This window comes from Vigna umbellata, chromosome 2 (genome assembly GCF_029865625.1).
Source record: "Vigna umbellata cultivar VRB3 chromosome 2, Vumbellata_1.0, whole genome shotgun sequence".
In the NCBI taxonomy this organism is placed as follows: Eukaryota; Viridiplantae; Streptophyta; class Magnoliopsida; order Fabales; family Fabaceae; genus Vigna; species Vigna umbellata.
In genome coordinates this window covers 41,463,609-41,535,021 of record NC_142166.1, presented here as the reverse complement: position 1 = coordinate 41,535,021, position 71,413 = coordinate 41,463,609, and the positions used below count along the sequence as shown (strand labels likewise).

At 34.5% G+C, this 71,413-nt stretch overlaps 6 protein-coding genes and 2 pseudogenes across 12 annotated transcripts; 3 read left to right on the top strand and 5 right to left on the bottom strand.

Annotated features, from left to right (window-relative positions):
* The first annotated feature begins 2,030 nt into the window (after positions 1-2,030).
* LOC124845441 (uncharacterized) lies at positions 2,031-2,870 on the top strand. Its single transcript, XM_047322539.1, has 2 exons — positions 2,031-2,259; positions 2,488-2,870. Exons 1-2 carry the CDS (start codon positions 2,031-2,033, stop codon positions 2,868-2,870), a joined length of 612 nt encoding a protein of 203 aa, XP_047178495.1.
* Positions 2,871-19,173: 16,303 nt separating this feature from the next.
* On the bottom strand, positions 19,174-24,636 carry LOC124845440 (biotin--protein ligase 1, chloroplastic-like). 4 transcript variants are annotated; one of them, XM_088106884.1, is made up of 10 exons: positions 24,442-24,629; positions 24,067-24,325; positions 23,827-23,888; positions 23,573-23,721; positions 23,098-23,218; positions 22,749-22,904; positions 21,656-21,701; positions 20,194-20,260; positions 19,861-19,937; positions 19,174-19,612 (listed from the first exon to the last, which is right to left on the bottom strand). In XM_088106884.1, the coding sequence occupies exons 1-10, from the start codon at positions 24,563-24,565 to the stop codon at positions 19,570-19,572; spliced, it is 1,104 nt and encodes a 367-aa protein (XP_087963010.1). In that variant the 5' UTR covers positions 24,566-24,629; the 3' UTR covers positions 19,174-19,569. The 4 variants fall into 4 exon arrangements, 3 of the variants coding, with proteins under 3 accessions (XP_087963010.1, XP_047178494.1, XP_087963011.1); XM_047322538.2 differs by having other exon boundaries at positions 24,463-24,626; XM_088106885.1 differs by having other exon boundaries at positions 24,426-24,559.
* Positions 24,637-32,369: 7,733 nt separating this feature from the next.
* Positions 32,370-39,979, top strand: SDG37 (SET domain group 37). Its single transcript, XM_047311669.2, has 14 exons — positions 32,370-32,559; positions 32,660-32,814; positions 32,957-33,091; positions 33,899-33,953; positions 34,066-34,184; positions 34,387-34,475; positions 34,573-34,654; positions 35,921-36,025; positions 36,136-36,226; positions 36,434-36,556; positions 36,735-36,841; positions 37,381-37,450; positions 37,837-37,900; positions 39,506-39,979. The coding sequence occupies exons 1-14, from the start codon at positions 32,385-32,387 to the stop codon at positions 39,666-39,668; spliced, it is 1,533 nt and encodes a 510-aa protein (XP_047167625.1). The 5' UTR covers positions 32,370-32,384; the 3' UTR covers positions 39,669-39,979.
* A 772-nt stretch (positions 39,980-40,751) lies between these two features.
* On the bottom strand, positions 40,752-41,944 carry LOC148204039 (uncharacterized; annotated as a pseudogene).
* A 1,611-nt stretch (positions 41,945-43,555) lies between these two features.
* Positions 43,556-47,543, bottom strand: PPK1 (putative protein kinase 1). Of its 2 annotated transcripts, none has more exons than XM_047311667.2 (6): positions 46,964-47,543; positions 46,689-46,886; positions 45,571-46,610; positions 45,147-45,347; positions 44,780-44,941; positions 43,556-44,536 (listed from the first exon to the last, which is right to left on the bottom strand). In XM_047311667.2, exons 1-6 carry the CDS (start codon positions 47,046-47,048, stop codon positions 43,961-43,963), a joined length of 2,262 nt encoding a protein of 753 aa, XP_047167623.1. In that variant the 5' UTR covers positions 47,049-47,543; the 3' UTR covers positions 43,556-43,960. The 2 variants fall into 2 exon arrangements, with proteins under 2 accessions (XP_047167623.1, XP_047167624.1); XM_047311668.2 differs by having other exon boundaries at positions 45,571-46,547.
* A 5,344-nt stretch (positions 47,544-52,887) lies between these two features.
* Positions 52,888-55,050, top strand: LOC124836505 (uncharacterized). The gene is made up of 2 exons (XM_047311673.2): positions 52,888-53,802; positions 54,175-55,050. Exons 1-2 carry the CDS (start codon positions 53,130-53,132, stop codon positions 54,777-54,779), a joined length of 1,278 nt encoding a protein of 425 aa, XP_047167629.1. The 5' UTR covers positions 52,888-53,129; the 3' UTR covers positions 54,780-55,050.
* A 1,153-nt stretch (positions 55,051-56,203) lies between these two features.
* On the bottom strand, positions 56,204-61,219 carry LOC124836498 (Pentatricopeptide repeat (PPR-like) superfamily protein). 3 transcript variants are annotated; one of them, XM_088106881.1, is made up of 5 exons: positions 58,525-61,219; positions 58,357-58,411; positions 58,140-58,208; positions 56,870-57,628; positions 56,204-56,653 (listed from the first exon to the last, which is right to left on the bottom strand). In XM_088106881.1, exon 1 carries the CDS (start codon positions 60,939-60,941, stop codon positions 58,863-58,865), a length of 2,079 nt encoding a protein of 692 aa, XP_087963007.1. In that variant the 5' UTR covers positions 60,942-61,219; the 3' UTR covers positions 56,204-56,653; positions 56,870-57,628; positions 58,140-58,208; positions 58,357-58,411; positions 58,525-58,862. The 3 variants fall into 3 exon arrangements, with proteins under 3 accessions (XP_087963007.1, XP_087963008.1, XP_047167620.1); XM_088106882.1 differs by lacking the exon at positions 56,204-56,653 and having other exon boundaries at positions 56,692-57,237; positions 57,328-57,628; XM_047311664.2 differs by lacking the exon at positions 56,204-56,653 and having other exon boundaries at positions 56,692-57,628.
* An 858-nt stretch (positions 61,220-62,077) lies between these two features.
* On the bottom strand, positions 62,078-62,737 carry LOC124836499 (secreted RxLR effector protein 161 pseudogene; annotated as a pseudogene).
* Positions 62,738-71,413: the final 8,676 nt, after the last annotated feature.

Here is a 71,413-nt window from a genome sequence, read left to right as displayed (position 1 = left end):
AGTAGCACAAGTTAGTTACAACAAATGATTGTCGTTGCAAAAACGTCATTAATTAAAGTTATAATTGTTGTTTGAAACCTCAATTATTACAACAACAATGCAAAAATGTCAAAAGATAGCAAACTGTACATTCACAGTATCACAACTTTCTTTGTTACAATGTTGTTATCATAGCATAAACCATCTTTTTCATTCAAATAACTGACTTCTCTAATACATTTTCCTTTTTTTTCATATAAATAGCATTATTATTGTAACTTAATTCAATTCATTGTTTATCCACTATCTCAATTAATTATTAAACTTTCCTTTCTTTATTTATTTAATATATTTTTTCCTATTATTCATCTATCTATCTAGACTAACATGGTCCATTCATTATAAGTCAGTTTAAAACTATGCTTTAAGTTCTTTTAATAAAAATTATTTTTATAGATTATGAATAGTATTTCAATTATCATTAAATACAACATTTTATTATCACATTCCAAAGTATTTAATATTTCAAAAATATTAACTGGTTATATTTTTCTGTCAATATTAATTAATATTATTTCCGGATCAAAGAAAGTTAAATTAGTTTTTAGTTGAAGTTAATGCGACTTTTTTATTTTATTTATATCTATCGAGATTAGTTTTTTAATTTAGATTTGAATTATTTTTTGACATTGTCAAGAAAATTATTTTTTATTTACTTTTTGTCGATAAAAAATTCATTTAGCTAAGATTGACAAAAATATCCTATTGAATAATGCGTATAAGAAAAATATATGCAAAAAATACACTAAAAAATCTCAATAACCTTCAAGTGAAAAAAAGAGTATGATATCCGTTATGAAAATAGGTATACAATGATTTTTTTAATATTGACTAATAAATCATGACTAATATTAATTCGGAAATAATATAATCTTAATTAATAAATAAAAAAAAAGTAACAATATTGGCAAAAATAATCATAATTGACTTCACTTTTAAGGATTCTTTTATAAAAAAAATCTATATTGTTTTAATTTGGACCGAGTCAATGATATTTCAAACGAGGTTAAGCAATAATAAACTAGTTATAGTTAAACAAAAACATCTTAAATTAAGATAAGTGAACAATATTCTAATCTTAACTAATCAATAACACGGTATTTGATGTTAAGTTAATAAAATAATATAAAAATATAAATAAGAGAAAATATATCACGAAATCTTCTTATAATTTAAAATATTCAAATCATTCTCATGAATTTATTGAATTTCATATTCTTAAAAAAATCAGTCTAACTCGCAAGTATTGAAGTTTGTTGTAATTCAAACTTATTGTTTTGTTCGTTTCCTGTTATATTGTTACTGTTTTATCAGTCACAGTATCTCATGTATATAAACACTGTTTTCTTCTATTATAAAATAATACAATCACTTCATTCATTCTGTTTAGTGCATACCTTCCTCTCTACCTTCTATTCTCTGTTCTATTAGTGGTATCCAGAGCCAGGTTGTAAAAACCTGGGGGATGTGCATTTTCAATCTTTCTTCACAGTGTCACTAAGGTGGCTGAAGGGTGTGCTTAAGACGGTTGAAGGTGGTCAAGAAGACAGTTCTTGGACAAGAAAAGAGAAGGCGTCATGGCTGATATTCCTGCCGCACGCTTTCCTATTCTCACAGATAAAAATTGGAATAGGTGGAGTGCACAGATGAAGGTATTGTTTCACTATCAAGGTGTCAGTGCGATTGTGGAAGAGAGGGGATGTGAACCTGATCTTGGTGGCACAGAGGAACAGAAGGAGGAGCTTAGGAGGAAAGATGATAAAGCTCTGTTTTTCATCCATCAATGCGTGGACGACGTGCATTTTGAAAAGATTTAGAATGTAGCCACAACAAGAGAGGCTTGGGGTATACTGGTGAGATGCTATACCGGAGGAGAAAAGGTTAAAAAAGTGAAGCTTCAATCGTTAAGAAGGCAGTACGAGCACTTGTTGATGGATGATGGAGATAAAGTGAATGAGTTTTTCAACATAATATTGTCAATCGTTAATCAAATGAAAGCTTGTGGAGAAACGATTACAGACCTTATGTTGATTGAGAAAATCATGAGATCACTACCACAGAAGTTTGATCACATTGTGGTAGCAATCGAAGAGTCAAGAGACCTGGAAAAACTCAAGGTAGAAGAACTCCAAAGCTCATTAGAGGCGCATAAGATGAGAATGAGTGAAAGAAATCCTATTAAACTCAACGAGCAGGCGTTGAAAGTTCAACATTCTAAGAGTAATGAGAAAAATAATTTCAAGAAATGGAAAGGGAAATCAGGAAAAGGAAAATGAAAGAAAGAAAGTAGCAGTGCAGAAGAAAGTAGCAATGTAGAAGAAATAGATGAAAGATCTGATTCTGCAGAAAAGAAGAATCCTGAGAAGAGCTCGAAGAAGAAAGATAGAAGAAACATTGAGTGTTTTAACTGCCATAAATTCAGGCACTTTGCATATGAATGCTTCTCAGGCAAAGGGAAGAAAAAGAATAAGTTTCAAAGCAAAGAGACTCATCTTGCACAGGAAGAATCAGATTCAAAACCACTAATCCTGATGGTAATGACAACTACTGAAGGTATGAAGTCATTGGATAAAGGTTGGTATCTTGACTCAGGTTGCTCGAATCACATGACATGCAATAGAGAGTGGCTGGTTAATTTTGATAATACAAAGAAGAGCAAAGCCAGATTTGCAGACGACAACACACTAATGGTTGAAGGAATGGGTGATGTGATAATCAACAGGAAGAATGGTTCGCAAGCTTTAATCTCCAACGTGTTGTTCGTGCCTGGTATGAAATGCAATCTTCTCAGCATTGGACAACTGGTTGAAAAGGGATACACGGTGTGTTAGAATCGCTGCAGCGGAATTGTTAGCGTGGAATAACAAACCAAGAGGGTTTTTAATACGAACGTGTGCCTTTTAATTTCTACTCAATTAAACTTACCAAGCAAATAATAAAGACAAATAAAGAGAGTAAGGTTGAGAGAAATTTGCACAGATGATTTTATCCTGGTTCAGATCACTAGGATCCTACGTCCAGTCGCTTATCTCAAACAAGATAAACCTTTTTCACTATCACAAAACAGTTACAAATATTAGTCACACAGAAAAACAATTTGTAACAGTTTAGAAATTACCACCTCTCTTGAAACCACAAGAGACGAACTTACACCTCCTTTGAATCTTCACAAAGGATGAACACCTCCTCCGAATACTTCACGAAGGATGAACACCTCCTCCGAATACTTCACGAAGGATGATTCTCTTCCGAACACCTCCTTAGACACACCAAGGATGAACCAGCTATTCCTCTATCACCGTAGCAGTATTTCACCAACTCTACAGACAGAGTTTCCTTAGCTGAGCAAGAGCACACAAGTCTCAATGATTTCTGAGTACTAGAGCACAAGGGAAGAGTTATTTTTGAGATAAAGAGTGAGCCATTTTATAGACTCAGCCTAATACCCTTCCATTCTTCGAAAACGGGCCATTAACGCATTTAATCGATTAACATAAATATTAATCGATTAATAATGAGTACAACGGCTAGTTTTTCAAATCTGAAACCCCCAACGGCTAGTTTTTCAAATCTGAAACCCCCAACGGCTAGTGTTAATTGATTATTCTCAGGAATAATCGATTAACTAAATAAATCAAATATAAATTACAAGAATCAACCCTAATACATATTTGAGCACTATTACATCAACTTTGATTATTATAAAAGCTTTATAAAATACAGAGATCTTCAATTTGTCTTTATGGATCTTGACTTGTGCAAATCTGTTCATCATCAAAACTTCATCTTTGATTTTTGCTAACACGGTGATCATGGGAAATCATGATCAAGTTGAGTTGTTTGACAGTAACAGAAGGCTGATCTTGACCAGTAAAATTTCGAAGAATAGGACGTTTCAAGTAAGGTTAGATGCAGTAGAAAACTTGCAATGTTTGTCTACTGTAAAGATTGAAGAGAGTTGGTTGTGGCATCAGCGTCTCAGTCATTTAAATTTTAGAGACACGCAGAAACTTGAAGAAAAGGATATGGTTTCAGGTATACCCCGCATTTCTTTACCAGTTGATGCATGCAAGTCTTGTTTGGTAGGCAAGCAATCTAGGAAATCTTTCAAGTCAAAGATAAAGATGCATTCAAGAGAGTGTCTAGAAGTAGTACACTCAGATATTTGTGGCCCGCTTGAAGTTTCATCATTGGCAGGAAGCAAATATTTCATTGTTTTCGTGGATGAGTTTAGCAGAATGAGTTGGGTGTATACTATCAAGACAAAAGGTGAAGCGCTGGAGGTTTTCAAGAGATATGTGACTTGTGTAGAAAGAGAGAGTGGCAAGACTCTGAAGGTCTTAAGAACTGATGGTGGAGGGGAGTTTACCTCACATGCGTTTGAAGAGATCTGTAAGAGCAAAGGCGTAACACATGAGGTTACTGCACCGTATACGCCCTAGCATAATGCTTTGGTTGAAAGGAGAAACCGGACCATTATGAACATGGCCAGATGTCTCCTCAAAGAGAAGAACTTGCCACGGAACCTGTGGGCTGAGGCTGTGTCGACAACTGTTTATCTACTTAACAGGTGTCCCACTAAGCGCGTTGAAGGAAGAGTGCCACTTGAAGTTTGGATAGGAACAAAGCCATCCGTGAAGCATTTGAAAGTTTTTGGTTCAATGGTGTTTGTTCATATCCCAGATCAAAAGCGGACCAAGTTGGAAGACAAGGGCGAGCCCATGGTGTTTGTAGGGTATCATGCTACTGGGGCATACAAGTTATATGATCCGATGAAACAGAAGATGATCATCAGCAGAGATGCGATTGTTTTGGAGAAGGAATTCTGGGATTGGAATCATATGCATGCAAGCCCAGAGAAGACGCTGATGCATGAAGTTACTGATGATCAGAAGCAAGAAAGGGCTGAGGTTGTTTCTGACAATAATATTGATTTGAGGGATGCATCTCAAAGACCAAGAAGACAAATAATAAAGCCATCCAGATTCTCTGGTTTTGAAACTTATTCTGATGCATCGATTGATGAAGAAGGGAGTTTGATTCACATAGCGCTCATGGTTGGAGCAGAAGCAGTAGACGTGGATGATGCATTGAAACAATCGGTGTGGAGAAATGTCATGATAGAGGAACTCCACTCAATTGAGGAAAAACAACACGTGGAGGTTGGTAGATCTTCCACTTGGGAAACGAAGCATTAGTGTTAAGTGGGTGTTTAAGAAGAAGTTAAACCCAGATGACACCGTTTCCAAATACAAAGCGTGATTTGTGGCCAGGGGATTCCTGCAGAGGAAAGGAGTCGATTTTGATGAGGTGTTTGCACCTGTAGCGAGACTAGAAACCATACTCCTGGTTGTGGCGATTGCATGTGCAAACAGATGGCTGATTTTCCATTTGGATGTTAAATTCGCGTTTCTGCACGGGATGTTAGAAGAAGAGGTTTATGGTTAGCAACCTCCTGGGTTCAGAGAGAAGGATAAGGAGGAGAAGGTATACAAATTACAAAAGGCATTGTATGGTCTACGACAGGCACCCAGAGCCTGGAATAAGAAGATTGATTCATCTTTGACTGTTCACGGGTTTGAGAAATGCATAGTGGAACATGGAGTCTACGTGAAAAGGAATTCAGAAGGTAACTTGTTGATTGTTTGTTTGTATGTCGACGATCTTTTGGTGATAGGATCGAAGATTGAGGATATAGACAAATTCAAGGAGATAATGAAGAACGACTTTGAGATGACGAACTTAGGAGAACTTAACTATTTCGTGGGAATGGAGTTTACTCGTTCAGCAAGAGGGCTTGTTATGCATCAATATAAATATGTAAAGGAGCTGCTGGAAAGGTTTAAGATGCATCAATGCAACGTTGCCCGAAGCCCTTTAGAAGTGAATGAACAGTTGAGAAAGGATGAAGCTGAAGAGGAGGTAAATGAAACGAGATTCAAGCAGATAGTAGGATCCTTGTGATATTTGTGTAACAACAGATCGGACTTGACATTTTGTGTAGGTCTGATCAATAGATTTATGTGCAAACCCAAGAAGAGTCATATGAACGCTGCTAAACGCATCCTGAGATACATCAAAGGCACGTCAACTGATGGCATATTGTTTCTTTATGGGAGTCAGGAGAATGAGTTAAAACTCACAGGGTTTTGTGATTCAGACTACGGAGGTGATATTGTGGAGAGGAAAAGCACCTCCAGTTTTATCTATTTCATTAATGGACCACCAATCTCGTGGTCATCTAAGAAACAATCAGTTGTTGCATTGTCGAGTTGTGAAGCAGAGTATATCGCTGGGTGTTATGTTGCTTGCCAAGGAGTTTGGCTCAAGGAGTTGCTTGCTGAGGTGAAAATTGAAATGGAGAGTCCAGTAAAGCTGGAAATGGATAATACTTCTGCTATCAATCTAGCTAGAAATCCGGTGAATCATGGGAGGAGTAAACATATAGAAGTGAAATTTCACTTCCTCAGAGACATGGTAAGTAAGGGGAAAATTGAAATTTCACATTGTAGAACTGAAAAACAATGGGCTGATCTGTTAACCAAAGCATTGGCTGGTGACAGGTTCGATTTTCTGAAAAGAGGAGTTGATGTGGTTTCTCTTAAGTTAGTTTGAATTAAGGAAGAATATTGAAGTTTGTTGTAATTCAAACTTATTGTTTTGTTCGGTTTCCTGTTATATTGTTACTGTTGTATCAGTCACAGTATCTCATGTATATAAACACTGTTTTCTTCTGTTATAAAATAATACAGTCACTTCATTTATTCTGTTTAGTGCATACCTTCCTCTCTACCTTCTATTCTCTTTTCTATTAGCATGATCCTTTCAATATTTCTTTGGAAAATGAATTCTAAAACCTTTCGCAATTTACTTATATGTTTATCAATGTCATTCTTTAATTCCGTAGATTACGCCTTACAGCAAACATTAACACTAATGGTATTTTCATAAAACAAATAATCGCAACTTTTTGAAAAAACAATAGGTTATCATATGAAACTATAAATTATTTTAAAAATTTTGGAAACATTATTTCTTGCTTTTAACAAAATAATATAATTGCAAAATTGTAATAAATAATGATTTAATTATGTATTAAGTCTTCCATTAACGTGAGAACTTTTAGTTGAATTCTTAATAAATTTTGGCTATCAAAATACTCAATAAATTTATACTTTTTCAATTGAGTCCTGCTGTTAAAAATTTTTAGGTTTAATGTCTCTGTAGGTCCTTATTTTGGTCCAGAATCTCAATTAAGTCCCTTTTCTTTTTGCCTTCTCAATTGGATCCTCATTTTTGTAAAATTGAAGCAATTAAAGGTCTGCCGTCAAATTGGACAAACTGCCGTTTAATTGTGCGTTACGTGGCATGGACAGTGTTTTCACTAATCCACGTGGAACTAAAAAAGAGTTTTGTATTAAAAATTTGGATTGAATCAGATTTAGGGAAGGGCAAAGTGAAGAAAATGTAAAAATTTAAGTGCAGCCCAGGGTCGCGTAAGGGAAAACTCTTTCCCATCTCTTCTATGTTCCAGTTAAAAGCAAAACTCCAGAAGCTTGAAGCTTCTTCCCTTTCTCCTTTGACGCAAACAGACTCAACGTTGGGAGAGAGAATATTCTACATTTTCGAGCATAGGCAGAGACCTTGTGGAGGGGCAGCGGAGGCGCGACGATAACAAATCGATAGAGCAGCAAGGTCGCGGCGACTGCACGAGGACGTTGGTCAATCCGCTTCGTGGTGCAAGGAGGGAGGGTTCGTTTCGGCATCTCAATGGTCATTCTCGTGGGTGGTGGGGATCACGTTCTTGGTTGAGTTTCAGATTAGGGTTTTTTTAAAAAATTGAAATTAGGGATTTGATTCATCTAGGAAAGGTCAGGACTTGGGATTGAACCAAGTGGCTTATGATGAATCAACCATGCCATCGTCTGTATGTTCTTGTACCGGTGTCCTGAAGCAGTGTTACGAGAATTCCATTCATCTGTAATTAGTGGATTATTTGATGATCTTCCACATCATTGCAGCATATGTGGCTTTAGACTTAGATGGGAACTAGAGATATGAGTACTGGAAGGGGTCCCATCATTTATGCAAATTGCTTATCATCATTCATGCAAATTTCTTATCAGATAACTTGATTTCAAGTGTCCATGAGATGGTAAGACTTATTACTTGATATTCGTGGACAGAAACAGGGTTTTGTTTAAGTTCAATGTAACACACCTTTCACTCATAGCATGATGATGATAATCAGAAAAGCTTGGATGAGGGAGATAAATGCTCTAGAGATTAATTAACAATATAAAAACCAGAACTTTAACGAATGAAACACGGAACTGCATCTCCTTCGCCTTCCTTGAACTGCATCTCCTTCGCCGTCGCCCCGAACCACACCGTCCACGACGCCTTCCACGGCCAACGCGTCACATGGACGCACCACGTTAAGACCGCGCAGGACTCACGTGAGGAGAAGCGCAGCTTCACACTCCGCCTCCCAAAGCGCCACCGCCACTCTGGTTGTGTGTGAGAAGGAGAGGGGAAGACCAATTACTGAAGTGGGAATCGTAATGAGTTTTCCCACTGTGCTCTTTTCCTAAAGCTGATTTAACCTCATTTTTTTAAAACAAAACTCGTTTTTAATGCCACGTGAGATTAGTGAAAACACTGTCCATGCCACGTAACGCACAATTAAACGGCCGTTTGTCCAATTTGACGGCAGGCTTTTAATTGCTCCAATTTTACAAAAATGAAGACCTAATTGAGACGATAAAAAGAAAGGGAACTTAATTAAAATTCTGGACCAAAATAAAGACCCACAGAGACATTAAATCAAATTTTTAAGAGCATGGTTGACGTAATTCTTATTTTGTCATGTCACATTTCTTAATTGTTGTCACATGTCATAATATGACAATATAATAATTCCATTAGCTACTTAATTTAATAGGAATATTTAACATTAAAAACTCAATTGAAAAATATAAATTTATTGAGTAATTAATGAACTATAAAATTTTTTTAAATAAATTTATTAAGTATTTAATGAACTATAAAAATTTATTAAAGACTCAATTAAAAGTTTTTAAATTTATAAGGATTTAAAATATAATTAAATTTAAATGATAATATTTTTATATTTAACATAATTTTATGTTCATGATTTGAATTTGACATATGAGGGTATTTGATAAAAAAGTTATTAACACTAAACCAAAAATATTATCGGATTTTTCTTAAAATAAAAATATCTTACGAAGGAACAAGCATTTATTTTTTATTTTGGCATTGCTACCTTTGGTTGAAGCAGTCACGCCTACCTGTTCCTCTTTCTATCTTCCTCGTTTGTGAAACGTTCACTACAAGACCAAACACCTAACGACCTAGTTTTATAAAACTAAATAAATAAATAAATACTTCTTTCAGCCGAATGTGTCAACCTTCCATCTCTAAACAATCTCCAATTTGGATAATTTGAATACTATATATATATATATATATATATATATATATATATATATAATATCACTTAAAATAAATGAGTTTTTATAAAATTAAATAAAAAAGTAGACGAAAAAAAAGGTGTTTTTTTAAAGAAATTGTTTCTATCAACCGCTTTATACTAACTTCTAAGTCACATGAGGGTGGTGGAATCTTATATATGTGTTAAACTTTTTAATTTTGATGGTATTAACTATCTTTTTTAACATCTTAAATATGTTTCTTACGACAAAAAGAATAAATAAAGGTAATCCATGTCGATAAAGGAGTAACAATCTACAAATACAAAACTCTTAATTAAATCTTTAGCAGCAGTTTGTATTAATATATAAAGAAAGATAAAGAATAAAATGATTCTCTATAAATATATTTTATGAACATAATGATTATAAAAGTTAGAAAACATACGTGCTCAAATAGAAAGTGATGAATTATAAAAATTATTAACGACAAACAAACCTTCTCACAAGTAAAATAGACCAAATTATTTATATATTAAACTCTTTTCTAAGTTAGATGAACTCATTTATCTATAAGCTAAATATAACTATAGCTATTTATGTGAAAAATATAAAAAAAGACTAACTAAATAATAATGCAATAACTTAATAGCAATCACAAATATTAGGTAATACTTCACATGATAACCATCGTTTATCAAATCTCTGCTTATAATAAACAAACATTGCTATTAAATAATTCACAATATATAGAAGATAAGGTAAACCTTTATCATCTTTAATATAAAACTATTTATTATTTTCATTCTTTTAGGAATTTAATTGGAAAAAAATCAATAAAAAAATACGAATAAGGTATTTTTGTGTCAAAAGTATGTTAATGTTTAATTTTTTTAATAATAATATTTTTCTATTATAAATTATGGTTAAGAAAAAAAATGTTTCCATTTTTTTTATTACTAATATATCTTTATTAAATTAATTAGAAAATTATAATTATGAAAAAAGGACTTTTTTTTAATACTATGTCTCCATTAAATTAATTATAACTTTATGGGTTGATAATAAAATTTAATTAAGTTATTAGTGTTTATTAATTTTTATTTCTATTAATAATTATATTTAATGAGTTAAAACTTTTTTCAATAAATTATAATTTTGTTTAGGAAAAAGAGAATGATTAATTATTTTATTCTCTTAGAATAAATTTTGATTTATATTTTCTTTTTTTATCTTTATGTTACTTTTGTTTTACTGATTCTACACCTCCCAATTCACGATTTTTTCTCTTCATTTAATAAAATAATATTTTTATAACTCTTCCACCCCTTTCTCTTCTCATCTCCTCTTTGCCGCATTTCATCTCTGAAAGTCTACACTCCCTTTCTTTCTCTCTCTAATGGTGCTTCTCCCTTCCTCCCTCATTTTTTACCATTTCTTTTTAAGGTTATCAAGTCAGGCATATGGAAAACTACTACTCCGCCGTTGCAGTGTTTTTTCTTTGAGGCATTTTGAAGGCAATTAGAATGTTTTGTTAAAGGTGAGATTTTTTTGAAACAAGTTATGAGGGTCGGGTGCCAGAGAGAGGCGATGGGGTTAACGCCGTTTGCTACATCAAACAAAAGTTAACGTCCTTCAATTTTAAGGACTAACAGTAATAATTTCAAAACCATGAGAACTAAAAACAATTAAAGTTTCGAGTAGGGACTAAACCTAAAATTGTGTGATACTTAAGGGACGAAAAACATATTTAACCCTAATTCTACCACTGCGTCACTTATTATGGCAAGTGAAATATAAATGGTTTAAAATGTTATTATAAAAAGTTGTTTTTCTACTAGTGTCGTTTTTTGTTAGTATGTTTTTCTTTCTATTTATATTTTTTTGTTTTTATTTTATTTGTTGAATTTGTATTAGGATTAGAAATACATTTTTTGTGTGGTTTTGTTTTTGGGTATTTTTCCGTTCATGAGTTTAAAAAGTTTTTTATATATTTTAACGAGGAAGTAGAGTTTTTACTTGGGTTGAATTACATAATTATTTACTAAGTTAGAATTTAATCTTTTGTAGATATTGAAGATGAAATCTTTAATAAATAAATAATGAATATAAGTTGGAATTGAAAAAACAAATTAGCTTTATGTGAAAAAAAAATAATTACGACGATTGTATATATAATTTTACATTAAAAAAATTCAAAAAATAAATTTTAAATAAAATGTCTCGTTTTTAAGTTTGTGTTAGACTTTCCACACCCTTAAGCTTTCTTCTATTACACCATCACAATTTGATAGATATACTATTATAGAGATAATTTGATAATTTATTATTAATATGATAAATTTTAATTTATATATTATTCAACATTAACTCTATACTTTATTCAGTCTCTTTAACTCATTTTGATACTTACGAAAAGAATCCGCACTCTTTTTTGTGTGTGAAGGGATCATATATGTTCTTTTTAAAGCATATAAATATCAGAACTTCACTTGTTTTTATTTAGGTTGTGTGTCGAAAGGAACAATCATAACTATATCGATCGTTTATAATTATTGTTATTAAGGTAAGCATAAAATATCATGATATGAAAATAAATCACTGTTACTGTCATTTGAACATATATATCACAAAATTGGAACTAAAGGTAAAAGTTTAGGATATCTGAATAAACTATTAGCTGTATAAGATGCAAGTTTTCAGCACATTTAACTCAATATTCAAATCAATCCAAGGTCTCATCATACCATTCCAACCTGCAAGCAACAACCCACAATTAACCAAAAGTTATGATAGAAGTTTTGTAAAGGTGAACTAAAAACAAAATATTGTCCCAACATTAATACTAAAAAAATGGACTCGTCATACAAAAAAAAATATCCAAAAAAATTCTTATAAGTTGGTTCAACGTCTCATGTTATATTGAATGTGAAACCTTATTTGTCATTTTCACACGCATGTGATTCAATAAATCGCATTTAATTCAAATATATGCATAACTAACATCAAAATTTATTTAATGTGGTGTACATAATTTCAATTCAATTTATATAGACAAATGAAAACAAATTTAAAATAGAATCATAAGTTATCTGTAAATATTTCAATTACACAATTTTAATTCTATTAAAACTCCCATCTAAAAAGACCTGAATTATCTACAAACTTCTTTTCTCTATAGAATCATTTGTTCTATAAAATTAAAAGGTAAACTAATTATTCAATTAATCATATAAACCATAATCAACATATGATTAAACATACATTATGTCTATTAAAAGCCACGCATATCATTCATACCAAAATATACATTGTGACTACTTTTGAAAGACTAATATTAAATTGAAATAAAAAAAAAACTAACATTTATTTTATTTATCAATTTATACGCTTTGATACAAGACCTATATATCAAATTTAGAGTATTATATGTTTCATTAAGTATTGATAACTCTTTCGCCTCAACTTAATATATATGTTTTCATTCGCTCTCATCACAAAATACATATGTCTATACGACTATGTGTAGCATTAGAGTTTAAATATACCATAAAATCATTTACCATACATGTATACATCATTATCATTATAGTAATATCACTTCCGTTATTATTCACAATATCATTCAATAATACTAAATTCACACAAAAAAATAAGAAGATATACTAGAAAGATAATGGCTTAAATGCTTACTCCTCTTGTTAAGATGTGAATTTCTGTTTAGTACCCGATTTTAAAAATGAAGACATTGAGTCCCTATGTTATGAAAAGTGTATGAATAAGTCTTGTCCGTTAAGTTGACAGCAACGGTGTTAAGCCCATGCTGATGTGACCGTACTTTTTCTCTTCTCTCTTCTGTTGTCCAGTTTTTTATCTCTCTTGTTCAGCTTTTTCTTTGATGAGTTGTTGAACTTGTTCTTTCTTTGTGAACCTTATTCATATATTTTTCATAACATAGGGACCCATTGTCTTCATTTTTAAAACTGGGTACTAAACAGAAATTCACCTCTTAACATGGGGACGAATTAAGCATTTAAGCCAAAGATAATCAAAGGGAGAGAAATTTAAAGTGTCTCCAGTTTCACTTAATTTCAGTTTAGACAAAAAAAATTAGTAAAGAAATTTTGTTTAAGAGTTAGATAAATAATAATTTCAAAAAAATGAAGAGAAAAAATAACAAAATGTATAGAAAAATGAAAGAGCATTAAAAATAACTATAAAATAGGGTTATAAATAGCCCTCAAAAACATATTTAAAAGATATTAGGAGGTAAATTTTTATTTAGTGGGTCGACAATATAAGACAAATTTATGTATATTTAATGGACTATATCTTTTATGAAAATCTATTTATTTTAAATTCATTTTTAATAACAAATTTGACCGAGTGTTTAATAAATATTGTATACATACACTTGAGAATTAAATTGTAAAATAATTCTAGAGGTTTGATTGATCTCTCTCATAATCTTCTATTTATAAGAATAAATTGATACAAAAGTAACCTTAGACACAATATAATCATGATAAATAGGATAATCCTACACATAATATAATAATGATAAATAGAATAACCTTAAATACACTTAATCATGATAAATATGATAACTCTTGACATAATATAATGATCATAAAATAGGATAAATATCCTACCACATATATGACTATATTACTCATAGTACCTTATGAATTTGACAAATTTAATTGAATGAGATGTGATAGTTTTTTAAGAATAATTTCATGAGATAATGGTGTTGAACTAACATATAAATGCACTTCTCCTCACAATTATAGTCAAAATACCCTAATTAAATGGATGGAGATCTTATTGGTGGCAAGAGTCTCTTATTTTTTTTTTTAAACAATGCATTATGTATTCGGCCATTTTAAATGTTGGGCAGATGAATTATGCATAAAACTTTTTGATGGTATTAAACCGGTATCTTTAACCTTTTAATTATAATATATTATTAATTAATTTATCTTAAATTAAGAGTTCAGAGGAATAACGTTTAAGAAGCCATTAATTTTTGTAATAGCATGAGTGTACGAAGATCTAGAAAGAGAAATGCAAACACAAAAAGATAAAGGTTAGAGAGAAATATGCTTTAAGGTGTACCCTGGCGCAGAGGATCACAGACAAGTCGCTTTCTTTATGGAAGACATTGACCAAAGGCTCAGTCAATGCACTGCATTCATGATATGATGACACGTGGCAGTCTCATGTCATTCTCCAGAGTGTCTGTACTGTATCTGTTTAACAAGTCATTAAAGATTATTCATGCTTTTACTACTTAAAGCTGCTACTCATTTTTGAACTTTCACCATCTAATAATATTATATTGAATTTTAAACCCCACTGATTTCAATTAAACCAGTCACAAAGGACACTGTTATTGTCATTATCACTAATCATTGTAACGAAATTCAAATCTTTAATTATCATGGTTTCACTTCACCGACTTCTACCTAAAGACGTAACAAGAATCGTTCATATATTTTATCGCTCAAAAGAATTTCCGTTTTAATTAGAATCGAAAGTAGATAAAATGATAAAATATTTGTGGGAGAATGATTACATGTGATGTTATAAAGTGAAAGGGTGAAGAAGTTAAAACAGTAAAACGAAAAAGAGGTTAAGGTGCATAGACGTACGTTTGGGTTTGTTCTGTTGTGCGTTATATTTTATGATTCGGGGTTGTGAGAGAGAGTAGGACAAGAACAATGGTGTTTGGTGGGTGGTGCAGGAGAGCTGCGTACGATGTTGTGTTCAGAAGACATAAAGCAAAGGAGAAAAAGGAAGAAGGGCCATATCCATGAAGATTGAAACAGTGTCGTCCTCAGTTTTTGTGTTGTGTTCATTGCAGATTTCATTTTGTACCCCATGCCACCTACTTCACCTACCCTCAACTTACCTTATTTCCCTTCTTTCTTCTTCTCCTGTACCTTTCACACTCATCGTTTCATTCCCAGTCAAACAATAAAAAACCATCATACCATAATTACAAAATAAACTATTTTATTTTTTTATTTATTTAAAGTTCATTTGAACATTATGATGGAAGCGAGCATAACTAAATATCCATGAAATCTTTAAAAGTTTGTGCCTTGTTTAGTCAAGAATGAAAATAAATTGGAGGAAATGAAAACATGTTGTATTATTCATCAAAGTGGGGAAATTTCACACAGAAAAAAGATACAGCCGCAGCCGTAGCAGCAGCCTTTGTCAATTCCAGTGACGGAAATTATGTGGATTTAGAATAATTCTTCACATATTCCTTATCATACTGAGAAAAAAATCAGTCAAGTTTGACTAAGTTATTCGGATACCACGCTATCCAATAGTTTTGAAATAAACAATGTATAGTTTATATAATCGAGTGTTAAATATCTTTTTAGTTGCGAGAGATTCCTTTTAGTTATTTTTTACTTTAATTTTGTTATTTTGGTTTCTATATTACTTTTTCTTTTCCTTGATTCTTCCGTCTCTACCAAGCAATGTCATGCATGATTAGTACAGAAAACAGAGTTCATATTTTATTTATATTATTTATTTTCTTTTCTTTCCACCACACACCCCAAATCAGGGGCTATACTTAAGACTTTTTTCATAATTAAAAGCCATAAACGTGGGCATAAAGGTAGGAAGGGTGAATATTTGGGTGAGAAGAAAAAATGCATGTGATATTCATCAGCAATTTTACCAATGGTATGAGGAAATAAATAAGTATTGGTGTGAAAAAAGACACGTTATGCAGAGTGGGTTTGTGTGATCTGAGAATGTCCCTCACAAGCATCCAGAAACAATAGTTTCATGTGACGAAATGGTCCAAAATGGTGTAATGTGCAAAAGCCTGTCACACTTCGTCTACCAAATATAACTGCACATTTGAATTCAATTTTGTATCACTCCTTGGACCCACTTTTCATTAGTAATATTCCATCGTCGTTGCTTACTTGGGAGCATGTCTATGCCACATCTCAAGCTTACGATTTTCAATATACTTTGTATCACTTTTCGTCTACTGTTCTTTTAGCCCTCTTTGCCTTATCCCAATTCTATTACTTGTCTTCAATGATTCAGTTAATCATATCTACTTCGATAACGGCAAGATCATATCGTGGGTGATGTAGAATATATGCATTTTTTTTACGTAAGATTAGACATGTGTTGAACCATGCTTAAGATCTTAATAAAGTTAAAGCGTGGCTAAGAATTGGATTATAGTAATATATAATAAGTTGAGTAGTGTCTTATTTGGCGTCATAGTTGGATTGTTAGGATATACTTTTCTCTGTTGAAGTCACAAGTGGTTTGGCCCACCAAGCCTGCTTCCCCATGTGATCATGCAAAGGATCTACGACTAATCTTCTTTTCGTCTCTTTTTCCATTAATCATATGCAATTATGATTCATGAATTTACTTACATGCTGCAGGCCCTGCCTGTGATCTCAACCCATATCCCTTTCCCTCTTCTCATGCTTCTCTCCCCCTTTCACTTTATTCAACTTCCTTTCATCCATTAGTGCCACCAATTCTCCTTCTTCACTGTCAAATTCCTGCTTTCTATTATTCTCTAACCTTCCCAGTCATTTCAAATTTCTCACTTCAGTTTTAAAATAATTTCAGTTCGTAGGTGGTGATGTAAATACATTTAGTCACGGCTTGGTTAGTCAAACTGTACCGACTGACCGGCAAAATTGATTTTCTGATCTTAAATTTGAACTGAATAATGTATAAAAGACTCAAATAAGCCTCATACTTTTTCTGTACAATATTTGTGGTAGATATCGTATAGATAAGATGAGTTTTCTGTATATAAATAGTTAAAAATTTTAATTTATAAATTGATTTTGTGAAATGTAAAATTTATATTTTATTATAATATCAGAGCTATTGACATAAAAGAGATATATTAGAAAAAAACATATTATTCAACTAAAAATAAAATAAATTTTTAATATATAAGTGAGTATAAATTTTATATTATAATTATTTTTTCATTCAAGGTATTATTTTTCGACAGTAATCTTGTTCGAAATAATGTCTGGTATTAAACGCTTTACATATTTAGAACATTGGTTTACGAAGTTACTAGATTCGAGTCTGATAAAATTTAAAAAGACTAGAATTAACGGTTTTTTTTTCTTGGAAATCTAAATTCAAGCTTACCATTGCCATATTTTTTAGAACTAAAAACGCACACACTTCTTTACTTGAAATTTAATTGACAACTACATCTGTCACAGAGAAAGTTGTGAAGAGATATAAAAAGGTTGGATAAATATGGTATGATTATGTCAAGAAGGTAAAAAACCGTATAGGGGGCAATTTTCAATTGTGCGACTTTCACTTTGTGAACTGTTTAACCATTTTCATTCATATAATGATTGCCGAAGACACAATCCACATTCCATAGCATAGGTGTGGATCTAGACTAATTATTCGAAAATCAAACCAACCTGGAAAGCACAATACCATATTCACCTATAGACTTTCTTTTGTCCACGTATGTACACACATATTCTTTTACATGTTCAGAATCTCCATTTTCCACAAGCTCTGGTGAAAAGATTTCAATTCCAAACCTTTGGAATTGCGCCAAAAACCTTATTCCCGGGACAGCTAGTCTAAAATTAGGAGCGTCTGCACTGTTAATACTAATATTTTTATTACAAGTTTGAAGGTTAGTATATTACATATGGATGTGTGATCGTGACATATACCAAATTAGCAACTAATTTTCCTTAACCGGTGCTAAAAGAATTCCATGGGGCTCGAGAAGTGGTGACATGTAATAGATGCTAGCAATGGCATCGTAGAGACCAACACCCCGATTCACCTAAACGTGCTTTTTTGGTCCATGATTCACGTAAATGTTAAATAAGCCACGTTGGAAGAAGGCAGCAGCTTTGGTACTCATTGATATATAGTGGCAGATTGAGTTTTGAAAAGGAGAACAAAGAAAAGGCTGGAAGTTGTCACTAGCCTTTCAGCAATGACCAAGAGACGAAAATTGCGACTGGTAGCTTCTCTCACATGTCCTTTTGCTTCCCTCTGAGAATGACTCAACCTCCAATGATTTCTCACTGTGATTGAGACATTGGGAGTTGCATGGACATGCTTCATGCTTTATGGCCTTAACTCTCATATCGCCAAGGCATTTTGTAGAAAGTAAGGAAGTTTGTCCATGTGTTGCGGATGGTGTGGTGTCTTTCGTTCACTTACAGAAATACAAGCAAATAATGCCACCGATCCCGAAAGAGAAAGACCAAGTACACCTCAACCATTGAACGTGCCACTATAAAGTTCTTTCTTCGAACAAGCCCACCAAACACCCCACCAAAAAAACATGCTGAATATGATGGAAAATGGACCATTATGGATCACCAGCACAACATAAATGCAAATTCTCAACTATGACGACAAGTACTATGTGGTTACATGATACCCGTATGTGAGAAATAAACGCCATCATAAATGGGTAACCATTACTGTATAAAGGCAGTGGGAAAAGTACTGCATGTTTTTATAAGGAAAATAGATTTGGCATTATGGCGAATGAGTCCAATTTCAAAAAGCGACCGATTTTTGAAAGACAGACAGTCAACACATCTGATTAAGCATCTAATTCAAGCACACTTTATTTGGAAGCAAAGGCGATTATTGAGCACAAGTATGAATCATAGAAACGGTTTTTCTTTTTCCTTTTTCAAATCATTTCATAGCTGGCGATGAAGGACCACCATACTCCTTACAAATGATTGACTAAAGCAATCATGAACTAGGCCCTATTAAGAGAAGAAAAAAAAGTTACTATTTTGGTTGCAACTGCATGATATTTTTTTACGTGCCATGATGTATAGAAAGATCTAGTTTGACCGGACAAGGAAAGCGCATCACAAGTTTGACGGAAAATCACAAATACAAATAGGGTACAAAAGTTCTGAAGTTCTGAAGACACCATACATTAAACAAATATGGTTTATTGGAAAATTCTTAGCTCTAAAGACAAATCTTCGTAATAATATATACAAAGTTGTAGCCTCTTGTGAAATGTGTCAAGGAATCTTGTTCAGTCGAGTTTTCTTCTGACTAGTCCTTTGAAAAAGTCAAAGCTGAAACACAGTAGAAAACAATTTTCAATTTCAATTGGTAATGATATCAGGTCATGCAATCACGTAATTTGAAACGTCAATTTCATTAATAAATGTGCCCGGTGAAATTTATCACTGTTTTTGATAACTACATGTGTGCTTCAAATTTCAAAAGCTCAAAGGCCTAAACTGTCGATTTTTTTTTCCAGAAGCGTTTTGGTCACAACTTAATCATGCAGATAGAAGAAAATGGTATTTTGTTCCATTACCTATTACCATCAGGGTGGAGCTCACACATTTGATTGTCATCACCGACAGCTAATAAATATCCAGATGATGTCAAACCCTACGCACACAATAATAGAAAAATTACTTTACAGCAATATGACAACTGAGTTAAGCCATCAAAATTACCATTGGAAATGGTTGACAGATAATTTTCATATATTACAATCTTCCACTTGATCTAACAATTTCGTTTCTGAAAATTACTAACCCTTTCCACTAAATAATTAATCCATAAATTATTCATTCTCAAGGTACAAATTTTAAGTGTTCTCTAAGAACGGTAGTTCAGGAAGAATAGTTTTCATCTGCCAAACCTGAATAGTTACGACGTGCTCGATCACTTTATCCCCATTCTTTTCTTGTACAACAACTCTCTGTCCACTGCACACAACATTTTTGAATATATAAATGACTGCACACCAATAAACCGTCCCACATTAATGCATAAAAAGGTTTTGTTTTTCCAATTAAAAGCTTAAACAAAATGATGAATACTACAATATGTTTAACACTTCATTTCAGCTGCTAACTAAAATGAATAAATGAGTTTAGCTGTTAGTGTTATCTAAAGCACAAACTTTAACACGGACACCAGGCTCAAGATAGATAAAGACATTTCAACACAATTAAAGTTAAAAATTACAAGACACCAAGACATACAGATATATAATCTAAAAATGGTAATCAAGATTTGTGTATTATATTAAACTTCCTACATAATTTCCATCACAAAAACATAGCGAGAGAGATTTTTTTATATATTTTACATTCTATGTCGACTTTTCTGATTTTCTTTTCAAAAAGTATAAATATTTTATTTTCTTACAATACTAATGTTCTCAAAGTTTCCATCCCGAGGTATGTGTTGGCTGATGAGTTCAAGCTGAAAGAAAATAATACAAGTGGACCCTGGGAGTGTCAAACACACGTCATGTAAGTGTTAGGCAAGTGCTGATGCAGTAATGTCTTGCGTCTCAAACAAGAAGAGTGTTTCTGCTTTATGATCAGTATTATGACAATGTTACGGATTCCGATTCACACCTTCGTGATTAAAATTTCCACAAAGTATCAAGAGTAAAAGGAAGTAAAACTTAAGTTTATGATGGTGATTAATTGCTAGTTCTAGTGATTTGAATTTCAAAGCAAAAGGATAAGAACAAAATGATGATAAAGAAGATAAATAGAGACATTTTATTCTTTTTTTCTGGGGGGACAGGTAGCAAATAAGAATTGAAGACCAAAAGTGACGAAATACAGAAAATAGAATGAATGCAGAGGTCCCTCATAATTCTATTGTGTAAAAAATAGTACTCTTGGACAAAGAATCATCAGAACTTCTATTTAAAGCTAAGGTGCAGTGGAGTCAAGGGCACTCTTCTATGTATAAATATTAATGATAATGACTTCAAGCTAATTATGCAGCCACACACAATGGAAACTAATTCACTGAATGCTAGGCTAATCACTAAACTTTCTTCAAAAAAATAGTCTACAGAGTAACGATGATTCTCTGATTTTACCAAAGGCAGAGAAACAGGGAATTCAATCACCTAGTTGTTAGCATATTTCAATTTTGCTACCCTAACTTGTCCTTCAACTTTATCCATGCCAACAAGCATCACATTATTTGTCTTATAACTCAAGGCATTGCCAAAACAAAGATTCAAAGGCAATTACCAGAAAACCAGCCAATTCTCTCCTAAGTCTTGCAATGAATCCTTGCCAATAAAATAAAATAAATCAAAACTACAGGTGAGAATTTTTAAATTAAGTCACCTGTGCAACCATGTCTTAATATAGAGCTCCTCTAGGGTCTGAAATCCTGCATTTAACAAGATTTTTCAATCTCAATATTACCTAACTAATAATCAAAATATTCGGTAATGTAGAATAATGGGTGCTTAAAATACGGTAAGTTGAAGAAAAGTCTAAAGTCAGGAAACAGAGTAATGGCATTATTTTAACTTGAAAAACACTGTTTTGATTGTTTATTTTATTTTATGTTATGTTATTTTGTTTTAATAAATGCCTATTTCCTCTTCCATGGATGTATGTGAGATCACATAGGAAACATTAAAGTGGTCCATCAATTAAAAGCGCCATTAGTTTTAGAATAGATCTTCACTGATAATGTTTTGTGAGTGTCTATCTCCCTTTTCATAGACATTCCCCAGAGACAGTCACATGAAAATCTAAGATGGAGGGATCCATTCTCATTAGTTTTGTTCTTCTAGGAGTCAATTTGATGTCACTTCAATAATGAATTTGTTGGCATAAGTTGCATTGAATTTGATGCATTTGTAAATGAAAAACAAACCTAAGGAAACCTTAGGATCATGTCGGGCCTAACTCTCTATGACATGGGTACAATCCATTAAAAGAAACAGTAAATCTTCAAAAAGGGGAAAAAATACCCAGACAAAAGAAAAATAGAGGCTCATGGAGTTCTGCACTTGCAATGGTAAACCAGTAAATACTTCTCAACTATATGCATCACTGTTGCATCCTATTCCCTATATATTACTCTCTTATCTCTTGTCTGTTTCTCTTCTTTCCCACAATATAAATTTCCACAACTTTCTTCCCTTCATATGACTTGTAGTTTGATTAATTTGGATATAGAAAGGATAGACTTAGAAGTATAATCCATTGTGATCGGTGCACAAGGATGATAAGCATAATTCAAGAAGTTGATTCAGATTGGTTAAATTATTTTATTCATCCATGGGTTTTTCAGAGAAAGAGCATGATAGAGGAATGAAAACAGGCACAAGATATTTACACAATAACCAGAATTGAGGTAAGATTTCAGAATTCAGATATGAAACCAAAAAGCAATATCAAACAAATCACTTAACTAGTACAGTACCTTGATTCACAAATAAACCATAAAACTCCTCAAATTTGTTAAAAAAGGCTGCTAGAATATCTTCTCTTTGAAATTGGTAAGCTCCTGTAGACAACTCTTTTAGAACTGTATTTAAGGACGTTGTTGGCTTCTCATTAATAACATTCAAGCCTATTCCTGTGAACACATGAGATTTGTTATGATCATCTTCATGAGCCTAAACTTTAAAATCATTTTACTCTTATCCAAATGACATTAAGGAAAATCAAATTCTCCACAGAAAACAAGGATTTCAATAGACAAAGTCAACTATTTAAGTACACGAGACAGAAGTTCAATCGGTCAATACTAGTCAAGAATAATTTATTACCTGCAGTAACGTTGAACTTCTTTGATTTATATGTCGAGGTGCAAAGAATGCCTCCAACTTTAGAGCCATTTAAGTAAAGATCATTTGGCCACTTGATTTTAACATCTATGCTGGGTAACCCCTGGAATGGAAAGTGTTGGAATAAAACGTATCTAAGTGCGCACACAATCCCAAACAATTGGATAACTTATTAACATTGTGACAAATCATGCACGTTGATTTGGAATACCGCCAAAAACAAAGTAAACAATATTCTTACTGCTGTTATTGGCAGAATAACATAAAGCACCATCAGACATCAGTCTCCACAAAAGAATTAAAATTTTCAGTTTATTTAGTCAATAACATCTGCACATTTGTTTGTGCAAACATAAAATAAACCTACTTAAATTTTTTAACCTTGCTACAACATTCCCTTATCAAATTCACTACCAAGCCAGGTGTCAAGTCAGTACTTCGAAAGTAAACCACTTACATTTTTGTAACAGATATCCTTCACTGCCTCTGTCATAGCAAGGGAAACCACATACTGAACTAAAGGAACGACTCGTCCATCCTCCATTTGCAAAGTAAAAGAAAACATAAGGCAACCCGATGGAGATTCCCAGACATTCTTAGACCGACCTGAGAATTTAAGCGCTCAGGGCAGCTTTGACTTTAACTAAAATAGAAGTTGAAAATGACAGATAATCACACACAACAACACTAAATGTCGTATAAATATCAAACCTCGTCCCTTGGTCTGAACATCAGCGACACAAACTGAACCAATGGGAAGCTCACAAAAGTTTCTGAACAAAATAAGAGTGCCAGATTTAGGAAAATAAGATCTTATAAATGAATATGGATGATTAGAAAATGCGAAAAAAGAAGATGACAATACATTATTTTAGGCACAAAAAAGTCATTTTTCTGCTGCCAAAGCATTGTCTAAAACACCGAACAAAAGACTAAAACTGCAAAACATACTGTGAAACGATATCTTGTGTTGAAGTTAACTGAGGGGACCAGATGAGAAGCCTGCCAAATTGATTGGTGGAAAGAGAATCCATAAAGGAGTGAATTTTAAAAGACCGTTGCATAACAGCTTTATCTAGCTGCGAATGCAAAACGAGGGAGTATTCTCCATTCTCGGGGAGCTTGAGAGTGTTACTGGTTTTTATAGCTTTGGCAGTTTCATTCTCTGCCAATGATTTCCCACACAAAACCAGCAAACTGCAGTCCAAAGCTGATTAAAAACGGAGACACAACAATTTCACTTTCAATATTCAGGCTTTACACGATGAAATTGTTAAGTGACAAGCGAATTAGTTAACTGATGATTGAACCTTGAACATAAACTACCATAACCCTTGAAGACCGAACCTGAAGACGCCATGAACGAAGATGTCGAAAAGCGGTGGTTGTAGAGCCTTCTTGTGGTGGCTGATAGCAACGACGCTGTCCACGAAGGGTTGCGCAACAGCATCAACGTTTCTTCTGATTTCAAAAAGCGTTACCCCAAGTCGGAAAAAACAAGGTGGTTCCTCTTCTATGACCGGTTGCAACTGCATGTTTCTGTTTTTTGCATTTCAGTCATCAAAACTTATGAAAATTGCAAGAATCCAACGTTCCCTCTATTACTGGATAAAATTAATCAATTGTTCAGAATTTTTTTAAGACTATTTCTTACATATAATATTGAAATATTGTATATATACACATATAGGACCTTTTATAAAATTTCACAAACGAAATATAGTAAATAGTCATTCTAATTTTTAAAAATATTATATTGTTGAGTTGAATTTAGAAAATCTGTAACTAAGAAATATTTAATAAATTATTGTATGTTTGCGCTCTCCTTTTATAAATAGTTATATTCAAAATTTTCAATAACTTTCAACTTACTAAAACACTCAAATTTCATCCCTAAACTTTTTTCTCTTTATATTTTGCACTTTTACAGACAAATAATAAAAATAAAACAATAACATTGTTTATTTTTTTTTAAATTGTTTATCTTACCTGCTAGACTCTCTGGTTTATAAAAGAGAAAGAGAAAGAGCTATTTAAGTTATCAATAAGTAGTTTTAACACTGAGACATTCTAACAGTGGGAGTCGATACCAACTATAATTTAACTATATATATATATATATATATATATATATATATATATTTTTTTTTTTTTTTTTTAATTCTTTAAAACATTTTTTAAAAGATAAAATCATAACAAAATTTTATACTTACGTAAAAACATTATGTTAAATTTAATAATTAATTCTAACTATGATATCACAACAAATTTTAGAAACATTGACACTCAACCATTTTTTTTTTTATGAAAATGAAATATAGAAAAATGATCATAAAAATGAATTGTTGTTCCCTTTAAACCTCAATTTGGGAACTTGTTTTGGTGTATTCAATAATCTCCCTTACTTAGAAATTGAGACCAATGACAATTTAAATATATGTTTCTTCTTCAATTTTTTAAAACAATTTAAGGTAAAACCATAATAAAGCTTTAAGTTTCAAAACGAATAATATTTTGCATGTAATAATGGATCATAATAATGTTATATCAACAAATTTAAGGTGGTCAAAACATTTGTTTCGAGTATGTTGAGTAGTCTCCCACTTAGGATTTGATGTAAGAATAATTTAAATACACAGTTTTTCTTCAATGACAAAATTATGACAAAGTTTTGAGCTTAAAAACAGACAAGATCTCAAATGTGAAAATTAATCATATGGATACTATTTCAATAGAGTTAAGGTTGAAACATTGACATAATTTGTGAGAATGAAAACGAAGTCCTAAACATGAACCCTCGTTTCTTTAGCCTTCAATCAGGGGGAATGGAAAAGTGGTTTCAAAGACAAATACTCGTTCCACTTAGACCTTAAATGATGGATGTTAAACTGATTTTTGTTGCCTAAAATCAGAACAAACTAAGTTTCCCCACTAATGAAGTATAGGGACAACCTAGGTATCAATCCAAAGACTCGGCTAAAATTAAGCCTAAAGTGTAGAATTAAATCTTGTATTTATTTAACACCTAATTAACTACTAATGCAAGTTGGGGAAATGAAATATGAACAGTGAAATTGAAGAGAAAAGAATGAAGGAATTAAATCTGTATAAAAGAAAAAAAATGAAGAAAGAAAATGTAACTTGAAATAAAAGAAAAGCAATGAGAATAGACTCTAAACTACCTAAACAGAAATAGAAATGAAACTACTATGAGAACTTAAATGCAACTAAAATGATCTTAAACTAATGAGCATTATTACTGTCTAATAACAAAATCTAAAGATTATCACTGCAATAGGTAAATGATGCAAGAAAACAAGAAAATAAACCTAACTAACAGTGCAAAGAAACAGAATAGAAACACAAAACCGATTTGAATCATCTCTGACTCGAGAAGACATCTCGAAAATGTATGCTCACTGTGGAGTCATTCAATTCCAAAAGGAACCAAAGAATTTCAGAGTTACAGAATCCAAATCATTTTCTCAACACATAACAAGTACAGAAATCAAAAACAAAGAATAAAATCGAGACATAAACAAGAACAAAACAAAAACACAAAACTCAACTTTATTAACATGAAAAGGAAATTTTACACACTACCGGAATTCACCAAAACTCTCGCGGCCTGTCACCCTCGCGATCGTCTCGGCGAAATTAATATCTCTACTCTAAGAAAAGCGAAAAAACCCTAATCTACAGAGCGTCTAAAAATGTATCTCAAAAGTATATGAAGAAGTGTTCTCTCTATCTCTTATTTACACGGTGAAAAACCCCTTTATATAGGGTTGGAGAACGAAAAGAGAAAAGAAAGGGGGAAAAAAATGGGAGAGGGGAAACCTTGCTTTGACGCTTTGAGCTTCTCTGATCAGACGGCTAGCCTTCATTTCGCTCCACAGCCCTCCGATCACCTTCTTCGGTCAGGTCCGGTCAGAGTTGTAAGCTTCTTCTTCTGTCCTAGCTCGAAGGTTCTACTCTCTTCTAAATGAATGTGCTTGAGAGAATGTAATTTTCTCAAATGAGCTGCTCTGCAACGACTCCCAAAAGCTGCCTCCATTGAAACTCACCGTTTCACTTAAGCCCATACCAGCATTGGCAGCCCAATTATCCAATCAGCAGTAGTCTTCCAATTGCAGCACCATTGTAGCAGGCCAGCGTTGCCTTCAATTTCACCTGCAGCAGCTTGATGTTAAAATAGTGGCCCAAATTCAATCCAGCACCTCATTTCAATTCAACACCTCCCAATCAACTTCTATTATGGCCCAAATGTTGGCCCAATCTGTAAAAAAAATCAAACAGCAATTAAGAAAAAGAAGAGAAATTATGCAATTAAAACAAAACATTTTTATTGAAAGAATTTCAGAAAAATACTAATTTCCTAATTATTAACAAAAGCTAAAAATTACACCTAAAAACCTCTTTTTAACTAGAATTTTATAAAACTAAAGAATTAAGAGAAAAACATAAAACTAGCCTAATTCTAAGAAATTAAAAACTAAAGAAATCTAAGAAATGATTTTTAACAGAGAAAAATATGTAAATCTAGAGTGTTATCAATGGATTTGTTCTAATACCATTAAATACTCTCACATTGTTCAAAAGATTAAGGTCAGTGACAATTTTTAGATATAAATTTCTTATTCAAATCTTTGAATTGTCTTTTTAAGACAAAACCACGATAGAATTATAAATTTCAAAGGAAACAATATCTCAAATAGGATAATTGATACTATAGATGTTAACTCAACATGTTTAAGATAAAAATAATTTGAGTGAATCTTCCTACACCTCCCTCACCTCATCCTGCACCCCCAAATTTACCTATTTACCCTTCATTTAATAAAAAGTCAAAACGATAATTAATAAATTAAATTTTTTTAACCCCCAACCATTTTTCTAACTCCCAACCACAAGCACAAAAATATTCCTTCTTTATAAACCCTGAGGTCCCTTAGGTGCACTGTTCTTGGTTTTTCACTGTAGCAAGTAATTTTTGGTTTACTACATTGTAATTGGATTGAATTGTAAGATTTGGAGATACAGCGTGACGGCAGGAGGAAGAGGAAGAAGACACTGTGCGCCGGGTACGCAACCGCACTTCGAGGTGCGGAAAGACTCAGCCGCACTTCGAAGTGCGTTTTTTATTATGGGGCCGCACTTTGAAGTGCGGTTTGTGATATCTTTTTTTTTTATTTTGCATGCTTTTGTTTAATTTTTTCTTGTTTTGTTTGTTTGATGCAATTTTTTTATTTAATGTTTTTTTAATTATATTAGTACAATGCTGGGGTGGTGGTGATAGTGCTGGGTTTTGGGAGATTTATATGCTGTGAGCGAGAGAGGAAGAAGACAGTGTGAGGTTTGGGTAGAGGAATCTGGTAACCGCACTTGGAGGTGCGGAAAGCAGTGGCCGCACTTCGAAGTGCGTTTTTCATTTTGTAGCCGCACTTTGAAGTGCGGTTAGTGATATGTAATTTTAATTTTTTTTTATGCATGGTTTTTTTTTTGTTTAATTTTTTTTTGTAGTTAAATTCCTGCAATCCTTTTTTTACATGTTTTTTTATGTTTTTTTATTATGTTATTATTTTTAATTTAAATATATAGTTTTATGTTATGATTATTTATTTTAAATTTTTTTTTCATGGATTATGGTTAGTCATTACGGAGTGATTAGGGAGTGTATTTAGGTTATATGAATTTTTAATAATATTTAGGTTATATGAATTTTTTATTAGGGAGTGTTTTTGAATTTTTTATTTGTAATTTAATAAATCTTTAAATTTTAATATTTATTGTAGGTCATATTTAATTATATGAGATGGATAACTATCCATATTTGGATTCTGAAGACTATCAGGTGACCGTGGTATGTTCTGTTGAAAACCAAATTGACGCAACACGCGTTCAGGTAGATGTCGATGAATCATGTCGCCTAATCGGATCCATCCGGAGTACATAATTATGGCAATCAATGGACATGTACGTCTGTGCGAAAGGTATGGATTCCAGATAACTACATCATAAGTGAGGGCATCCAGAAATGTTCGGCCCTCTGTCAAACTCCAACCCACCCTCGGGGGTATGTATCGTGAAGCACGTGGATCAAGTTCTGTGTACCTCTCAGACACTTGCCTCCTTCCCATTGTAGGAAAGTGCTCATATATCCAACTCTACAAAAAAACATTACTTCAATCGTGGGTTTCATTGTCAAACAATATTAAAATAAACTTAGAAGATGGTAATGTACCTGTAGAAGAGTGGAATATCCAGCTATTTGTTTGATCTCATAGAAGCTAGCATCTCCTAGCTGCTCATATGTATGTACAAGTGCTGCTGCTCCCCAAGCATATCTTGAACAAGCATTCAAGTCTCGCAAGAGAAGGAGATACGATACCTTAATTAGAGTCGCACTCTTATTCGTAAAAATTGTGCATCCAAGCAGATGCAACAAGTACGCCCGAGCAGCACACTCCCAACGCTCCTGCTGGATGCACTCCTGGTAAACCTCGCGTAGCCAGCTGAGCCTAACTTTTGGACCACGTGACTGTTTCATCTCAGCTGAAGCTTTATCGTGGTCCACACCAAGCAACTCCATGATATGAGATCGAGCCTCATCATACTCTAACTCCTCAACCTCACAAAATTGTCCCATGATGGGTAGGTGGAGCAAATTCATAACGTCATCTAATGTGACAGTCATCTCACCTATCGGTAGGTGGAAAGTATTAGTCTCTATGTGCCACCTCTCCGAAAGGGCAACGATCAATCCATGATCGGCATACTCGTATGAGAGGTTTACTAAACAACCCAACCCCGACATGGAGATATAAGGCTCAATGGCCTCATGATACATTCCAAAATGCTTCAATTTTTTGCCATGGGTGACAACCTTTATCCCCCTTCGATCCTGAATACAAACATAATTATATAAAAAAAATGTAACATTTATTAAACAATTAAAATTTAGATTGATGACTAACCCGCCCTTGCCATATGGCAAATGCAACATGCTGGGTATAGTGAGTAAGTAAGGAGGTGTCATGTGGACCTCTTGGGAATCCATCATCTTCAGCTTCGTCTTCATCTTCATCTTCACCTTCACCTTCATGTTCTTCTTCATTACAGTCATGCTGCTGAATATCCTCCTCTTCAACGTAATCATCTTGACTATGTCCATGCTGTAATAACTCTTCCTGCTCCTCATTATCATGCTCATGAATAACGTCCACGCGATATTCTTCTACTCGTCTTCTACGAGCAGATGTCGTAGGTCGTCTTCTTTCATCTGATGGCTCACTATGAGAGGATGAAGCCTCACCATGATATCCACCTCTAGTTTTAACCATATCTATTAACCAATTATATTATTAACATATTATATATATAAAAAAATAATTAATAATGTAATAAAAAATATTCAAACAAATAAATAATAATATAAAAATCTAAAAAAATTACATATATAATAATTAAATTATTACAAAAAATTCCAAATTAATAATTATTATTTATTTCAATAAACAATTTAATTATTATTTTAATTTAAAAAAAAATAAAAAATAAAAAAAAATTAAATATACGAAAATAAGAGAGTCACCACATAAATACTTTATATTTCTATATTATTTTGATACCTAGTATAAAAAAAATCTTTTTAAGTAATATAAAAAGCCCATTTTACATTAGTATCTACTGGTTCACATTAGTATCTACTACATATTAGTATCTACTACATTAGTATCTACTGTGTATAGTGTCAATAACCATTTTAAATTAGTATCTACTAGTATAAAAAAATCATTTTACATTAGCATCTAAATAAAAACACTTCAATATGAAAACATTTCAAAAAAAATATAAACAATTCAAAAAAAAATATCATAACCATGGCAACAAGACGAACAGATCAAAAGATTTTTTCAACCACAGATTCAATTCAAATTCAAATGAAGAAACAGTCAAATTCAAATGAAGAAACAGTGTCAAACTGCAGATCACATATATTATCTATATTTAATTAAAAAACTAAGTCTGAAAACGCCATTTTTTAAATCCGCTCTCTGTTTTCTCTTTGCCGCAGATCGAAGTCCGGTTCTGTGCTCCGGTTATACGTTTGCCGCAGATCGAACTGCGGTTTCTGCTTACTGCGTTAATCCTTGCCGCACTTCCAACTGCGGCTCTGATCCTTTCCGCACTTCCAACTGCGGCGTGCACCTCCAGCGAGCTCCGATCCGTTCACGACCCACGAACCCAATCACGATCCACGAACCCAACCAAGCACATAACAGGAAACAAATATATTACATGATGGAAGCTACTAACCTGGACGCCAGCGAGGAACGCGAGCAAAGCAGCGTCGAATGCCAGAGACAGAGGACGGAGAGAAAAAAGAGGGAGGAAGGAGGGAGTGTAGGTCTAGGGTTTTACTGAGATGCGGCAGGGAGTGAGATGCGGCAGGGGAAGAAGAAGATGAGTTAAAGTTTTAGGATTTCAAATTTTATTAACCTTTTTAAACAATTTTTTTCTCTCTCCTCGTTGACTGTGAAAGGGCACACTTGGAATTATAATTTTTTTTGGAGGTGTAGGATGAGGGTGGTGAGGTGCAGGAGAATGACTCAAAGAATTTTATAGACCAATTCAAAGATGACTTTGAACCCAAATTAAATGTGTTCAATCCATCTTTTTTGTCATAAATTGACTTGTATAATATGATTATACGATTAAATGATCATAGTCAACAAATGTAAAAGAAATACTTAAAGAAGATTTAATATTTGGATTTCATAAATTTTGTGAACCTATGAGCATATTGCAGTAGTGGTACAAACCATGAAGATAAGTCCTTGGGCATGTTTTATCTCTAAAATATCATCGGATCTATTGCTGTATAAATATTCGCAAGCTTATATCTTTAAAGTTTGAGATAACTTTATTTATCTTCTTTACAATAAAATTATTTAGGATATTCATAATTTGATGATTTTTTTAACTCAATCTTATCGATCTAAGCTTATATTTGTCAATTTCTTTGGAAAAAAAAATCTAATTCGCTTATATATATATATATATATATATATAATTTATGATAATCCAAATGATTTATGGTCAAGAATTTTTTTATCCGTAATTTATTTAATAAACAAAATTTTATTGTTGTTTTGAACTTGGAGGGACGGGGCACGAAAAAGATTTATGCAAATAGTGTCAGAATAAGGAGTAATTAGCAATTTTGGAAATTTAAGAAAGGTTACCCGCGGAACGAGTTGCAGGTGATGAATAACCCGAACCCTCTAAACCAAAGGGAGGGGGAAAAGAAGAGCGCAGAGGTACCGTCCTTCCACCCATCAATGGAGAATTTGCAAAGTGCTCTTAAAGATTATAGCTTATCAGTTTCCACCGTCCCAGAAAAGGGTCGTTCTCTCTTCGCTTCAAGGGATTTCTATCCAGGTCTCTCACTCTAGTTCCAACACCTTTTCTCGCTTCATTCATTACTTGTTTGTTAGTTGAATGAGTTTAATCAATGTCAAATGCGTCGCTGATGGTGCAGGGGATGTGATTATAGGCCAAGAACCTTACGTTTGTGTTCCAAACAACTCCTCACTTTCCACCCCCAAAAGGTGTGATGGATGTTTCATTACATCTGATGTCCTTAGAAGGTGCTCACGTTGCCATGTTGCATACTATTGCGGAACCGCATGTCAGGTCTTGTTCTTCTTCATCATCTCTTCTCCTTTCACTGATAGGTTCAGTTCCTACAAAGTTTGATTCTAAATAATGCTAATGGGGTTAATAATTTATTTGCTCTATCAGTGTAACTTTCGTTGTGTTTTTTAATGCTGTTCAGAGGTCAGAGTGGAAGCTGCATCGCCTTGAGTGTGAGGTCCTCTCAAGGCTTGACAAGGATAAGAGAAAATCTGTCACGCCATCCATACGGCTGATGGTGAGACTTTACTTACGGAGGAAGTTGCAAGATGATAAGGTATATAAAAAGTTAATATTTGAGTAATGTATTGGTGCACGAAAGTCAGATCTGCTTGTTACATTATGAAATTTAAATCTTACCCCATTTTCGTTGTTGTATGGAATATGTCTGGGAAGTCAATACAAACATTTATTAATGCAATGTTATAAATGTGAAGTCTTTAACTGAGCTAAATGACTTTGTATGGTTCATGGACTCAGCCTCTCCTAATGGTTGTTGTTGTTACCAAAATGCAAATCTTATCGTTTTCAGTCAATTAAATGCTGATATCAGTTTTTCGAAACCTATTTTCTTTTTATATTTCCAAAGACCATTATATTTTGTGTGTATATATATATACCTGTCATTAACTTGTATTCTGGAAATATGCTTGATGCTCTTGTATTCTCCCTGGAAATGGAGGCCTTAGTTATGGGCTATATTATTCATTTAGCAATCACATTAGCTAATGTTACAATCCCAGAAGATTAACGTGTGGAGGAAGTTAGTTCAAATATGACTGGAGCTTGCTTCATTAGATACCAAAGAGAGTAATTATGGACTGTTATGCTTTATAAAGAATATGGTAGAATGTTAATATTCGTTGCTGACTGTTCTGTAGGATACTTAACTTCCTGGTTTCTTTCATAATTTCTATATTCAGTTGTACTAATATGAATTTCAACCTTGCCTTCAATGACTTATCCTTAAAATTATTTTCTGTGGCTATGAAATGTTTCTCCCGTTTACTCAGAAAGAATTTTTCAACCCTATTCAACATTGACCAGCTTTAAGAGAGAAATTTATTATTCGTTCTATTGCTAGGTCACCCCAAGCACTGCTATGGACAACTACAACTTGGTGGAGGCATTAGTGGCTCGTATCCTTTTTATTACTATTTTTACTGAAAGTGTATTGAAATGAATTTAGTTTTTTCTCCATTTTCGTACTTTTCATGATGATCGTTCTTTTTAACATTCACTTTCATGAAGACATGTCTGATATCACAGAGGAGCAGCTGGTGCTTTATGCACAGATGGCTAATCTTGTATATTCCATATTGAAATGGCCGGAAATCAATATAAAAGAGATTGCAGAAAATTTTTCTAAGGTCTTATGATGCTCCTATAGCTAGATCATTTGATATAATTATTATAAACTGTTCTCATTTAAAATCACAAGCAGCACTCTCCATGACAAATAAAAAAGGTTATGTTCATGTGGATTTAGACCTACTTGTTTTAGACATAAGATCCTGTTTGTGTGAATTTGATTCTGATGATGCCATTCTAAGCTCTGATCTAACCCTGCAGTTTGCATGTAATGCTCATACTATTTGTGACAATGAGTTAAGACCTGTGGGAACAGGATTGTATCCCGTAATTTCCATAATCAATCATAGGTAACCACTTATTCTACAGACTCGATATATGTGTCTATTATCCTATATCTATTATCCTATTTGTTTGTCGTGTTCTAATCTTGGTTTTACCATATAGTTGTTTGCCCAATTCTGTGTTGGTTTTTGAGGGAAGGTCAGCATTGGTACGTGCTGTGCAACATATACCCGCAGGTACTGAGGTAAGTGTTTCTTTTCTAAATTATAAGTCAATTATAATTTGCAATATTTAGTTCATTGGTTTGTAGAGCAAGCAATGTCATTTGAGTATTATTTATAAAATCTCAAAACAAGCTTGGGCAGAAAATTGGGATTTTAAGCATTTTGTTTCATGTCTTTTAGCCTCTTATGTATTTCTGTGAACATAAACTTCATTCTTAGCTTTATATATTTTCTGTATGTCTCATATTATTGTTCTCTAAGTTGTGTCCACTTTTAACTGGATTTTTTTTTGGATAACTACATTTTGACTGTAGATGTAAATGGAAGCTAAACTATCATAGACAGAATTGTTATTTCTATTAATCCATTGAAAATTGAAGATTTGTGGCTTTTCTATGTTAATTAGTACTAAAACTCAAAACTCATGCAGCCGTTTTTTGGAGGAAAACTAGGCACCTTTAAGGTAATTTAGTCTTTCAAGATTTCCATGTAGGTGTGGTATCAATAAGATGGTCAGTTCAAGTCAAAGATACAAACAAATGTGTGCATTTAAATAAATGGTTGATTTTATTTTGTTTTTTGATAAATGATAGGTTCAAATGGTTAATGATGATTCTTAGATATCTTAGATTATTAGATATCTTATATTTATCTTTTATCTTCAATTACTTATCTTCTGTTATTTTGTTATTATTTTTTAGTTTGTATTTTAGGCTTAGTGCATATTTCCTTCATTATAAATAAAGTATCCTATATGTATTTTCTACGCAAAGAAAATTAATTTCATACATAGTTTTTCACTATATTCAATAATGATAAATTCAACCTAAATATGGGTAAAGTCAAAATTGTTGTCAAACTTTAAGTACCACTTCTGGCCCCAAATCCCAATTGTTTTGTTGAATCACCTTTAGCTTGCTCGAACATCAGACAACTTTGCCTTGACACTGCTTCCTGTTTTAATTTGTTATTTTTGCCACTATTTTATCTTGTGCATAACTGGCACCTACTTAACTTCACAGTTCTTAATTATTTCCACTGTGAAGCAGCTGTTCAATGTTTGCTACTCTCTAACTCTGCTAAGTTTTCTGGACTAGAACATACATTTCTCTAATGGACTTGATTGACAGTTGCACCTCTTGTTTTTTTCTTAAAAACTTTTTGGATGGGGTAGATGTCATGTCATATCCACTAGATGACGATAGTGTCAATTTAAAATTACTTGAAGATGTTGCATAATATATTCTTTTCCAGATCATGTTCAATACAATTTTCTGTGTTTTAAGGTAGTGATAAGTTATATAGAGACTGCTGGAAGCACAATAACTCGACAGAGGGCTCTCAAAGAGCAGTATCTATTCACTTGTACATGTCCCCGCTGTTCTAAAATGGTACTTGTTAAATTAATCTGGGATATATTTTTTTAGGCTTTCATGGCTTATTTCATTTCCATAAAATTGGCATGCTTTTATTAGCTAATTCAGTCTCGTTAGTTTTGAAGGGCCAGAAAGATGATATACAAGAAAGTGAAATTTTAGAAGGATATAGATGCAAAAATGAAAAATGTGGTGGTTTCTTGCTTCGAACAACCGGTAGGTAACCTGTGGCTGTAATAAGTGTTCAAGTATCAGGAGGGGAACATTATAATGTTCTACTGATTTTGAAATCTGATGGTACATTTGTACATCCTCCTCTTTATGAACAATACTTAGATCAAGGATAGACAACCAACCTTTAAGGTGCTTTTATGTCTTTCTTATCAATGACCTTGGTTTGTTTTTTATCTGCTAAAATTGAAGATGGGAAAGGATTTCAATGCCAAGGTTGCCAACTAGTTATGGGCAAGGAGGAGATAAAGGAAATTATAACTGAAATTGAATTGCTATCTGAAGAAGCAGCTTCTAAGTCTTCTTTCTCTTGCAGTATCCTTTAATGTTTCTATTAAAATATATATAATTGCCGTTGCGATTGCCTAAACTTTTCTCCTTTTGTATTCAAATATTTTTCTTTCTCTATCTCTCCCTTGTGGTGGCCTTGATCCATGTGCAAATAAAAGGGATTCCTAGTTGTTCATGATGTCAAATCCTTGACTGTATATAGGTTATCAAGAAGTTATTTCCATTTATAAAAAGATTGAGAAACTGCAAACAAAGCTCTATCATCCTTTCTCAATTAATTTGATGCAAACTCGAGAGAAGATTTTGAAGGTAAGCTCCTGCTTGTCGTTCTTATCTACTCTACTCTTTTTCCTTTATTAATATATCTTGCTCGATGATATTGATTATCAAACTCAACTTTGAAATACATGCTTTAATTAGTACAATTCTTATGGAGATTTCTTCAGTGAATGCAGATCTTATTTTTGACTTTTTAGTAGAAACAAATTCTCTTGCTCTTTTGTGGTCACTAAATTATATTACACACTAATCAATTAATATGGATTGATATGATTTATATTCTGTTTTGGATGACGCTGCACACAGTATACCACACTTCATGACAAAAGGAGCCTACCTCCTTCGTGTATATCCAAAGTTTGCTTAATTTATTAATAGACTCATTTAATAATTTATTAATTAAAACCTATGCCTGTCTTCTGTTTTTTTTTTTTTTTTATCATTGCATGAGGAGCATGTTTCCACATGAAAAAATGAAGACTGGACTGAAACAATAGTCCATTGAAGCAATACTTTATGTTTGAACTCCAGATAATAGATCTAAAATTTTGACAGTTTTTTGTCTGCAGTCATTAATGGAGCTGGAACACTGGACTGAAGCTTTAGCATATTGCAAATTGACCATTCCATTCTATGAAAGTATGTTATACCGGACTTGGTGGATTCACAGTAAATGACATAATAATGAGATTCTGTAGTTGCTCTTCAATTTTTTGTTTCCATTTTATTTTTCATTTATTCCGGTTGAATGAAAAGAAAAAGAATATTCTTACTTATTGTTAACAATAGTGACACATGGTACTCTGGAAGCAAAGCAAATAAAATCAAGGTTGTAATTTAGGTGTTAATACTAATATCCATTTCCTTGTCAATTTACATCAAGTCATCATGTTTGACACAAGGTTGTACATGGTACTCCCTAATACATTTCAATTCCATCAAGTCATCATGTTCTGATTGAAGAAAAGTTCATAATATGTTGCTAATACTAATATCCATTTCCTTGTCAATTTACTTTACTGCAGAAGTGTATCCATCTGTTCACCCTCTGCTTGGATTGCAATATTATACTTGTGGAAAACTAGAATGGTAAGCATCTGTTATCTGTTTAACTGAGGTTTTTGTTAAATTATTTTCCTTAGTGAAAGCATTTAAGTAAATAATATAGAAGTTTCTATATACATATGCATAACATGTTAGTTTTATCAAAATTCAGATTTTACTTAGGATGGGGATCAAAAGATTGTAATTAAATCGTAAGGCTTTACTAAAAGTGTAAAACTATGCTTAAACTTATATGTATTCATACAAAATGATGGAAGCAAGGAAAATAACCTCTGAATCACATCAATCAATGAAATATGAAAATTCATAAGCTTATGAACACAACCCAAATATAAGTTCATAACAAAGCACTATAAAGTCTAATTCTGTGAAACACTAGAAAATATCAAGTGTCCAACTCTTCCTAGACAACTAGTCTACTATATGCTACCCCAATCAGGATGGTCATCCAGGAGCTTCAAAGTACAAACCCAACATAAGAGTGCACACCAAAGAGAAATTGAAGCTGCAAAGTGTCCAACTCTTGAATTATTGTATCGGGCATAAAAAATCTAATGAAATTTCCTCTATTAGCTTTCTTAGAGTTACACTTAGTTTTACTAGCAGCCACCTTCTATCACTTTTGGTGTTTGAATTTTCTTGTTCATTTTTAGAGGTTTTAGGTTGGAATGTTCATCGGAAAGGTTTTAGAGGTTTTAGATTGGAATTGTCTTGAGTGGATAACGAATCTCTAGAGAACGATTCCTTAAGAATGATTGGATGTGATCTCAATTGCCAAGGTCCAAGGGTAACATCCGAGATGCTTGTTGGTTTTGATTATATTCAAATCAATCTATTGCTTTGGTTGAAGTAGACGTTTTAACCACTGATATTATGACTGTTGTAAATACACGTTATTTGTAATGTTGAATTGATTTTTTGATCTAGTTTGAAAGGACAGCAGGAGCTAGGTTAAATATCTATTGAAATAACAAACTAGCAACGATATTACTTTCTTAGAGACTTGCTTCTACAGATTATTCTGTTTTGAAATTTAGAACTACAAATTACTTTAATCATTCATCACTCACCAATTGTAGTTACAATTGTCTTATGGTGGGGTGGTGTTATATTATCACATTACTAGTAAATTATCTTTAAGTTTTGTATACTTTCCGTTTAAAAGCGAGTACTCAATTGATTAAGATGTTAGTAGTTTAAAGCCCGATTTGATGAATAATTCAAGAACTTGGTTAGCCTGTTAATTTATATTTGAAAACTAGTAAGTTAACTTAAATAAAAAAAAATCCAGGCTCATTAAATTCTAAGTTAAGTAAAATTAATTGTTAAAGTAACCGAATTATAAAATAATAAAAAAAGAAACAGAATTTTTTGTAGACAAATATTTTTTCAGGAATTATAACTTTCATTTCTTTATCTAAGTAAAAAGTTCTTTAAAGGTAAAATATTTTATTGAAAGTTAAAAATTGTGAATAGGTGTAACTAAAGAGTCCGAGGGTAGCATAAAATTAAGAAAAAATGAAGTTAGAAAAGTAAAGATATAAAACGGTAAGGATAAAAAAAGGCTATAAGCTAAAAAGGAAAAGAAATGTATTTTTGTTGTTGTATGAGCTTAATTGTCTGAAATAGGTATTTGGGAGAGACAAAGGAAGCTGTTAAATCACTGACCAAGGCGGTGGATATACTACGGATTACTCATGGCACAAATACACGTTTCATGAAGGACCTCTTGATGAAGTTGGAAGAAGCCCATGCTGAAGCCTCTTACAAATGGTCCTCCATACACTGCTAGAATAACAACTTTCTCCTGCTGTTTGTACAAGCTACCAAATACATGGATGGCTTGCTTGCCCTTATTCCAATATTAATATTGACCAGAACGATACCTTCTAATGGAATGTTAATTTTGTATGATGGGATGGGGGGAGTATGCTGCTCCTTTTGTTTGTTGCAGTTTACTTTTTTCATTTGGAGAATCATATCGAATCTTCCACTCCCCCTTCACCCAATGTGCATTCTCCTGTAGCACCAAGAAATGTTTTTAGACATGAAAAGATGTGGAGTGGTTTTGGTAAATCTAGATGCGTAATTTGCTTATTTGAATACTGCGGAACCCGCACTTCTGTCTCAACATTATTTGCGCAAGATTTTTTGTTAAATTGATTCACTAACCCATTCTGAATTATAATACATACCTAGTAAAGGTTAAGGATAATGATACTTTGACAACATTTTAACATCATTTACGTGTCATTCTGTTATTGGTCCAAAATTACTCCACAATCAATAATAATAATCATAAACACCAGTATTGATCAATTACGTAGATGATATTAAAATGTTGTCAAAAAAATAGTCAAAGTATCATTATCCAAAGGTTAATGAGTCGACATTGATTGTTGTGTTAATGATGCGATTTGGATCTAGCACTAGATTAGAGGATGCAATTTCTTTTATTTTGTCTTAACTACGTGACCACTTGTTTGGTAAATATTATCCTACTTGAACTTTCACACCAAAGTATCTTGCTACTCGAATTACGACACAAAAATCAATTCTAAGTGTTGAATATAGTAAAAAAATATATATATGAGATTATGTTAGGAATCTGGGTTAGAAGCCTAACACGCTCACTCTCTAATCACACTCCAAGAATCACACACAAGAATGAGTAAAGAAACGTATGATATTCACAGCAAAAGAATCAAGAATACAATCCAGAATCCGAGAGCTTAACCTCCCTCACCAGGTTCAAAATCGGTCTATACAATGCAAGTAATAACTCCCTAATTGAAACTACAAAATAGGTCTCTTATATAGACATTTTTCCCGCCCCATTTTACTACTCAGCAGTTAGGTACTCTTCCTTATTTTTCTACTCTTTCTCTCCTTTCATATACTTTCCAAGTCCTAACATTACTCCCCGCTGCGGAGCAACCTTGTCCTCAAGGTTGAAACCGGGAAGCTTGATCTCATGGCTCCTCTTCATTCCTCCTCCAAGGACTTCCATTCTTCCTGCCTTCTATTAGATTCCAGCATTATGGTCACCTCTTTAGCCAATGCTGGATCCCCTTGGATCACCCCCTCCTTTTCTCCCTGCCTGAAGGCCATGGTGAGGTTCCCTCAGTTGGTCGTTACTTTCCCCAATTTCGTTAGCCATTCCACCCCTAATATCGCCTCTACTCCGCCTAGTTCTAAAAGATAAAACTGTTCTTCAACCTCAACCTTCCCCATTTTCAGTATTACCCCCCTACATAGCCCCTGGGTCCTCCTCTTTTGTCCATCCCCCAGGCTTACATGATACGACCTTGTCGCCTCTACCTCCAAACCCAGCTCCTCGACCACCCCTTGCGATATGAACTTGTGGCTTGCACCACTGTCGATCAATACGAGCACGATTCTCCCCTTTATCTCTCCTTGCAACTTCGTCTTCCTGGGCTGTGTTAATCCTCCTACAGAGAACGAGGAAAGTTCCATCTGCCTCTGGTCCATGTCCGCGTCAGTCTCTTCCATATCCTCCTCTTCATCCTCGCCCAATATCACCACTCGCAAGCTTTGTCTCTTCAAGAACTCCGGGTAGGGTAAGTTTCTGACACCCCTCCCCTTGTTGTCCCTACCCCCGGTCATCCCGGTCTTGTCCGGCGTCCCGCCCTGGGGTCCTTCCCTCTTGACTGACCCGACGCTCTCCGCTCCCCTTGTCTTTCCCACACTGCTCCGATTTGGTTCAACTCTCGCCACCGCACCTCCTCCGCCTACACTCCGCCCCCACGCTGATGGATTTTTATTTCCGTTCCAGCCCCCATCCTTATTTCCCTTGCGAGCTTCCTCCATGTCCCTAGCGATTCGCATGGCGGCCATCAGTGCTTGGGGATCTTGTATTCGAACTTGATTTCGTATATCCTCCTACAAGCCGGCGAGGAAATACCCTAGTAATTGTTCCTCCGGCAACCACTTCGTCTGCCCCACTAGAACCTCAAATTCTTGGACGAACTCATCCACTGTCCCCATTTGTTTAGTCGTTGCTAATCGCTCAAAGACCGACCCTCTGTTTCGAACCCTAAACCTCATTACCAGCACATCCTTCAACCCTTCCCAGGATTGGTTCCTGGCCTTCGTTCTCCAAGCCCGGATCCAGTATCCTGCACTCCTTTTCATACTAATGTATGCTAATCGCACTTTCTCCTTCTCCGAGATGGCTTGCACTTTGAAAATTTTTTCTGCACGATTGATCCAATTAAGTGGATCAAAACCCTCGAAAAGGGGCAATTCTACCTGTTTTCGTCACCTGCCGTGACTTTCGCCACACTCTTTGTCTCTCTCTCCCTCCACGTCGTCCCGACGATCCCTCCGAATGCCATTGACTGACCCCCGGCTCCCATCGGAGTTCTCCTATGTCTGTTTGGTTCGCGCACCCATGATCCTCATCAGTTCTTGGATATCTTTGTGCATCGCTATACAATCTTGACGATTCGTCGCTGATTCCGCCTTCAAGCCGTCCACGGCCATCTCAATATGTTTCAATCGTCCCTCCACCACGTTCATTCTTCCTTCAATTTGGTTCTCCAGAGCATGTAACTTCCCGTCCATCTTGTTCTCCCTCCGATTTGGATCCGACAGGTCGGACCACTTTGTTAGGAATCTGGGTTAGAAGTCTAACACGCTCACTCTCTAATCACACTCCAAGAATCACACACAAGAATGAGTAAAGAAACATATGATATTCACATCAAAAGAACCAAGAATACAATCCAGAATCCGAGAGCTTAACATCCCTCACCAGGTTCAAAACCGATCTATACAATGCAAGTAGTAACTCCCTAACTGAAACTACAAAATAGGTCTCTTATATAGACACTTTTTCCGCCCCATTTTACTACTCAACAGTTAGGTACTCTTCCTTATTTTTCTACTCTCTCTCCTTTCATATACTTTCCAAGTCCTAACAGATTAATTTTTTTTTATGTTAAATATGTACAGAGTATTCTATTTATAATATAATAAATATAGGTTAAGTATAAAATATAAATAAAAAATAATAACAAACTAACTAAAGATAAAAGATAAAGATAAGATATTTATCCAAAATATCTAATAATATAATATATGTAACACTCCCCTTAAAATTGTATGTACCAAGTTTGTTACAAAAAATAATTGATAAATATTTAGTGAAATATCTACTTCTACACCTGGTGACACCAAGTTGTTAATGATCTGCAAAGACGACATAGAAAACAAAATATCAATCTAAAAAGCTTTCCTAAGCAACAAATATAAGAGTATGCTGAAAGCGCATAATAACTCCAATGAATGTGTCATTAAAGGCACAATGGTGGCCTAACCAAAACAATCAAAACTATATGATTGTCAGTCAAAACTAAAACTTCTACAATGACAAAGGCAACAAAAATTTTAATATAAAAGAATCTAAAACTCTAGATAACATGTTAAAAAGTGGACTTTAAACTTAATTCAAACTCTTCAAAACCGACTTATAAACTAAAATTTGATTATATATATAAGTACTAAGATTATAAAAGTAATGATATTTAAGGCCCATTTCCTGTTAGCAACAAGTTGAAAACCCGTATTGAGTCTTCCATATTTTAAGAATCCAATTTGACAAGTTCCATTTACTATTTTTTTCCAATGTACATTAATGTGTTGCATCAATAAAAGTTTTTAACAAAAATCTATACTCAATTCATTAATTTGGCGCTTTAGGAACACCTAACAAAATTTATACATGTCCTGTCCTAAATTCACTTGCTACACATTTTAACCCACTCTGAATAATGGGAAATACATACAATGCAACCTAGAAGACTACCAACCCACGAAAAGTCCAAGAAAATTACATCAATGAAAATACGAAGACTTCTTCACACCTGCACTTTAGGAAGGAAGATACAAGGAAGGAGAGAAAGCGATAAATGAGGTGAACGATGTTAAGAAAAATATACGAGATGGGGGTGTAAGGTGGGAAGAAAAGTAGAGTATGGAAAAACTGGGATTGGAGAAAAATAACGAAGGGACCAAAAGAATTAAGCACCCACTGACCATCGCACTAGCTTCCCTCATCACCTACTTGTTTCCAGTATTTCTCAAACGTTCATGCAGCTGAATACACATATCTGACATTTGGGACAGCAGTTTTAGTTGTTGATCTCGTGAATTTAGTGAGTGAGTTGTTTTGTCGACTGAATCACTTAGAAGCCGTTGGAGCTGACTACACAGTTCAGATACCTCTGGGTCATATGTACAAGTTTCAGAAATATGTTGTAGCAATTTACAGCTATTATTATCTTGGGGCATAGATGGATGAGATGGTACAGGTGGAACAAGAAAAGGATGTTCCAGTAGCTGAGGTATTCTCCACCTTTGATTGCGGTCCCATGTTAAACACCTCATCATAAGATCCAAAAGCCATGGGTTTGAAACTGGTTCATATGTAATTTCATGATGTGGATCTGTTATGACCTTGAATTTGGCCCAAAATGTCTTGTAATCAGAAAAAGGCGTTCTCCCATATACCATTTGATAAAGGATGCAACCCAGGGACCATATATCTGATGACCGGCCACACTTTATGATGTTTCCGTTCGCATCAGTCTCATTACACATAAATGCCTCTGGAGACATGTAACTAAGTGTACCCACCTATAAGAATTTAACACAGTATAAGTTCAAATATAATATTTATGGTTAGTTTGGCACCACCTTAAAATTGGGATAAAAGTTCAAAAAATTTCGTATAATCTGTTTTATTATATCAACTATATGCAATAATGCACACCATTTAACAATGCAAGATAGACCTGCATAATGAAGCAGACTAAAGCCTCAAGGTATGCATCTACCAAGTGGATCAAAAGTAGAGAAAGCGGTGGAAATAAGTATCACCTGTGAATCCCGTTGGATGTTGGTTGTGTCATTCATTATTGCTTTGGCTATACCAAAATCAATTAGTTTTAGGGAACCTTTGACAAGAAGGAAGTTAGCTGGCTTCAAGTCTGAGTGCACAATACGTTCCTCATGAATAGTGTTGACAGCTAGAAGAATTTGCTGCAAAAGGAGTCAAAAGAATAGCCTAAGCTTTACATCGACAGATATAAAAAAAATAATTCCAACTTCCACGGAAGGAAATTGATGAGTAAAAGAACAAGCAGTCCATAACCATATAATGGCAAGAACAGGTAACAAGTTTGAAAGAACATCATTTCAAATCTATGAAGTAATATTTACAAGGAGACATTGTAGATTTTTAAACCTGCCAATAAAATCGAAGCCAGTTCTCATCTATGGTCCGGTGGCTCCCATCCAGTTCCTTCCACTTCTGAGACAACATGTGAGCCAAATCAATTTCTCCATATTCAAGGACCATGTATATACATCCATCATCCTTGACCCGGCCATCTCTATTACTTAAAGAGCCTTTCATAACTTCCTCAAGCAATGCCTTGTCTGTCACCTAATCACAAAATTAACTGATTGAATAAAAGTAAAATACACCATAACATAAGTAAAAAAAACATTTTCCGTACACTACAAACACAAAAATCAGCTCAAAATAAAATCATTTTATCTTAATATAAAATCCAAGGGCACAAAAAATGAAGAGATATGAAGAAAAAATAGCTAAAAGCAAAAACAGTAAAGTATCCCGTCAGAAAAATGTCATTGACGAATAGTACCTCATAATCTATGAGCTGTATGATGTTATCCTTTCCTTTCAGCCTATTGAGATACTCGATCTCTTGACAAAACCCAAATGCAGTAGCATAATCACGACCCTTGAGCTTGATCTTTTTAAGGGCAAATATCCTACAGTCCGATGAAATCACTTTGTGTACCTCACTGCTTCCACCACTACCTATCTTGCCAAGACGTTGGTAAAGCTTTCCATTAACTTTAAAAAACAAATCAGGGTCATAAGTCCTCTTACGGGGAGCTGATGCACCTTTACTACTTCCAATCTTCTCTCGCTTTTCTACCCTAGAAGACTCCAACTTCACATCTGAACATGTGGTTGTGGATGTGGGAGGTAGTACCTGCGGTTGTATAGTGGCAACATCCACAGCCTCTTTCCCTTTACCATCATCCCAAGTATATTTAGAATTGCCAGATTCTTTCAAAACCCCCCCTTGTTGCTCCGTAGATCGACTGCTCTCCTTAGACACCAATTCTGCATCACCAATACCAAGATCAGAGGCCGGCACTTCAGCTTCTGCTCCCCGATCCACCAACATTCTGTTGGTTTCCTTTTGGAAAACATTTACTGATTTCACAACCCCTTCAGTTACAGGACGAGGATTAGCATTAACCTCCCCAAAAGGCTCAGCAGTCACATTTGAGCCACCGTCTAGATGCGAATGAGAATATCGTGTTGTTGAATTTAGCATAGGCGCCGAAGTTGAATGAACTGAGGTTGTTGTAGCACATGAAGGTCCCAAAACCGAAGAGTGGGTAGCTGGCTGACTCAAAAAGCTACTGAATTGCTGCAAATGATCCTGAGTAACCACACTTCTCTTTGGCAACACGGAACTCACTCCACTATCACATCTCAAACTCGCGTCAAAGCCAGCCTGCTGAACATCCCCCTTCTGGTTGCATCCTAGCAATGATGATGACGACGATGCTTCAATTTGGTTGCCTTCAACCCACTCCATTTCTGCGAATCCAAGCGAACCCATGTGAGACGATAAATTCTCCAACTCATTGGTGGCTTTAGCATCTGTAAAAAATAAATGTCGCCGGAAATAACAGTGACGTGTTCAAAATAGAAGAGGACCATTATATAATAACACTTTACCCTGCGCAGTAGAATTTGTGTGAACTGAAAATTGATCTTTCTTCTGAACGTCTAGGTTTTGGGAAGGGACGACGGTGTTGAGTGAGACATTGGAAGAAGCTTGTTCTTGAGAATTGGTGGGGTCGGAGGGTGTGTTAGATAGCTTTCGTTGTGGAAGTAGCGTGCGCCTTGGCCTTATGCTATTGGACTGCATTGAACCTGAAAAGGAGAAACCCTAAAAATGAGATTTGAAATGAGTTGAATGAGTGAGTGCGGACTGAAAGGGGATTACGGACCGAGTGGTCGGTGTCGTTTCAAGGCGGCTTGAACGTGGCGGAGGAAGTCCGGGGAGGAGGAATCCGGATTAGGCTTCCCATCCATGGAGCTGTCTCCACCGCATTTCTATTCGCTTCTCCCTTCAATTCCCCAACAACACCCATTGCATTGAAATTCAATTTTTCCTTTCGCGCTCCTCCTTCTCTTCCATGGGCCTGCTAAAACAGCGTTCCTTTGGGTTTGTTACTAACCATCTAAAGTCGGGCCTGCTCAAAGCCCAATCATTGTGTTCGAAGTGTTTCATACTGTGCCTCCAAAAATTCTATTTTTATCCTCCTAACATCTCAACCTACACTTCCATGCCGCCTCCTCGCCACTGTTCTCCTTGACGACCCCGCCAACACCTACTTTGTCCTCCTCTCCTAGCACTCCGTCGCTCTCTACTCTCTCATCCTACACCTCCAACATCTCATCCTGTACACCCAAAAATTTCATTTTTAACCTTCTAACATCTCAACCTACACCTCCATCTCCGCCATGTGCCTGCCCTCCTTGACGACCCCGCCAACACCTACTTCGCCCTCCTCTTCTCCTAACACTTCATCCTACACCTCCAACATCTCATTCTGTAACTCTAAAAATTTCATTTTTAACCTTCTAACATCTCAACTTGCACCTCTAACTTTTTCAAAAGATTTATTTTTTAACTTTAATAAAAATATTTTTATTTTCTTCTCTTTTATACTAAATACTAAAGTCCCTTCAGCACATTAATAATAATTTAATTTAATTTAATTTAAAATTTTAAATATTATTTAATATAATTTTATATTTTAATAATTATCAAAATATGATTTATATTATAATAATACTTATATTAAAAAATGAAAATTAAAAAATTAAAATAATAATAAAAATAAAAATAAAAAATAAAAAAAATGAAATAATAATAATATAAATTTTGATTTAATATGTTAAATTATATTAAAATATTAAAATATTAAAATAAATTAAACAATTATTAAATTTTATATAAAAACAAAAATTTTAAATATGCTAACGTTTTTTTTTATTTAAAATTTAAAAAATATTTAATTTAATTAAAAATAATAATATTATTTATTATATTTTTATAATTTAATAATTATTAAAATTTGATATATATTTTATAATTTTTTTTAAAAAAAGTAAAAGTAAAAATAACTAAAATAAAAGTAATAATAATGAAAATGAAAATAGTGTTTAAAATCACATTAAAAATATTTAAATATATTATATTATATTAAAATATTAAATTAAATTAAATAACTATTAAAATTAAAATAAAAAAAAATTAAAATTTGTCAATTGCATATAGAAATCCGATAATGTATTTTACGGATATGGATATCCGATTAAAAATCTTCTTAAAATTTTGTTTTTTATTTAATTTTAATAATTATTTAATTTAATATTTTAATAGAATATATCTATTTTAATTTAATTTAAAAAACAAAACCGTTAACATATTTAAAACATATATCTATTTAAAATTTAATAATTGTTTAATTTATTTTAATATTTTAATATATTTTAACATATCAAAACAAATTTTATATTATTATTATTATTATTTCATTTTTTTTATTTTTATTATTATTTTTATTTTAATTATTTTATTTTTATTTTCTAATATAACTATTATTATAATATAAATCATATTTTGATAAATATTAAAATATAAAATTATATTAAATAATATTTAAATTTTAAATTAAATTAAATTATTATTAAGGTGATGTAGAGTGACTTTAGTAAAAAAGAGAAAAAATATTTGTTAAAGTGTTTTTAATAAGAAAAAGAATAAAATAAAAATATTTTTATTAAAGTTAAAAAGTAAATTTTTTAAAAAAGTTGGAGGTGCTGAGATATTAGAAGGTTAAATATAAAATTTTGAAAGTGCATAATGAAACGTATAAAATAAAACAATCTGAACTTTAATATCAGATTTATTGGACAATGGTCTCTCCGAACAGAAGTTTTACTTCCTGCACTCTCACAATTTCTTCGTGCACTTTCCAAATTTTCAAAATGTCCCTTTTTATCATCTGTTATATGATTTTTCGAATTACATATTACAAAAATTTGTTGGTAGAAGTTGTCTGAAATTTTTGGAATATGATTTTCATAACAAACCTTTTAAAATGCATATAATTGTCCGAAACACATAAAATGTATTTTGAAAAAAAAATAAATAAATATTTTCTCTCTACCTCTTTTCTTCTTTCTTTGTAGCAGCAGTAATAATGGAAACCGTGGTGACAACGACAACAGTTATGTGAAGTAATAATAAAAGCTATTTTAGTATTTTTTTTTACAATTAGTGTAGGTACATTTAGTAAGAGACAATAGCCCGAGCAGAGACATGAATCTGGTTGGTGATGTGTAGCAATCAAGAAAGTAGATGAAGCATATTTTTAAAATTAACTACGTTATCTGGATTATATATCACAAATAATCATTTTGTTTAGTTCAAAATCATAGTTTCAAAATTATTATTTACATTCAAATCCATTGTGACAAAATATTCCAATGTCAGTTTTTGTAACCAAACCATTCAGTTAAAAATACAACTAAATATTCTCTTTTCCCACGTTCGTATCTTAAGAAGAAATTCTTAGAATTTGGTATACTAGTAAAATTGTCATAGTTGTTTTTAAACTGTTTTAAAACTTGACTCGTTAAGATTATTAGGTATTGTTTCGGATGTGGGAGTCGAAGTCAACAGTTCACTATTGTGTAAGTTGTTAACTATTCAAGTACTCATCTCATAATAACTTTGTCTTTATTCCGTTATGCTTAAGATTACCTACACAAAAATATTCAAGTGTCAAAGACAGTAAATATTCAATAGCTCAAGTTATTATACATAATAAATGTCATCATTTATTTTTTTGTATTTATTTATAAACTTTATAATGAGTTTTGTATCAGTAACCATTTAATTATGATCAAATTAATAATAATTATATTTTATCTTAAATTGATCGGTATTAATTCTATAAACTGATTATTCCATCGATAATAATACATAACTATATTTGTTGTATGAAAAATCGTTTGGATCGTCCGGTCACTGGATAGATACATTATAATAACACCATACTTTTTCTATATCATGGAGCCTATTTAAATGACATAAGTATATAGTGTTTTTTTATTAATACTTCTGAATATAAGTAGACTGAGACCCTTGCATGATTTGCAATTCGAGCTCTGGAAACCAGAGAGAATCTTTTGAGCTTCACCAACATTTGTTTCCCATGGACTCATGCACTGAAATTTTTACCAATTTGTTCTGACAACTTTGTAGGGCAACTTGATTTGAAGCGGAAAGAATCAAAATTCAAAAAAGATACACAACTTCTAGTTGAGCCATTGCTTAGATTTGGAGCCATTTTTTTCACTCAAAATCTAAACTTTTGCACCGTTATAACTCAAAATTGGTTGTGCTAAAATCCCCATTAGCAGCAACACAAACAATAATCAACTCAAGACAATATAACCATTACTGCAATATCACGATCAATAGGTCATAAAGTATAAACGTTCTGGAGTAGTAAAAGCATACTTCGTAAGACAACGTTAGTTTGAACTTTGAACCACTCACTCAGTGGCCCCATCAATCAAATATCCTACTATTTTAGTTTGCCATATTTGGTGGTTCAATTGTCTGTGGAGAGGACAAAAACAATCAAATCGCTGCTTCCACGGATTTATGATCTGTCTGTTTTTCAAGGTCCTTTTATTGTCCTTCTCTGTTGATCACATCAAATTTCGTGCTCTCTTCTTCTACATTGGAAAAGTTATGGCATGGAGTTGGAGTTACAATATTCTTACTCTACCACACTTCTTAACCATTAAATCCTCCTTACCCTTTTCTCATTTCTTTAGCCAATGGATGTGATGTGCTGCTCTCACATTAAGCACTTTATCTGATGACCAAAATACCTTTTTAAATTAGACATTTTTTTGTACTACCATGTCTTGCCCTTCTCCATTCAGTTTTTAGTTTTCCGTTTAAAAAATGTTAGATCACTTTATCTGACATATTCATTTCACGTGGTCATTTAAAATTTAAAACACACTTCGTGCCTCGTTGCTACCATCTCTGTAATTTGTGTTCTTACGCAAGACCTAAGTTACACATGAGAAAGTTCTCATCCTAATGTCTTACAAAAAGAAGCAAAAATTAAACCATGTACGTGACATGCTACCTTCACAATCTCAGTAAATAGTTGAATATTCCAAGGTTGATAGCTAGATTTTTAAAATTTTCACGGCATGAGAACGTCTCAGATAGAAAGTTTTTTCTTTTAAGATTTTCTTATTAGTAAAAATATTATTTTAACATGAATTTTGCAAACATGATTTGTTTGAAATTGGAAAAGTTATAAGAAAAACTCTCTTTGAGTTTAAAAAACATTTGTAAATCTCACATGAAAATAGTGATGTTATCAATAAAGAACCGTTGGATGAAATTTTCATATGCAAACTATAAAATAGTAAACGTGACTCACCAATGGGTATGTTTTGTGCCAATACGCTTTTTGCCATACATTACGAATTATTAGTATGTTTCGTGTTTATACAGGGCCGAGTTCTAGTTGGAATGGTACAATTAGGGTTAAAAGAATAATTTTTTCAAAGTTTTTGGGGGAAATTACTGATTTTTATGTTAGTTAAAGTAAGTGGCTTTATTCCATAGCATATGGGGTGGCATGATTTTGAGGCAGAAAGGGAATCAAATGAGCAGCTTTTCCCTATATAAGAGGTGCCATTATGGGGTAATTAGTGGAATACCTTGCAAATGGTGCAATGCGTTTAGCCCGAAAAAGTCCACCTTGTTGAGCTCAGAATAACGACAAAGCCTAATTAATTATCAACTCTCTCCCCATAAACTTGTGCTGGGTTCGGGTACGGAAGCAACCAGTTGCTACTCTCGAATCCATTTTCTAGCTGTGATGCGTAAATGATTTTTGTCCTATTCAGTGGTATTAATCAGTTATCTATTAGTAGATCTGTTGAGATATGGTCTGTGTCAGCGGTTATGGGAGATTGATTCAGCCAAGGATTCTGTCTCAAAGCCTAAACTAACATTTTCCGAGGTCAAAATGTTCACTCAATTATATTCCAATCATGTTGAGAAAGGGTTTCAGAAAGCTCATAAACCATGAGAGTTTCAACTTCCAAATACCGATGCGTTCAAGAATTGTGTTAGGCCTACTCACAAATCAGTGATGGAAGAAATGCCTATGTTAGAAAACTGGAAAGTGATAGATCTCAGTGGAGGGCAAAGACAACCTAGTTTTTACACCAACTTCAATGATACATTGCATTATTATCTTAATATTAGGGCCAACATGATCTACTTTCTATTGAAACATGATGTTCTGCTGGACAAAATAATGGAATGGAACGATTTTTTTATATTAACCGATTGCTGAGTACCTCCACCAAACAACAGAAGAATGGAATTGAACGTGTAATTCTGGCAAATGTCTTTTGAAGTTTTTTTGGAGGGTTTAGTTTGCAAGAGGGGACCATTATATCAGCCAATAATACAAATGTAAATTTCCTAGAATTTTCATCTGATGAATGATTTGTGTTTCATATCTTTGCATTGATGACTCGAGCCAAGTCGTAACTACTCAGCAGGGACATTGGAAGCTGATAGCCCTAAAAGGTTAATTAAACTGAATTTTGGTGGCAGCAATTTAAAGTGTTTATCAAAGACTAAACTCTGATTTACATAAAGAATGAAATCCAAGTAGTTTAGTCGCTGTAGATATTAGGCAATAAAGATGGTCAGTTATGATATTCACAAAATGTTTGCACACAGAAGACAGGCACAACATAAAAAGGCGGGGGGACCCGTTGGCCAATAAACCCTTTACTTTCCCACTATTTAGAAATAAAAAAGAACTCTTCAACCTAGAAAAATCAATGGTGAGAGATGCTCATCATAAAGTCATATATCTCCCCCACGGGAAGAGAGCCACAGGTTCTTCAAAGCTAAATGACTTGAGAGGCGACTTAACACTTTCATTCAACTCCTAAATGACTCAAATTCAGAATCTTGTTCTAGTTCCAACCTTGTTCTAAAGCCATCATTTGTAAGCTCAAGAAACTTCCATCCTTTCTACAATGAGCAAACCCAAAACCCAAAGAAAACCAACCATTACCAAACATGTCAGCCAAAACCAAAACCAAGAGCTACAGAAAACAGAAAAACAACCTTCATGGGTGGTAAGAGGCCTGTTGGCTTGTAGGAATGTTCAAATCCAGCAACATCAGCAGCAGCAGCAGAAGGAAGCAAAACCACCTCCAGAAGCAAAAGATCATCAACACAGGAAAAAACAGGAACAGAGAAAGCTGCAAGAGGAAAGAATCCCGGAAGATAACAGCAAGAAGTGCAAGAAGATGAAGTGCTCAGGTTCGCTTTGTAACAACACCAAGATCACGGCAAAGCCGGACACATCAACCCCAGATATCCACAAGAAAAGGTTGTTTCTAAATGGATGCAACAGCAACGATGCTTCCAGCAGATCCATGAAAGCACCTCTTACCGAACACAATGGACCCGTTTCAGCTTCTTCCTCTTCATTGTCAGCATCTTCCAGTTCTTCTGGCGCTGGCTCTTTCAGGGGAATGCCATTCAGGAGACTTTCTGGCTGTTATGAGTGTAGAATGGTGGTAGACCCGGTTCTAGGCTTCACTAGAGATCCTTCTCTCAGGAGTAGCATTTGTTCTTGTCCCGACTGTGGCGAGATCATGAAAGCTGAAAGCTTGGAGCATCACCAGGCAGTCAAACATGCAGGTATCGTATGATGTGATGCTTTCAATTTTCATTAGAAGAAAATAAGCTTTTCTCTGCATTTTTATTTAAGTTTTCAGTGTGTTTGGTCTCACATGTATCTGATTCTATGAAGCTAACAGGTGTAGTTTCTACATTGTAAGCATGACATATATCTCATCTAATTTTTTCTTCAAAACTGATATTCATAGGTTAGTTTTAGTGTAATTTGCTTTATTTTCTTGTTCTCTGGGATGAAGTGTGCTTATTTATATAAACATCATAATCGACATGTTGATGTGTTTGTCACTTTATCATCTATGATTTTAATGATGATACCAATGTACCATGACTAATGTTTTACCTACCTTTTTTTCTTCCCGTTACCAATTTCAGTTTCTGAACTGGGTCCAGAAGACACCAGCAAGAACATAGTTGAAATAATATTCCACTCCAGCTGGCTGAAGAAGCAATCTCCAGTGTGCAAAATAGACCGCATCCTCAAGGTCCACAACACCCAGAAAACCATTACCAGATTCGAAGAATACAGAGATTCCATAAAAGCAAAGGCCACGAAACTCCCCAAGAAACACCCACGTTGCATAGCAGATGGCAACGAGCTACTCAGGTTTCACTGCACCTCCTTCGCGTGTTCTCTAGGCCTAAACGGGTCCTCCAACTTGTGCAACTCCGTTCCACAGTGCAACATTTGCAGCATAATCAAGCACGGGTTCAAGGTTACCGGAGGAAGCGGTATCTTGACAACGGCAACGAGTGGGAAGGCTCACGACAAGGCGTGTGTGGATGAGAGTGAAGAGAAGAGAGCAATGCTGGTTTGTCGGGTTATAGCAGGAAGGGTGAAGAAGAATGCAGAAGGAGGCATGGAGGAGTATGATTCGGTTGCAGGGGCTGTTGGGGCTTATTCCAATTTGGATGAGTTGGTTGTATTCAACCCAAGAGCCATTTTGCCTTGCTTTGTTGTAATCTATAGTGGCTTTTGATGATATGTGTTGTTGGATTGGGGGGTGAGTGAGGTCACAACTTCCTTTCATATATCAGTTCCTTTGTTTTGTTAGCTCTTTTTAAGTTCTAGCATCATCTGGTTGATTATTTCGTTGGTGCTTTATGGGGGGAGTATAGATCAGTCTCAGATCATTTTTGTATGTGTTGGCTGGTATCACTGACTCTCCAATCCATGGCAGATTTAATCAACGACTGTATATTACTATAACAGTTATATATTAACCGCATGATAAGCCTTTATTTTCTGTACATTTAGCTAAGGTAAGACTTTTGTCTCATTTATTGTTTATGTATTTCAGATGACTATTAAAGAAGTGGCTTTCCTTTATCCATTCAATGCATATACTGACAGAACCTATACGTCTTACACGAGCCATCAAGTTTGCTTTATTTATCAGCTTTATAATTTTACTCCATCAAAACTTATCTAAAGTAGAAAGATATCCTACTGAGAAAATTAAGCCTTGTTTAAACTTGTAATTTTTGTGTGCTTCTTCCACACGTTTTAAACTATTTATCCCATGATTACATTTTTGTTGAATGTTTCTTGAGCATAATAATAGATACTAAATGTGAGAGAAAACCTCTCTCAACTGTTTCTGTCTTGAAGTCGGATGAGAAATTGATAATTTTTTTAATAATCTCATCACAACATGAGGAGAGCTCAACAATCTTCTATAGCCTCAACGCTCAATTTTTCCAACGATAATAAAACAAACGGTCTGAAAATTGAACGAGAAAAGAAGACTTGATAGACAATGTTCTTGAAAGTACTCCCCAATTATTCTTGCGAACTTTATACAAACGGTCTCAGCATTCGTCTATCTTTATATATTTTTGTGAACTTTACATAAAGGTAAGCAAGTAGAAAGCATTTTATAATTTAATCCGTTACTGCAAAAAGGTTGCTTACATCTACTACACTCATATCATATCTCACTTAGTGGAAGCCCCATAAACCCTTTTAGTGCAGAAAATAATGGTCAGGGTCAAAGGCCAGGTCTCTACCAGGAAAAAACAGGTCAATGCAACAACGAACACACTCCAGAGACAAAGGGCACTTCTAAAATAAGATAACATAAAATCTTCGGCACTTGCTTCTTATTGAAACCATATTTATTTTGGCTAACTGTTTTATTGAAGTGCTTGTTTTCTCTTTAAGTTGAATTCTATAACACTTCGTAATTCTTATAATAGCTTGATATACGTAGTAACATTTTTTAAGTGCGCTATTATAGTATTATTATTAAAGTTGATTGAACTGAAGTCCCTCACACAGACAAACACATGTAAGGAACATTATAAGGAAATAAGACGAGGAGTAGAAACTCCCATGACATCAGCTAAGAACAAGTAAGTCCTTCACAAACGGTTTAATAAGGGTCGCGCGTATGATCTAGATTTGTGTTTTTTTTTTATTAGAAATGTAGATTTGTATGGTGTAGTGCGTTTCCATCGAATCCGGAACAAGTTGACTCCTGTTTTGTACTCATTGTGTTATGATTAAGATCGCATTGGCCATCGTTACTCAAATTTAAGCAACTCGGCGTGGGCTTAACAATCACCTCACCACAATGTCAAGATAATTGTGAATATTATAACACAGATCACTAAAAACTGTTTTCTATGGCGCACTAAGCCTTGACAATTATCATCTGCCACGTTATGATGTACCCACCTGGTCCCTGTAATGCTTGTGGCTAAAGAAGTCTGATTGAGTTTGGTTTACTCACTACTGCAGAGTGACCAGCGACAACTCAGCTTTTTTTGATAGCAAACAAATATGGCGCGAAAAGTGTGGGCAGGAAAGCATTTGGGCGTGGTAGTTTCGCGGTAATTTTGGCAGTGTTTCCTGGTTATTGGGAACAGTGAAGGAATCAGAACTTGACATGCCTTGCTAAGATCGAAACAAAAATAAAAGCTAGCAGTAAGAAGTCAGAAAAAAGTAAGAGTCGGGAGACAAAAGTGGGTGCGATGATTGAGAAAGAAATGAACATGGCACGAGAATAAATTCCATAGAAGACTTCAAAAATTAAAATCCATGTAAGACTGTCACAATGTCACTCACTGCCACTAGCATGCAGTAGAGACTTTGCTCAGCAATGACTCGGCCTTATGCAGGAAGCTTACAGTGAGTGATGATGAGGAGGTGGGGTTCACCATTTAATCTTCTCTTCTTCTAATGGGACCTACCCATGTCCCTAGTGTTAGGCACTGGTGATGATGGGTCGTTCATGTGGTTTGGACTGTATTGCAGTTGCTGACTGGATTCCCAAGAACACTGCTCTCCAAATTTAGATGCCCCAACTTCTGTTCAAACTTGCAACTCATACCAAGCAGCCTCGACTCATCACGGAGGCTTGGAAAGACCAAATTGGTCCATGACATATTTCCAATCAGGGCCAAGCCTAATACATAACATGGAACATGAATGACCTTCAAGTACATAAAACGTAAGTAATGTAAGTACTACGAAAATTAGCGGCTTCAAAATTGTTACACATCAAACTTTGAGCAGCATTTTACTTTTGTTTCCCTCGGACTAGATAGTTAGAATTCACCCTCCCTCTAATCATATAATCCATAAAGTGGAAGACGTAGCTTCAGAGGTTCTTGTCCACCTCCAACATATTATTGCTGCTGCTTAGTGGTGTCTCAATCTGTCCTCACTCGAGCAATAGGACAGACCGAGAAAAGACAAAAAGAAGAAGAATGAGAAAGTGATGATGTTGGTCCCCAATGGCATTTCCAAATTACAGAACGATTCATTCAAGATAAGTCAACTCCCAGCCAAATATATCTTCAACTTACTGTTCGGAAAGACAACCTAAAAGCATAAAAATTGTCAGTAAAATTTAGGAGTTATTTATACAGCATACTACATTTCTTTTTATCTATCTACTTTGGAAGATGATGCATATATTAAAATTTGTAATTACTATTCCCATTTATCTTATTTTTAACTTACTATATAAGCAGATAACACAGACATAATTTTATTTCAGAAGTGGACAAATGAAAAGAAAAAGAAGTACACCTAAACCCGATAATCATTAATGCTTTGTCATTATCACTTTTTTGTATTTAATATAATCATAATCTTAAATCTCTCTTAGAATTATTTATTAAGAGAAAATGAATTATTACACTCAAATGACAAATAAAATGAAAAATGCTTGCAACAGACTCTTTATTGATCCATTCTCTTAAACTCAACACTATAAAAGAGGCGTTGGTTTATAAATTAAATTGACTTTTAGATAACTAACTAATAATGAATTAGCAATCCATTCCCTAAAATTCAACACTCAATAATAATTAATATTGGCCAATGTTACCGTAAGCTGAACATGTCAAGCTGGTAAACCGTGCTAAAAGATGAGCTTAGACCTGAATCCTGATGACTTCTGCCAAACAACAATTGATATAGCAAAAGAATTCAGAAAAGGTTTAGTTAATTACAATACTAATGTGCAAAATGTTATGTAAAATTAAAAATTACATAAAAGGTACTAATTTAACTATTAGAATTACAACAAATTTTCAGACACTTACAATTCAAGTGTCATGGATGACTCTGATACCTCTGATTTTAACCAAATTTGAGTTCCTTAAATGAAATACGGTATACGAGGTTAATTATATTGTAGTTAATATAAAACTGAAATTGATTAATTAAAATTATAACGTCTTAATGCTATTGAAAGTTCACTTTGTATTTACCTTTTTAGTTTGTACCTTTGTTGGGGAAGGAAAACATTGAATGTGTGAAGCCTCATGGCAATAGCAAGCATGCAAAGGCTTATCGGATTGAACTGCTGCGCACGTTATACTTAATTTGTATTCTTCGTTGTAGTATTTCTAGTATCTTCCATCCAAAATTAGACACTTCCGTGCTTTTACCTTCTAATTGAAGTCAACAAAACGTAAAGAATGTCTTTCACCGTACAAACTCCAGTCACATAATATTCCTTTTAAGTTAGAACAATCATTGAGTTGTCTGGAAATATAGAACGAGCGATTAAGCTAGTTGAACCAAGCCATTCACATAACCAGCTTTCTCAACTAAAGATCTCAATCCAGCTTTTTCCAGCCCCTTTTATACCTACTTTTCGGACAGCTTCTCGTACTCTGCTTAAATTATCCCACATTCCAAGTGATGCATAAACATTTGATAGCATTATATACACAGAAGCATCTTCAGGTGAGGTAGCAAGAAGATGCTCAGCAACAATTTTTGCAAGATGTCGATTCTTGTAAGTTCCACAGGCACCAAGCAAGGAACACCATATGGTTTTGTCAGGCTTAAACGGCATGTCATTAATCAAGTTTATTGCTTCTTTAAAACGTCCAGCTTGAGCTAATATATCAACCATACAATTGTAATGTTCAGGGCATGGTGTCAATCCATGCTTTGTTTCAATAGACTTAAATATAGTCCATGCCTCTTCTACTAGGCCTGCATGTCTACATGCAGAAAGAACACCTATAATGGTGATTTCGTTTGGCTTTGTACCCGATTCAATCATCTTATGCAGAAGACTAATTGCCTTGTCTGCTCTTCCATTTTGTGCACATCCCACAATAATCCCAGTCCAACTCAAGGTATCTACTTCGGAAAGACAATTAAATAAAGTTAAGGCATCCTCAATCTCACCACATTTTGCATACATATCAGTAAGAGCAGTTGTAATAACTCGCTCTGATTCATATCCCTTCTTAAGACAAAAAGAATGAACTTGCTTGCCACTTGGAAGCAATGCCAAACTTGAAGAAACTTTCAGAATAATTGAAAGGACAAAATGATCAATCTCAAGATCCAAATGAACCATATCCATGAAGAGGGAAAGAGCCATTGTATCTAGACCAAATCTAGCACAACCAAGAATCAAACTAGACCAAGCCACAACATCTTTATCTGGCAACCTTTCAAACAATCTTAATGCATTGTTAATATTGCCTTGTTTTACATATAGATCAATAAAAATGCTTCCAATAACATAGTCTAACTCATAGCCACTAGTGATGACCAATCCATGCACTTGAGATGTCAACCTCAAGTTTTCAAAGTGGATGCAGACCTTTAAAGCAACACTAAAGGTATAGGGATCAAACTGTGCACCAGAATGATGCATATGAGCAATCATACTGAGAGCCTTCCACCAATCTCCATTGGCAACAAACCCTGAAAGCATGGAATTCCACACTGCCAAGCTTTCAGCAAGAGGAGAGTTCTTATGAAATATATTCATTGCTTCATCCAATAGCTTGCAATTCGAATACATATCAATCAATGCTGATGTACAGTAATAGCTACACTCAAACCCTGACTTGATAATACAACAATGAATCTGTCTCCCCACAGTTAACTTGCCAAGCAGAGTACACGCTTTGAGGGCACATGGAAATGTGAATGCATCAAGTTTAAGGCCCTTCATGTGCATCATAGAAACAAATTGTAATGCATGGAAGCTATAAGTATCTGCAAGACCAGCAATGATGCTGTTCCAAGACACAATGTCTGGTTCTGGCATTTGATCAAACAGATCCAACGCATCCTTCACAGAACCCTGCTTGGCATGCCCGAGAATGAGGGTGTTCCATGAAGTAGAATTTTTACACGGCATGTCGTAGAAAACTCGTTTTGCATCAGCCAAGCTTCTACATTTGACGTACATGTCCAAGAGGGCATTCATCAGAACAGTGTCACACTCTAACCTTGCCCGATATACACGTCGGTGAACCAACTTGCCCGATTCAACATCACCGGCGACTCCACATGCCTTGAGAACCGCTGAGTACAAGAACTGATTGGGTTGCACTGTTTTAGATTCCAGCATGTGGTTATAGAGTGTGAGAGCATCTTGGGGTCTCCCGGAATTGGTGAGTGCAGAGACCATTGTTGTGTAAGAAATTATGTTCCTGTGAGGCATATCGTCGAAAAGGGTTCGTGCATCGTCAAAATGGGAGGATTTTGCGTACACAGAAATCATGTTGTTTAGGAGAAAAACGTGATTGAAAAGACCAAGTTTTATTATATGGGAATGAAGTGATTTAGCATGTTTGATAGCTTGAAGCTGCCCACAACAGCGTAAAGCTAACTGGATTTGGTTCAAATCCATTGCTAATCCATTGTGCATTGGATTACCAGTTTTCGCCAAAGAATTAAAAAAAATAAAAGGATATGAACTCAGTCAATCCTTTAAAAAATTGAACCTTTAAGGTTACCTTTCAAGATGCTTTCGAAGCACTAAACAAAATCTGGATGATCATTTAAGGTGCATTATGACTTATCAAAACATTCAAAAGAACTAACAACATAGAAGAAATATTGACTTCCTTTCAAGGTGCTTAAAGAAGACAAAAGGTAACTAGATCGACTATTGACATTATTAAACAAAAGTAAAAGGTAATCTATAATAACAAAAGGATAAAGATAGAACTTTCGTAACCTTATACTCTTTTAGACTAAGGTTAAAAAGGGACTATATAATATTAGGTCCAATGTCTTTATTGAGTACATTAGGTTAATTGTGGATCTACTAAATAAAGGTTTAATGTTAGTAACATTTGAAAATATGAAAAAAAGTCACAAAACAAAACAGAGACGTTTAATGGTACAAATTAATAAAGAGTTTTTTATATAAGATAAAGACGGAAAATTCAAGAGAAACTTTTAATGGTAGAAGTTAATAAAGAGTTTATATAAGATAAAGGCGAAAGATTCAAGAGATCACAAATTTGAATTCTTTAGCTGATCAGAATTTTACCTTCCGGAGGATACTGTTGGTGTTTATAAGAAAGGAAGGTTTTTTTAACACGAAACAAAAATAATAAGAAAATATATTAAAGGAAAATATATATGGAAGGAGAATAATAAAAACTTATTTTATTGAATCAGGAAACATTACAAATTATAAAATTTAAAATAATTATTTACTAACAATGTGTTCCTAGAATTAAGTCATTAAATACAAAACTAGGAAAAAAAAATAGAATTAAAAGGTAAACATGTTTTAGGTTTGAAGTAATTTTCTAACACTCTTCCTTGCCTCTGAAGCTCCAAACACCAATTTTTTTTCCTTAGAGACTCGAACCTGGAACCTGAAAGTGGTTTTATAAATAAATCTGCAAGTTGATTTTCAGACTTGCAATAAATCAAAGTCACAAATTTATTTTTCTGCACTTCTCTTAAAAAAAAAACAACTCGATGTTGAAATGCTTAGTTTTCCCATAAAATACAGGATTATGAAAAATAGCGATAACAACTTGGTTGTCAACAAAAATCTTGGTACTTTCTTTTTGCTCCAGACTTATCCATTAAAATCTTTCTTAACCATACAATTTGATTGACTGCAGCTGTTGTTGTAATAAACTCAGTTTCTGCAATGGATTGAGCTACAATTTCTTGCTTCTTTGAGCTCCAAGAAAAAACACTTGATCCAAGAGTAAAACAGTAGCCTGAAGTACTTTTCATATCATCCATAGAACCTCTCCAGTCACTATCAGAGAAACTTGCCAGCTTAAATTCTTTGCTCCATGTGAACTTAACACAAAAATCACTTGTACCCTTCACATACCGAATCACTCTTTTGGCAGCCTTGAGATGAAATTCACTTGCACAATGCATGAATCGAGACAGAATACTTACAACATTAAAAATATCAGGCCTTGTTGTCGTGAGGTACATCAAGCAACCAATCAAGCTTCTAAAATATCCTTCATCAACATTGTTAGCACCATCTTCTTTGTGCAACTTCTCCTTTTGATTCATTGGAGTGCTTACTGCCTTGCATTCTTCCATTTGAAATTTCTTTAGTATTTCCTTTGCATACTTTTTCCGACATATGAAAATTTCACCTTGCCCTTGCTTGATCTCCATGCCAAGGAAGTAGGACATAACTCCAAGATCTGTCATTTCAAACACCTTTATCATCTCCTGTTTGAAGTTTTGCATATGTTTTGTATTGTTTAGTGTCATTGTGCTTGACATACAAGGTTGTTTCTGATAGACTTTTCTCAAATCCAAAATTCAGCAAATATTCATTAATTTTGCTATACCAAGCTCTTGGGCTTGTTTTAGACCATAAAGGGCTTTCTTGAGAAGATAGACTTTATCTCCCCCACTTTCCTTCACAAGTCCTTGGGGCTGCTCAACATAAATTTCTAGGATACCATTTAGGAAGGCTGATTTTACATCCAACTGGAACACTTTCCAGCTCTTTTGTGCAACTATTGCAAGGAGTAACCTGATTGTGTCCAATCTAACAATAGGAGCAAAAGTGTCAGAATAATCAACACCAAAGATTTGGGTATACCCTTTAACCACCATCCTAGCTTTGTGTTTGTTGACTGAGCCATTAACATTAAGTTTATTTTTAAACACCTACTTAACTCCAATTACCTTCTTGTCTTGATGCTTATCCACTAGGATCTAAGTTTTGTTTTTCTCTATCATTGACAACTCCTCCTCCATTGCATCTATCCAACTTTGATCCTATTTTGCTTCTGCATAGTCAGCAGGTTCACATAAGACAATATTGCACCTTTCATAAACATCTGAGAGTAACCTTGTTTCTCTCACAGGAGCATCATCCATTGTTTGATTCTGCCAGTCATCTTCTTATTCTTCAAGGCTTGAACTAGAAAACTTGAGTTTCAGTTATGCCATGTTCTGACCCTTCTTTTCTGCATCATCCAGGTTCAACTGTTCATCCTCCATGAAGTGAACATCCCTGCTAACAATATAATATTCCCGACTGGAAAATTTTATAGGCTTTACTAACAGAACTGTAGCCTATAAAAATGCCTGGTGAAGCTCTCCTATCAAGTTTGTCACGCTTACTCTGTGGAACATGAGTGAAACACAAACAACCAAATACTTTAAGAAATTTTAGAGATGGTTTATAACCATATCATGCCTCAAATGGTGTCATTTCTCTCACTGCCTTTGTTGGAAGCCTGTTTTGAAGAAACACAGTTGTATTTGTTGTCTCTGCCTAAAACCTTTTTGGAAAATTCTTCTCATGCAACATGCATCTTGACATCTCCATGATGTATCTATTTCTACTCTCACTAACTCCATTTTGTTGAGGTGTGTAAGGGGATGTAAGCTGATGCTCTATGCCTGAATCTTCACAAAACCTGTCATTCTGCTGAAGTATACTCCATCCCATTATCAGATTTTACAATCTGAATTTTGTAGCTGCTTTCATTCTCAACTCTTGTCTTAAACTTCCAAAAAACTTGAGCTACTTCTGATTTAAACTTCAAGAAAAAAAAATCCAGCACATCATGGTGAAGTCATCATCAAAGGTAATAAAATAGAGACTACCTTTTAAGGAAGGTGTTCTGTGAGGGCCTGAAACATCCGTGTGGATAAGCTGCAATTTGTGAGTGATTCTCCATGTTGACTTTGGGAATGAATTTCTTTTTTGCTTTCCAAATTGACATGTCTTGCATGTTGGTATTTGATCATCAAGTTCTGGAAAATCAGCTGCCATTTTCTTAGACTGCATTTTCAGCAGCCCTTGTGATGATAATGCCCAAGCCTCTTGTGCCAAAATTTTGTGATGTCCTACTTGACAGGAAAGGCAGCTTGCTCTTCCTCCAATGGATTTAGAGCAAAACTTTTTTCTTTCATTTTGATTTTGAAAATTTCTTGACTAGCTGTGTCTCTAATCAAACAAAAATTGTCTTCAAAAGAGACTTTGAAGCCTCTTTCAATCAATTGGCCAACACTCAACAAGTTTTGTCATAGGTCATATGGTTTGTGCAACCACTATAAATCAGCCAACTTCCATTTTGCAAAACAGGTGGCCACAAATAATCGATCTTCCTCCTCCTCTTGTTCAACAACTTTAGCTTCTTCCTCTTGTGATTGATTTTTCTCATGCATATGACTGCTTCATGTCTCATGTGATTGCACTTTATGCATTTGGCATCTGGTCTCATCAAACATCTGAATGGAGGGTGACCCATTTTGCCACAGTGTTGAAAATGAGGATAAATAAAATGCATCAATAAAAAATAATGATTCCTTAAAATTGGGAAAATAAATAAAAAAAATAAAACAAAATTAGAATGTGGACAAGTTTCCGTCCGCAAGCAATTTTCTAACATATACAACAATCCTTAGGGTTGAATTTGCTCTACTGACACTCTTTGTGATCATAAGATGTCGTTCTGTGGATAGACAACTTATATTTTGCTAAAACGTTGGATTCTAAGGAGTGATCAGTTTTATGCATGTTGGAATAGTTTGCACTATCAAAGAATAATTTTTTAGTGATTGACAAGTGTCATTTTCTTTTGTCGATAGGAAAGTTAAGATGGTTGCTCATGTCTTTATCTGCTGATTATTCTTTTTTAGGTTTAAATGAGTTATGTTGGTTGGTATGTTGAATTGAATAAAAAAAAAGTAACAAATTGACCTCTATAAAAACAAACATTTGACAAAAAAATCATTGTCAAAATATTTAATATATAAACTGATTATGTTTTGATTATATATAAAGTTTATTTTCTGTTGTTGTGAATTCGACAACTTTATTATCTCAGTCACATTATAATAGGATTATCATCTTCATGAAACAATACTAATGTGTCGACCCTAAGTTTAACGGAATGCATACACTCCCTCCTGGAATGCAAGTGCATTGTTTCCAATTCGCACCTTCGCACCACAAATGTAAAATACGAGAGAGTTACTCCCTTTACCACCCCATCTTCTTCCTACACCTTTCCAATTTTTTTTTAAATTTCAATTTTATCCTTTTTACTTTTACCTTTACCTATTTTACTTTTTATTTTTTAAAACCCTAATCCCCTTTCACTTTCACTCAGTCGCAAGCTCCCACCTCCCACTCTCACTTTTTCTCTTTCTCTTCATTTCCATTTTCGTTAACACACCATTCTCCATTTTCGTCGTTTCTTCTTTCTTTCTTCTTTGCATTGGTGCGTTGGTGCATTGAGGAAATTCGCATAGCGCACCAGTACCTGTGCGCTGAGTGAATAACATCAGTTGAAGTGCAACAATTAGGAAAATTCGCACAGCGCATACACACATGTGAGTGGAGCGAATTAATGAAGTTAAGTGGCTTAAAAAGACGTGACAAAAAGACAGAAAGGATCTTCTGACACACAAACAGAGCACGAAAAATACTGGAGAACTTTAGGAGATGCTCAAGAGACACTTCAAGACATCAAGACTTCACTTTATGCAAGGAATTGCTGTAAAAAGTACATTTTAGATGTCTAGGAGAGGCTAGTTTTTTTGTTCATTGGAATTGGTTGTATGACAATACATTAATGTAATTTTCTTGGGCAATATATGTGACTGTTCTTGTGCTTTTCTTGACTTGCTTATAATTATACGAAAGTATAATTATCTTTAAACGTTCTTTTATACTGGGAAGTATTTTTAGAACATAAACGTAAGAAAAACAAAGTAACTACGTTAGGAATAACTTATGTGCTTTTGGTCATTCTCAACATCTGAAATTAATGCAAAGTTATTTGTTAAATTAATTAAGGATTTAATAATTTAGTAGATAATTTTAGAACTTGTTTTAAGGAATTAAATCAAGATAGGCTTATTGTCGCAACCGGAATCGCGACGGGACGACGATCCAAATAAGAAACGGGTTTTAAAAAGAGATTTGGAGTCGCCACCATAGTTTATTATGGAAAACTATGGAAAAACCTCAAAACGATAAAGCACGGTCCACGAAAACCAAAGATTGGGTTCGGGAGTCGGTTACGCGTGGGGAAGGTGTTAGCACCCCACAACGCCTGCCCTAAGGCAGTACCTTTAACTAAATGCACGAATATGATGTGGTTTTTCAAAATGTTTAATTATCCCCTAAAATAAAATTCTAAATAAACAAAACATATTTTTTTAGTTTTTTGGGCCCGACAAGGATTGACCTTGCTCCTACGTATTCTCATTCAAAATGAGAAATCAGGGTTACGTAGTTCTAGCTGAAAGACTGTTTGTTTGTTTGAAAATGTTGATGTTTTTAATTTTTGAAGATTTTATGTTTTTTTATATTTTTGATAAAAAAAAGAAGGTAATGAGTACTAGGCCGACGCGGACGGTCACACGAGTACTCATACCTTTAAAATGATATTTAAATATTTTTAATCATCTTTTTTTTTAAAAGAGAAATAATGATATTAAGCACTAGGACGATGCGAACGATCACACGAGTACTCATACCGTTATCTACTTATTTAGGAAGACTTGAGAGTATTGAGTGCTAGGCTGATGCGGACGATCGCACGAGCACTCATACCCTCGTTTAATATTACGTAAATAAGAGAGAAAAGTATTGAACACTAGGACGATGCGAACGATCACACGAGTGTTCAACCTTTAAACGTATTTTTGAAATTTTATTTAAGAAAAGAAGAAAAAGGTTTTTAGCACAAGGACGACGCGAGCGGTCACACGTGTACTTAACCTTCAAAACCTATTTTTTATGTAAATTTATTTAAGGAAGAAGAAAAAGGTTTTTAGCACAAGGAAGACGCGAGCGGTCACACGTGTGCTTAAACCTTTAAAACGTATTTTTGAAATTTTATTTAAGGAAGAAGAAAAAGGTTTTTAGCACAAGGAAGACGCGAGCGGTCACACGTGTGCTTAAACCTTTAAAACATATTTTTGTAAATTTATTTAAGGAAGAAGAAGAGGTTTTTAGCACAAGGACGACGCGAGCGGTCACACGTGTGCTTAAACCTTTAAAACGTATTTTTGAAATTTTATTTAAGAAAAGAAGAAAAGGTTTTTAGCACAAGGACGACGCGAGCGGTCACACGTGTGCTTAAACCTTTAAAACGTATTTTTGAAATTTTATTTAAGAAAAGAAGAAAAGGTTTTTAGCACAAGGACGACGCGAGCGGTCACACGTGCGCTTTAAACCTTTAAAACTTTTCTTGTAATTTTCTATTTTATATGTGTATATAAGTAAAATTATTATATATATATTTTAAAATAAGTGGATATTTAAAAGAAATAAATAAAATAAAGTAATAAAATAAAAAATGAAATGAAATAAGATAAATAAAAAGGCAAATGAATAATTAAATAATAATAAAAATGGGGGTACCAAAATAAAAATAAAATGATGTCTAACGGTCAGCCGAAAAGCTTGGATAACGAACGGTCCGTGGTAAAGGCCGAACGTACGTTGGGAAAAGACTCAGAGTCACGAGCGCTCGTTGGGGAGAGTTGACGAACGTATGTTGAGAAAAATAGACTGAATGACGAGCGTTCGTTGGGTGATACGACGAACGTACGTTGAGTACAGGAAGGTAGATGACGAGCGTTCATTGGATGATGTAACAAACGGACGCTGAGAAGAGGAGGCTAGTCTACGAGCGCTCGCTGGGGACGAGCGTTCGTTGGGTAGATGAGGTGAGTGGAGGCCAAATGACGAGTGCTCGTTTGGGACGAGCGTTCGTTAGGAAAATGAGGTTGGATGGCGCACACTCGTTATGGACGAGCGTTCGTTGGGATGATGAGGCGGGATGACGAACGCTCGTTATGGACGAGCGTTCGTTGGGAAGATGTGGGAAGTGGAGACCGAATGATGAGCGCTCGTTTTGGACGAGCGTTCGTTGGGAAGATGAGGCTGGATGACGAACGCTCGTTATTGACGAGCGTTCGTTGGGAAGATATGGGCTGGATGATGAACGCTCGTTACTGACGAGCGTTCGTTGGGAAGATGTGGGAAGTGGAGACCGAATGACGAGCGCTCGTTTGGGACGAGCGTTCGTTGGGAAGATGAGGCTGGATGAGGAACGCTCGTTATTGACGAGCGTTCGTTGGGAAGATATGGGCTGGATGACGAACGCTCGTTATTGACGAGCGTTCGTTGGGAAGATGTGGGAAGTGGAGACCGAATGACGAGCGCTCGTTTGGGACGAGCGTTCGTTGGGAAGATGAGGCTGGATGATGAACGCTCGTTATGGACGAGCGTTCGTTGGGAAGATATGGGCTGGATGACGAACGCTCGTTACTGACGAGCGTTCGTTGGGAAGATGTGGGAAGTGGAGACCGAATGACGAGCGCTCGTTTGGGACGGGCGTTCGTTGGGAAGATGTGGCTGGATGGCGAACGCTCGTTATGGATGAGCGTTCGTTGGGAAAATGAGGTTGGATGACGAACGCTCGTTATGGACGAGCGTTCGTTGGGAAAATGAGGTTGGATGACGAACGCTCGTTATGGACGAGCGTTCGTTGGGATGATGAGGCTGGATGACGATCGTTCGAAAAAAGCCAAAGGTTCCTGGACGTACGCTCAATTTTGGGCCTGGCCCAATTGAATGGTTTCTAACCTAGAATTTCCTAGGGGTTCTACCTTCCCACTCTCATTCCTCACCCACTCAGATCCAACACCCTCCCGTAAGCTCCCTCTCTTATCTCACACACTCTCCAGAGACCCAAGTTTCTTTCTCTCTGACCAGGAAAGCCCTAAATCTGGGAGGCACGCTGCCGCCACCTCGGCTGGAACCAGCCACCGCCACCTCTGCCAAGACCACGACTTGGCCTCGCCGGTGACAACCTGAACTCCTCGCTTCGAAAACGCCAACCCAGGGACGGGTTTACCTCCCCGCGCCGCATCTCCGTCTACCTCTTCGGCCACCTCCCTCACAGCCCAGGCCGCCGGAACTCAACATCGTAGCGCCATTAACAGCGGCCAAGCTCTGCTTCCCCACCTCCTTCGCATATGCACTACTATGCCTTCGAACCAGCCACCGCGCCACCACCTTCTATTAGTCTCGACGTCGCCAGCGACACCACACTCCACCGGAGCTACCGCCGGTTGCGGCGTTCAACTCTCTCTTTCCCTTCTCGTGAATGACGAAAACGCACTCCCTGGGATGACTCTTCGTAGTGCTCTGTGTGAGATCTCTACTAACTCTAGGAAGATCATACGTAAAAATGGGTTGGCGAGATGATGATGGGAGCCTAGTGGAGGCTTGGAAGTGAGTGAGTTGGAGCTTTTTGGCTATGTGAGACCAGTGTGGTGGTTGTTTCTTCTTCTTGCAGAGGAAAGGAATTATAGGTTGTGTATGAATTTCTGCTTAATGGTTCAATTTTGTTGTTGGTTGGGGGGTGAACAGAGGCATTAAAGAATGTTGAAATTGGGAGAACTCGTGATGCTCAAGTATTTTGAAACGGATTGACACCAAAGGGATTTTCAGAGCTCCAATGTGCAGGGGTTCTTAGAGAAAGGTGATGAAAATTTTCAGTAAGAATGTAGAATAGAGAAAGGGGAAGACTCCTACCACGATACATATTCAAGCAAGGCGACTTCAAGCATAAAAAATGAAGCATAATGCAGCAAACTTACATGATTACATCCACACGAGTGAGTGCTTACCTCTTGTAGCTCTGCTTGCCTTTTCTGCTTCGTCTCCGATGATCTCTCACCTTTGTAGCTGGCGTTTTTCGTTCTTTGCCGGTGCAAAAAATGGTCAAAAATTCCTCAGCGATGGATGATCCAAGATAATCACAGAGCTATCAAAACCTCCTTTTCTTCTTTTTCAAAATCTTGGAAAAAAATCCCCCTAACCACCTGGTCTCCTCTCCCTTCTCCTCCCAAAAATCTTCGAAAAATATTCCCTTAACCACCTTGTCCCCCTCATTCCAGACACGCGTCCCATTCATCCTCTCCCCCTTTTCCATGTTTTTTTTTATTTCCCCTTTTTTTTAATTTTTATTTTATTATTTTATTATTTTTTTAATTATTTTCAGTTTTAATTTTATTTTTCAATTTTTTAATTATTTTGATTAATTAACTCTATTAAAACAAATTGAAAATAAGAAATAAAATAGAAATTGAATTAAAAGCAAAGATCTAAATACATAAAAATAGAATAAAACAAAAAGGTAAAATAAAAAAAAGGAAAATAATAAATAACCAATAAAAATAGAATTTTTTACAACCCGGACAAAATTGAGTGTTGACACTTATGTGAATGCTTGAATAGAGAATGTATTTTGTTTAGGATGTTACTCTAATGTTAGTAAAAGACCAATTCCAGTGATCTTTATTCCAATTTTACAATCTTAGATTTTTACCTTGTTAATTTCATGCTATTTTCCAAAGTTGAAATCAAATGTTATTATCAGTAATTGATTTTGATAAATAATCTTGAAAGAATAACGTGATTCAAATTCCCTTGGGAGAACGATACTTTACTTATTCATTGTATTACTTGTAACGATTTGGTATACTTGCCAAAAAGTTATCAGTGCGTCGTTCGTCGCGATGGTGGTTCATGGCGGTTCGTGGCGGTGGTGGTTCGTGCGTTTGCTCTCCAACAGGTTAGTGGTTATTTCCTATTCTTGTACACATGACAGATGATAGATTGTTTTTATAATTGCAATAATTATTAATTAATCATGTGTTAGCTTAAGACTCTTGTTTTGTAAAAGAAAAACATTTGGCTTGTTTTTTCATCTGCAAAGGGAGTAATTACTGTCAGAAAAAAGTATTGCATAGTAGGTTTCTTGCTTACACAATGGCATACCCAAGCATTAAAAGATACATAACAAGAGTGGAATTCGTATCAAATGAATACCAAATATTGATCTAAAACAT

Excerpts from the sequence above, each read along its gene's own strand:
- LOC124845441 (XM_047322539.1), top strand. The coding sequence starts at position 2,031 with ATGAAAGCTTGTGGAGAAACGATTACAGACCTTATGTTGATTGAGAAA. Across the intron at positions 2,260-2,487 it reads GAAAGTTCAACATTCTAAGA|GCAAAGGGAAGAAAAAGAAT; the intron begins GTAATGAGAAAA and ends AATGCTTCTCAG.
- LOC124845440 (XM_088106884.1), bottom strand. The coding sequence starts at position 24,565 with ATGCTGTTGCGCAACCCTTCGTGGACAGCGTCGTTGCTATCAGCCACC. Across the intron at positions 22,905-23,097 it reads GAAGTTCAACGTTACTGCAG|GAATAGGCTTGAATGTTATT; the intron begins GTAATAAATTAT and ends ATGTGTTCACAG. Across the intron at positions 21,702-22,748 it reads TGGTTTATTTGTGAATCAAG|GATTTCAGACCCTAGAGGAG; the intron begins GTACTGTACTAG and ends TGTTAAATGCAG.
- SDG37 (XM_047311669.2), top strand. The coding sequence starts at position 32,385 with ATGAATAACCCGAACCCTCTAAACCAAAGGGAGGGGGAAAAGAAGAGC. Across the intron at positions 36,026-36,135 it reads GTCCCCGCTGTTCTAAAATG|GGCCAGAAAGATGATATACA; the intron begins GTACTTGTTAAA and ends TTAGTTTTGAAG. Across the intron at positions 37,901-39,505 it reads ACTTGTGGAAAACTAGAATG|GTATTTGGGAGAGACAAAGG; the intron begins GTAAGCATCTGT and ends TGTCTGAAATAG.
- PPK1 (XM_047311667.2), bottom strand. The coding sequence starts at position 47,048 with ATGGATGGGAAGCCTAATCCGGATTCCTCCTCCCCGGACTTCCTCCGC. Across the intron at positions 46,611-46,688 it reads CACAAATTCTACTGCGCAGG|ATGCTAAAGCCACCAATGAG; the intron begins GTAAAGTGTTAT and ends TATTTTTTACAG. Across the intron at positions 44,537-44,779 it reads ACATCCAACGGGATTCACAG|GTGGGTACACTTAGTTACAT; the intron begins GTGATACTTATT and ends AAATTCTTATAG.
- LOC124836505 (XM_047311673.2), top strand. The coding sequence starts at position 53,130 with ATGAGCAAACCCAAAACCCAAAGAAAACCAACCATTACCAAACATGTC. Across the intron at positions 53,803-54,174 it reads CCAGGCAGTCAAACATGCAG|TTTCTGAACTGGGTCCAGAA; the intron begins GTATCGTATGAT and ends TACCAATTTCAG.
- LOC124836498 (XM_088106881.1), bottom strand. The coding sequence starts at position 60,941 with ATGCACAATGGATTAGCAATGGATTTGAACCAAATCCAGTTAGCTTTA.